Raw genomic sequence first — 72,089 nt, 5'->3', positions numbered from 1 at the left:
TTTTTTAAGATAATATCACTATAAAAGTGACTTTTGTATCCTTGCAATCTGTCATTATTCAAACCAAATTTGAATTTGAATAACATAAGAAAACATATACTCAGCTCCACAACATAATGAATATCTACAAATGATAAACATCTGTAACAAAAGTTTCCAATCTGGATGCCAAACAATATAACCAAACCCAATATAAATGCCATCTTTTTGTCATCAAGGACAACTAAGGGGCAACAAAATCCCCCTTTGTCCTTGATGGAAAAAATCATGTGATCATTGACTTGTATGTCAAAATCATCACTAAGATAAGATATATCAGAATATCAAAGGACTAGATATAAACAGCCCAAATGTTTGTATATGAACAATGAGAATCTATTGAAAAGAATATAACATACATTGTGAAGTCATAAAATCAAATCCACCTGTCTGCAGTACCACACAATACAACAAAATGCCACTATAACCAAGTATGCCCCTATAGCCAAGTATGCCACTATACCAGAATAGATCACAAATACCAAAAATGTTCCAAGTCAAACCACTTAGAAACTCAGAAATTAAGAGATGCAAATATGTCAATGATGCAAAATTCTTCTCCCCCTTTTTGTCTCGGAGACAAAGGGAAAAGTAGCAAAGTGTTTTTGGTGAAGAGAAAAGCTCCCCCTCAATAAATGTATTTTCAAACAACAGAAAATAGAGAGAGGACTCCAAATATGGCTCGAAAGCATTCACATGCTTCTTTAGATAACGTCTTAGTATAAATATCTGCTACTTGGGCATGAGTAGGAACGTAAAGCATTTCAAATTCATTATCTTGAACCCTTTCGCGTAGAAAATGATATTTAATATCAATGTATTTGTTATTAGAGTGCAGAATAGGATTTTTGGCAATATTAATGGCACTAGTGTTGTCACACAAAATAGTAAGTGGTTTTGAAATGGTAACACCCATATCACTTAACTAATAAAACATCCAAATAAGTTGAGTACATTCTCATGTTGTTGCTGATATATATTCTGATTCGGTTATTGAAAAAGTGATACAATCATGTTTCTTACTATGCCATGCAACTAACCTATCACCTAAGAAAAATGCAGCACCACTAGTACTTCTCCTTTCATCAAGACTACCAGCCCAGTCAGCATCAGTGTAACCAAGCAAAGTAAACTCTTCATTTCTAGGATACCACAGACCATAATCAATTGTACCTTGAATATACTTAAAGATTCTTGTAATGATATTTAAATGTGATTGTTAGGATCAGATTGAAATTGTGAAACTAAACAAACCACTTGCATTAAATCTGGCCTATAAGAAGTTTAATACAATAAGCTTCCAATCATTGATCTATATTCAGATTGATTTACCTTGGGAGAATAATCTATCTTTGTTAATTTACAGCCTGTCATCATTGGTGTACTAATAGGTTTACAATCTTCTATGTTAACTTTCTAAGCATCCCCTTGGCGTATTTAACCCATGACAAAAATATGCCTTGCTCAAGCTGCATTACTTGCAAACCAAGAAAGAAAGTTAATTCTTCAAGCATTGAGGTTTCAAATTCAAATGCCATAATCATTGAAAACTTTTTAGATAATGAATAATTATTGCATCCAAAAATGATATCATCCACATATACTTCAACAACCAATTTGTCATCTCCTTCAACCTTGACATACAAGTTGTTGTCCACTTTACCTCTGATGAAGCCATTAGCTGTAAGGTGGGCATCCAGCCTGGAATACCAAGATCAAGGAGTTGTTTAAGGCCATCAAGAGCCTTTTTCAATATGTAAACATAATCAGGCTTATCTATAGAAACAAAACCTTCAGGTTGTTTCATATACACTTATTTCTCAAGATAGCCATTCAAATATGCAGTTTTAACATCCATCTAGTATACTTTAAAAAAATTGAAATAAGAGTATGCAAGAAAATTCTAATAGACTCAAGTCTAGCTATAGGTACAAATGTTTCACTAAAATCTACACCTTCTTGTTGTGCATAACCCTTGCAAACAAATTGCACTTTATTTCTGACAACTATACCAGATTCATCAAGTTTATTCCTGAATATCCATTCTCCTCCTATCATATTTTTACCATCTTATCTAGGTACTAATTCCCATGTCTGATTTTTTTCTCTATTGAATTAATTTCCTCTTTCATAGCATCTAACCAGCAGTTATCATTCAAAGCATCAGAAACAGTTTTGGGTTAGAAATTCGTTACCAGACAATAATGCTCTGCCATTTGAGCTTGTTCATCATTTTTTGCTCTTCTTCTAGTTAAGATCCCTGCATCTTTGTCACCAATAATCTGACTTTGAGAATGTCTTTTAGTAATTCCTGGAGGGTGTATGTAGAGGAATTTATGTTTTAGGACTTGATGCATTTTCCTCATTTGTTATTTTTGCTTCAGTAGGTTTAGGGTCTTGATCAAGTCTTATTGGAGTATCCTCCTCAACATCCTGCATATCATCACTAAGAAGCAACTTCTCATCAAATCTCACATTAATTATTTCAACAATTTTATTCAACCTATTATTGAAACATTTATAGGCTTTGCTATGAGTGGAATATCAAAGAAAGATACCCTCATCAATTTTAGTATCAAAGCTTCCTAGATTCTCTTCATCTCTCTTAATATAACATTTGCAAACAAAATTTCTAAGGTATTTAATAGAAGCAGCCTTACCATACTAGATTTCATATGGAGTAAAAGTGGATTTTACCTTGATTTGCACATGGTTTAGAATGTAAATAGTTATATGAACAACTTCTTTCTAATATTTGTCTGGTAGATTTGCCTCATTGAGCATTTTACGAGTCATTTCTTTAGCAGTCATGTTATTTCTTTCAACCACCCCATTTTATTGAGGTGTCCAACCAACATAATATTGTCTCCGTGTGCCATGTTTTTCACAATAATCTATAAACTCTTGTGATGTAAATTCACCACCTTTGTTAGATTTTAAACACTTGAGCTTTAAATTAGATTCTCTTTCTAGCATTTTTTTTAAAATTTTGAATCTATCAAATTCTTCTAATTTATGCTTAAGAAAAGTAACCCAAACCATTGTTGTATAATCATCAACAAAAAGCATAAAGTACGTTTCACCATTGATGGATTGTGTTCTTGTTAGACCACATAGATCTATGTGAACAAGTTGTAATGGTCTAGTGGAAGAGTGTTCTTTAGATTTAAAGGATACTTTTTTTTAACCTTTTAGACACTTCTTACACAGAGTTTGATGGTTTACTCAACATACGTAAACCTCTGACATTCTGGTTCTTGCTGATTTGAACCAGATTCTCAACGTTCACATGTCCCAAGAACTTGTGCCATAACCAATTTTCCTCTACTTGACTCATAAGACACATGGCTTCATTGTTTTCATAGTTAGTGGAGTCAAGCAAGTTATAAAAATTACCAATTGTTCTCAAACAAACAACAACAAATTTACCAGATTTATTTTTCATAGCACAACCTTGAGAACCAAAGGATACATTATAAACATTGTCACATATTTGACTAACACTTAACAAGTTATTTTTTAATCTTTCTATGAAATAAACATCATGGATTGGAATGTAATCATTCAACAGTAATGTATCTTTACCTCTTAAAAAAGCTCCTGAATTGACACCAAATCTTACAAAACCTCCATCAAAGTCTTCCAGATGAAGAAACTTACTTTTGTCTCTTGTCATATGGTGTGAAAATTCACTGTCCAACACCCACAATGATTTCTTATTTGATAGAAAAGCAGTCTGCACTAACATTGATTTCTCTTTGCTAGCTACAAACTTAGTTTTTCACACCTTATCAACATTTATCTTTGATTTGCACTGAATAGAGGTATTTCCAAAGGTGTTACATTTGACACACTTCACAGTGTTTGGAAAGCCATAGCCTTGTTTCTGTCCAAACATAGGGGTTCTATGTAGCAAAAATCTGCTAGTGTTAACCTTATGGCCAAACTTATTGCAATAAAATAAATAGCCATGAAAGAACTCAAATTTAAACGGTGTCATTTTGTGGTAATCCTAAAATTGTTTTCTATTTGCAGGCTTAGTGGTCTATTGTGATGATTTAACCTTTTCAAATCCTACACCAGTCAAGTTCTTGTGTTGTTTTTGCTTTCTCAAAATATCATTTAAATGCATTGTACTTTCATACTATTAAATTTTCTTTTGTAGATTTATTGTTTCTTGTTCTAAGGTTTCAATATTCTTTTCCCTGACATCAAGAAGAGATTTCAGATTTCCAACTACTAAATTTTAATTATTTAACTCAACTTGTAAAATCTGATTTGAGCTTTCATGGGAAGGTGCTATCTTTTTCAGTCTCTTTATTTCTTTGAGAGAACAAAGTAACTCTCCCTCAAGATCAATTTTATTTTGATCTAAATCAGATTGTTTTTCAAGTTTGCTAGTTATAGTTTTTTAAGAAGATTCTATTTTTGTCATGAATAGAGTCTCATCACCTTCACATGGTGAGTCATCCGTTTCATGTTTAGATTCTTATTTTGTGAAGAGACACTGCTTTTTTTTAAATGTATTGAATTTATTTTTAGGGTTCCACATTTTTTTTTGGTTTTACCTCTTCACTATTTTTATCACTTAGAGGACATTGTGCAGCAAAGTGTCCATCTTTTCCACAATTAAAGAATTTGAAGAGTAATTTTACCTTGTATTTCATTTTCATTTTTCTAACAAGCAATGCTTCAATAACATCAGAGAGTTCAGATTTACTATCAAGTTCTTCTTTCTTTTCTACTTTGAAAGTAGTCTCTTTAGAAGTGGAAGGATTGCTGCCAATCCTCATTTCATAGGCTGTAAGTATGCTTTGTAGGTTATCAAGGAACATAGTATAAAAAATCTTCTTTTCTTCTAAGGTTGAAACCTTAGTTTCAAATTTGGGCAACAAAGTTCGAATAACCTTTCTTACAACATATTTTTTATCAATAGTTTCATCAAGACCTCTTCTATAATTCACAACTTCATCAATTCTGAGAAAATAACTTGCAATAGTCTCATCGTTTTTCATTCTCAAAGACTCAAACTAATTATTGAGTGTGAGAATTTTAGATTCTTTGATTTTTGCATCTCCTTGATAAATAGTTTCAAGTTTATTCCATATCTCATGGGCAGATGAACAATGTATAACCTTAACAAATACATCCTTTGTAAGACCGCACAAGATATCATGCTTAGCTCTGACATTTAATTCATATTGTGTTTTTGCATCAAGATCTGTGGGAATAGTAGTAGGAACAACATAATTTGTGGTCACAATGTTCCAAACATTAAGATCAACAAAAACCAGGTAAGATTCCATCCTAATCTTCCAGAACACATAACCTATTCCATCAAAAAGAGGTTCTCTATAAAGTGAAGTACCTTCTTGTGAATGAGCCATTATAAAACTTCCAATTGACAAGGAACAATCCCTAGGACATACCTATATGGAGGGACCCTATGATTTGATACCGCTTGTTGGAAGTGACTTGACTCTGAGAGGGGGGAGGGTGAATCAGAGTCAATAGGAAATTGGACTTAATTGGCTCAATCTAAGATTCTTTTAAATTAGATATTTGAGAATAAATCAATCTTATTAAATCATGTAAGCATGACCATTCAATATGAGAAAATCGAATAATCATATAGTGCTTAACTGAAACTGACTTTACACAAAGAGACAAATTTGAACTTCTCACACATTGCAACATAAAATTTGTAACTATGAACAACAACTTTGAACCTTAAACATTGTATTTAATATGAAATGATTTAGACCAAGATAACAAGTGAAATGCAAAAAATTAAGATAGGGCAAAAGCATTAGAGTAATCTAATGAAACAGATCAGAAACATTAGACACAAGACACAATATTTTCATAAGTGGAAAACCCTCTTGGGGTGGAGATACCACTCGGTAAAATATCCTTTTATTATCTCAAAGAGAACCAACTCTATTACAATGAGTAATTTAGAAGTATCAAACTTCAAGGAGCACCAACCGCCATATCTCATACTATGTCAAGAAATGTCAAGTTACAAACACTAATAAATTTATAATTGTACAATGATTTTGCAACTACAAACCTGTCAGTGATTGAACAAGTTTACTAAAGAGATATTCAATAATGACAATTCCAAGTCTTTGTAATCAAAATCAGAGAGTATAAATTTCAATCTCTGTAAGACCTCAATCCTTGGTATACAACAAAGAGAGATAACACACACTTTATCAAAAAATTCAATTTATAAACCCTCTGTATCTATGAAAGACTTGTGCTCTATTTTGAATTAAGTTCTTTATGTTTAAAAAAACTCTATTCAAAAAATATCTTTTAAATAGCCAGTATTGTCTGAAACAAAGTCTTCAACTATAACCCTCAAATAGGGTTGCCAAACCCTAACTAGGGTTTTCTATACAACCAAAAAAATTATCTTTCATTTTGCAAAAAATGGGAATTGAAAAATATAATATCTTTTTCCAAAATGAACAAAACCATTTATGTCTTTTGGTTTCTATTTTCCAGAAAATAAAACAGTGTCCTCTTTTATTCTTTTATGAAAAAAACAAGTTTTGATAATTAAAAACCCTTCTTTCTTTTCGAAATGCAACCCTAATCTTTCAAAATAAAACCTTTTCATTTTCTGTTTTGAAAAGAAAATAAATAAAACCCTTTACATTTTCTATTTCTAAAAATAATTTCAAAATAAAACCTTTCTTTTATTTGTTGTGGTTGCATTTTTAATAAATGAAACTCTTTTTCTTTAAAAAAAAAAAAAAAGTGCCAGCTTTCAAAACAAACAAAAAAAAAACTACAAGATACCAGATTCTTTCCTTTCATTTGGGAAACAATATTACCTGTAGATCTAAAAAAAAAAAAAGTATAGACAATTGAAAAATCATTACAGAACCAAAATGAACTTAGCCATGAAAACCATCGTTGAAATCTTCGAAAACTAGTAGTATGACATAGTAAAAACTCATTTCAAGAAACAAAAACAAAAACTTCCTGTAATGGCCAATAGGATCTCCATAGCAGCAGCCCTGAACTAGGTTTTCAAAATAACTTCAAATGATAGAAACTTGTTTGATCATTAAGCTGCCCTAAACACTTTTTCGAATACTTTTGCAAACTACATAAACTCTTCAATTATGGCTAGATATGATACGAATAATATCTCAAGCACTTAAGTGGCTCAAGGCTTGCAATGACCAATCAAAAACTCGATGAAAAAAATTTGTTGTCATATATTAGATAAAATGCATTTCGAACAAAGACTAATGTATGGTGGAGCTCACGGTGGTTTGTACCTAGTTAATATTTTTCACTTAAAGCCTGAGAAAATATACACCAACATCCCAAAGTCATTTGGCATCCGTAGAATTCATTATTCCATATCATACTGTCCACATAAGGTATCTTTATGTTTGCATTAAGACCCTATTTAGAATGAATGTATAGTCACAAAAGTGTGGCCTTTTAAAATTTAAAATATTTGTTACCTTTTTTAAGATAATATCACTATAAAAGTGAATTTTGTATCCTTGTAGTCTGTCATTATTCAAACCAAATGTGAATTTGAATAACATAGGTAAACATATACTCAGTGCCACGGCATTATGAATATCTGCAAATGATAAACATTTGTAACAAAACTTTCCAATTTGGATGCCAAACCGTATAACCAAAACTAATATAATTGCCCTCGTTTTGTCATCAAGGACAAGTAAGGGGCAACAGTAATTAGGTGAAATCACAAAGTAAAAGCATTGCAGAATCATGGCCAATACAACTTTGGCCTCTAATAGTGCAAATTTTTAACCAATGCAAATCTTGGAGCCTAATGAAATGGCATGAATGCATTTGGATGCTTAGTAGCTTTTGAAATTCCTTAAATGAAAGGCTTTGGGTTGAATTTGTCCAAGTTGTCTCCCCATAAAGATGGGTCAAGGTGCATTGTAAGGATTGTAATATGAAGTTCAATACATGTAGGAATTGAGAACATGCCAAGCTTTACTGGCTTATCCATTTGTCGAACCAGTGCTATCACAAGTGGTTAAAGTCTCAAGGATTCTTTGAAAATTATCCCCATTTGCAATAGTAAGGGTACACTATGCTATATATTAATCTACAAATCAAAGTTTATCTTAATAGCTTTCTAAGGAATGCAACCAATTTGTAGGAAACATAGACAGACTTTAAATCCTCCTCTACCATCTAGCCCAACATTTCAAATAGGGTAAATAGAATATCATAGAAAATAAACATGTTATAGACCAATTAGGGAAACAAATGAAATCTGAGTAGGGTTCATGGTATTTATTCTTACAATCATTAGGTCATTCCTGGATTTTTCCATTTGGAAAATATTTTTTCCACGCACTTCGAAGACCTCCTTACATGCATGTTCGTGCCACTCCCGATGAATTCCGAGCAAGGATTGTTGTAGTTTCATGTCCAACTATATAGGAAGTTTTGCATTCAACAATTATTTCATCTACTATCATGTGAATGTTCTTCTACTCTTTTTCTCCTTGCTCCTTGTTGGTATTCATCATTAGTCCAAGTATTGTTGCATGTTCTTTTTTTAGGAAGAAACCTATTACAATAAATTGTTCCTAGAATGTATCAATCCTAATTGAATTTGTATAAGAAAGTTGAAATTAGATAAATATTCTCCTTGGAAATTTCACTTAGGAATATGTCTATATTTCTTACAACATTATAAATGGGGATTAGATGGGAAAAAAGGCTTGTGAAATAGGTTTTGGAATTTGGAATAACTATACTTAGAACAATTCCCTATGCTAAACCAATGATTTTATCGAGAAAGATGGATCCTATTTCTTCTGCATTGACTACAGAGTGGTAAATCAAATCACCGTCAAGAACAAGTTTGAGTTGGGTGCAACCTATTGGTTTTAGTTTTGTAATATTTTCTATTAAGCATAAATATTAACCATTTTGTGATTTTTTTAATTTTTATATGTGTCGAGTCTTTAGTGACTTTAATGAGACAAGAGCTCACTTGGCAATTCCTTCTTTACATATTCTACAAACTTGTCTCTTATACTTCATAGAATTGACAACATGACATTTCATTCATTTTTTTGTAAGTGATAAAGGGGAGTGTTTGACTTGCCTTTTTTGCAATACTTAAATAGTAATTCCATGCTCAAGTCCATTACAAATAAACTTGATATCCGATCTATTCAATAGCACCCTGCAATCGCCATTACCTTGCATGTCCTTCCCTGTTAACATCATGGAAAATTGTTGATGCAGTTGATCAAACCTATTCATATAGTCTTTATTTTCTTCTCCATTCTATTTGTTGTGTAAAAAGTAGAACAGTGCTATCCATTCTATAAAAATTAGAGTAGTGTTGCAAAATTCTGGTAGAACTTTGATTAAACATTTCTCAAACTTTTCAACCATTCTCATTAGTAACATCTGAAGTATTTCAGAAGCTTTTGGAAGGATCAAATATATATTCATAAAACTCAAGAAATAAAAAATATCTAGTGCATAAGTAGAATCCATACTTTATTTTCCGATGATCATAATCCTCAGACTTACCATATATTTTTATATAGAGTGTGAACTAAAAAAATATCATTACTCTACAACTTTTGCAAATATGAACTTTTTACCATATATTTAGATTCTAATCTTTCAATCTCCTCTCATGAATTTATCCATAAGCCATAAACTTTGTAGATTTCCAATAACGTAAAACTTCTCATCTCTGTTCACTGCTCATGGGATGTAGGAGTCTAAACTTCTTAGGATTTTAGTCAGCCTACCTTCAATTACTAGCTACTTAGCTTTTTCTGTTGATCATTCTTTAGACTCTTGCTTTTAGTTTAATGAGTGTTTGCTTCCCTTTCTTGTATATCTTTGTAGCATAGGCTCCAAAAATTTTAGAATGTATGAAACCATTGGTCTCATACTAAAATCGGCATATTTATAAAAAAATGTCAATTTGATCTCGGAAAAGTTCATCATTGTCCAAATAATTTTTTGAAAGGTCATCTGACAATATGACCTAGACACAAGTAAAACTTAAAGTAATGAATCCCTCAACTATTTTAGGTACAAATCCATGAAGAAGACTTGGCCTGCCACTCTTCTAATCTGAAATAAATATAACACTTCAAATAGGTAATAAATATCATTACTAGCTCACTTCCATGATTGCAAAGATTTTAATGTAAATTCCATCACCAATTGTATCTAGTCACTGCAACCTTCTACATCGATAAGCTCAGATGGCTAATAATTCACTTTAAAATGAAAAAGAAAGTTGTAATACTCATGATAATTGTCACGATCTGTAAGACCTTGTCCTATTTTGAATATGTAAACAAAAGAGTTCCTTTCCATAAGCAACACTTCTCTAGAGTAGCAAGCTTTGAGCATGTTCATTCTACTAATACCATACTTGGTAGATCTAAGCACAACAAGATTGTTCTTTGTTTAATCATATCAATGTGATGACTCTTACCAATATGAAATGAGTGGAAGGCCTCTGCGAATTCCTTAATAGGTATGTAGTGACACAATTGATTTCCACAAGTCCAATATTGCTCTTGGTACTTTCTTGACATCATTTCCTATAAGAAATCAGCTACTCCTTTTCTATCACGGTATGAAACCCATGGAATTGAAAAAATCAAACACATATTCTTGATGTCCTTGATACACAATCTCACCTCTAGACAAGATTTGCCATCAAATAGCTCATATGTTTCATGACTAGGCTGCAAAAGAGAAATCAATATTTCCCATCAAGAACATAAACAATTTGGTGCAAACACTTAATAATTTGGTATGTTGTAGCATTGTCCAGCCCTATTGAAATTTCATCTATAGGCAAGGATTTCGAATGAGCAACTAGCATTTCCCCTGCTTTTGACAAGAGATTCCATCATGCATTTTATTTTGCGAGTTTTTTTTATAGATTTGTGTTGTGATGAAGTGACAATCCAATTCCATTGATTACTATCAACTTGTAGTATCATAAACATCTGTGATAACAAAAAATATTCATTTAAATGTTATCAAGACATAAAATTTAATGCACCAATCTATACGAAAGAATAGTTAAAAAATGATACAATCAAAGATTATTCATTTCAATATAATTATCAAAGTAAAAATTATTAATGGATGAGAACACTATATAAACTTTCGATATAGCATTATAATGTTTTTTAGAGTATTAATTAACACAATTCATTCATGCCATAATATTTCATTTAACAACTGCAAAAATCCAAGAATCTGTTAACTATAAGCCCCAATATTTTTAAATCTACTTTTTCTATGTTGTTAATAGATTGAAGCAACAATTGTAAGAAGATTGGTTCTGATTTGTCTCGTTTTAAAAAAAAATCTCAAAGCAACTACTACTTCTCGCCCCAGGTATTCCCAGGTCTTTGCTATTCAAGTCATTATTTTTGCACAAGATTGGATTTCCATGTTATATTACTTTTCTTATTTCCAGATAGTAGGAGTAGCTTGGTGATCATAAACCACTTATCCATAGTTATTATGAACAAAGATAAGTAAATTCATTTTTAATTCAGTTTTCGGAACAGCTTTCGGAACATCAATTTCATATATTTTCAATTACTAAAAACTAAATTTGTAAATTCTATTGATGTTTTGGGTTTAAGGTCATGAAAAAAAAAAAAATTGTAAATATTACCTTACAAAAACATATTAGCTTACAAATATTTTTCTAATAGTGTAGCCCTTGCATTTCTTTTCGATGCAAATGCTAGTTAATAACATGTTAGAGTCTTCATTTCTCCTTAACTTTCATTACAGAACATCTTTAGTATAATTTACTAAATCAAACGTGCATTGTCGCTGATAATGAAATGATTCAAAATCACAGATAAAAATATTTTGATGTGGCGACGTGTAATAAATGTATATCAATGCAGAGACGGTGAAGCCGGACATTATCAACATAACTTTTAATGTTGATGACTACTTGAAAACTAGAAAACTACTTGAAAACTGCGCGGCTATGAAGTCGGGTCTTCGCTTCCTGGCTTGCTCTGTAACACGTGGAGCTCTCTTCTCCATCTAAGAAAACTACTTGAAAACTCATGTACCCATCTAACGGAAAGCTACTAGAAATTATCAACTTTGACAGGTCTATAATATCTACAGCTATAAACGTTCTGTTAAATGTTATATAAAAATTTTAATATTCTGTTATCAGAATGTAGGAAACCCGAATTCAGAATGTAGAGTAAAATTCAGACTCTATTATTATGGAATATGATCCTAAACATCCTCATAAAATCGAAATGCTGACCAGGGGTTGGTTGTCGTAAGATGCACGCTTTCTCAAGACTGGTGGAGCGGTGTTCTTTTTATAAATGATAAATCTCTCCTCATATACCCAATCTATCCATCTTCATTCAATCCAGACTGTATAATGGCAAGAGCATTAGACCTTCCGCTTCTCATTGTTGCTGGACTGGCCATCTCTTTATACAAGCAAGGTAAGTTTTGTTGCTAACATACTGTGTGTTGTAGATGGATTAATAAGATCTCCAAGACAAACAATTATAGTATGTGTGTCGCAGAGGTAGGAGCAGTTAAATTTGATATACGAAACAGTGCAGGTACACAGTCTGGGCGGCGGGATTACCCGGAGGAGGGCACTAACTTAACCAGGGTCAGACACGGGAGGTTAATTTGGCGGCGGGTACATAGTCAGCAAGATTCAGGGGCCGAACCGACTGCTCTTTCGATGCGAGCGGGCGAGGAACCTGTCAAACCAGTGACTGCGGCGGCCAACTGAGCTGCAGAGTCTCGGGAGCCGTTCCCACCACGCTGGCCGAGTACACCCAGAGCAACCAGGACTACTACGATGTCTCGCAGGTGGACGGCTTCAACATTCATCTTTCGTCAATTAATATTATAGCTATACTTAATGACCCTTAAAATTTACAAAGATAACGCGAACTTTGAAGTCGATGAAGTTGTTCCTGTCAAAAACGATACAGCTTTTGAAGCAGCTTAAGTCAAGTCTTGTAGAGATGGCCAATTTTAAATAAATGCTTGAATGCTGATAGCCAGGGCCGTCGTGCGATACATGCCTTTTCAAGCCGCGTCTATTCTTCAGTGCTTCCTTCGCAACTGTAGTAGCGATCTTTTCTATAAAAATGACAAATCGCTCCACATATACCCAATGTATCCATCTTCATTCAATCGTTCAATCGAGACGGTATAATGGAAAGAATAAGTAAGCTGGATATGCAACGTAGTTTGTATTGGTAACATAATGCGTCCTGTTGGTCCTTGAATAGTATATACATTTCCATAATATGTTTGTGTTTCAGAGGCGGTAGATGATAAGTTTTAGATACGAAACCAGTGCGGGTAACTAAATCAACTGCTGTTTGCTTTGATGCTGGTGGATCGACTGCCTTTAGATAGTAGGGACGCTTATGCTTCATAAAGCTCTTAGCCTATAATAAGACTACGTTGGTAACCACATCCTAGATGTGCCTGCCTCTGTTTCCACCTTTGCCCCTGATGCTGGATCAACTGAAATTGAGTTCACTGCCCCCGCAAGAACTGCCACCTCTGTCTCTGCCTCTACCTTTGCCGGGTCTTGATTGCAAGCTGGAAGGAATGCTAGACGCTTTATAACGGATCATTATGGAACGGGTCCACTCGATCTGCCCTACCTTTCTATGGGGGATCGTAGGGGTATGGCTCTCAAACTAGCTCAGATGTGGGCTATGGGCTTGGAAGGAATGCTGCGCGCTATCGATCTCGAATCGGAACAACGGGCTACTACTATATAAATGGCCCTACCATTCTCTAGGGGAAATGTCAGGTCTAAGTGGAGATTTGATTTCCACAAAATAAACTGGAAAGCTTTAACAAATGCTCCAGTTTAGATGGGGCCTTCCAAGAAGGGTGAAGCTATAAGATTGAAGTTACAATAAGAGAAATAAAGAAGCCATGGTCACTACTGGATCGAGGCGGACACCCACCCTCGTCATTGTCCATTATAGATGGGTATGGGTACCTGCCCCGTTTAGTTTGAAGGAGTGCTTCCTTCCTTGATTGCTTCTATCTGACCTTACCCTTTTCCCCAACCAGAGTAGGAGTAACTCAGGTACCTAGTAGTCAAGGTAGCTGCAGGTGTTAGGTCCTTGTCGGTAGCATGTACCGGTACTTCGTTCCTTGCATGCCAAGCAGGTATGTGCCTTTGTGTGGTGGGGTAACATAGGTGGGTAACAAGGGTAGTGTCTACGATATGAACCCAGTGTATTAGTATATGGTCTTGTAGTGTCTTATCTGAGTAACAGTCCTTTTGGCTTCTTGACCTGTGGTGTTCGTAGCAGTGCCTGACCCTCACCACTGAGTTCTTTATAGATCCAAATGGGTATCTGCCCGTGGCACTACATATAGGCTAGGGTCCTTTTGGCTTCTTGACCTGCGGTGTTCGTAGCAGTGCCTGACCCTCACCACTGAATTCTTTATAGATCCAAATGGGGATCTGCCCGTGGCACTACATATAGGCTAGGTATTTGTATGTCCAGAAGGGTCTATGTCCATAAATGAGGGTGACTATGGTCAGTCAGTGTCTCTGCGTAAACGCTATCGCAGTGCTTTTTGCCTAGAAGGGGGAGCGGGCCTACTGAGTATAGTGCTCGTTCCAGCGTGGTAAGATTGATACCTCTATCCGGTAGTCTCTCTGTAATACTGTATGCATCCTATCACTGTTATTTTGGCCTTTCAGCTATAGGTCGGGTGTTGGTCTAGTACATTGAGGTCAGGTGTCTGTACTAGGTAAGGTAAAGGTAGGTACTAGGTACTAGGTAAGGTAAAGGTCTCTGCTTTGCACCTTATAGTTGTGCTCTTAAGCAATCATTTAGACTCTGGATCAGCAACGTACATATATATATATTATATATATATAGGGGAAATGACCCAATAGTCGTGCACACTAACTTCACGCTTCTCAAAATCTTACATGGAAATTTCAAATCACTCTGATTTTTTTACAGCAGCTTATTTGGCAAGTCCCCTGCTTATAACTAAGGTTTTGGGTTCACATCATCAAATATGATGCCACATCAGCATGCTTTTTGCCAAGGTTTCCAAAACAACCCAAAAAAAAAGTGAGACCAATAGTGTGCAAATGGGCACCAATATTTGTGCAGCTGATGTGGCATCACATGATTGGTTACTTTTCACAACAAATGGTATATTTCATTCAATTATTGGTACTTATCATACAACTATTGGTGCAATGTTATACAAAGTTGGGACATTAAATCAACAAGTATTGGGGTATTAAATCAACAACTTCTACCACAAGAACTGGAACACACTCAACTACTGGGTCCTTTCCCCTATATATATATATATATATATATATCTATATATATGAGTCTTAATAATTGATTAGGTCATTGTATCATTTATTTGGTTAATTTATTGATAATATGCATACTACATTGGGAGATGGATCTTGGTGTTACTTCTTGTGATTTTCACATGAATAATATTATTTTTCTATTATTATGTTCTTGGATCACTTAAAGTAGTGTGTCCTTGAGGTAGGATGTATCGAGACAACTCTCTAATTTTATATAGTTCTCATTTAAGTTTTTTTAATGTGTTGTTCTAAGGTGCTTGTCACTCATTCAATTTTTTAGATTGATGTTCTATTTATTGTTATATGTGTCACCTATATATTTTTTCCACATATGTATGGATGATTTTGTTAGTATTATTGTTGTTTTAACACACCACTTCATGCTTGTGTCTCTTCCAACGTTGCTTATTTTTACTTTTCTAAAATAAGAAATTTACTATCCCAATTTTTGTTTGTTAATGTTTTTGATTAAAAAAGAAGGGGTTTCAAAAGGGGCCCTGACCCTTGTACAATAGGATGGATCAGATAGCACTACAAAACAACAAGAGACGACCAAGATGAACAACAAATAAACAAAAAAAAACATCAGAACTTTCAAACACTGAACCCCAAGTTAAGGTGGTTTAAAGCCAAATTGTTCCAAAGATTTTTGTTTCATGGAGCAAGAGTTAACAAGCTTTAAGCTTTTTCTCTTCACCCAAGGAGGAGAACGTACATTTAAACTTGAAACCAAAGAAGAGGTGTTCATCTTCTCACCATCAATAAAGGCTTTCCCTCTATTTTCAGCCCTTTGAGTAGCCTTGTCATAGCCACCAACAAGTTGCCATTTCTCATTCTTGGGGCAATTGGCACTAGAGTGACCCAATTTACAACAGCAATGGCAAAAAATAGAATCTAGTCTTCAAAAATAACAGGCTGCACCCACACTCCAAACTTGGAGCGAAGAGAAACCTGAGAGAGGAGCTCCATTTTTTCTCTATAAGCACAAAAAAATGAGCACAAATCAAACGCTTCTTAAATTTTGTGACAAAATCAACATTAAGATACTATGAAAAATTGTTTGCAATGAGTCAAAAAACTTCCTCATCCCATAATTCCAAAGGAATCTCTGGCAACTGGACCCACACAAGGAACTTACTAGTATCTTCCTCGAAAGGTTTAAATCCAAGGGCCCAATGATTAAGGATAAGTCCATTGTGCCCCATAAACCAAGGACCATCTAAAAGGGTCTTGAAGCAATCATATAGATTTGAAAAGGAGAATAAGAAGAAATTGTTAGGCATAGCACCAACCTCAACCTTACCTCCTAGGTTCCACCTCTGACCCATCCATCTTCCCACGAGATCTATGTTGGGATGATTCCTGTAGAATTTCCCAACAAAAAAGTTACTAAATGAAGCCTCTGTCCTGCAAGCAAGAAAGTTTGGGATGTCAATTTCCATCCCATCCTCCATAGTCTATATAGGAACAAAAGACTTAGAGGAAGTAAACATCTCTTCAACCTCAACATCCACACCCGACTGAGGGGTAACAAGATCAAACCCTTCAACTATATCATGTGTAGGAGTGACAGTCTCCAAGCACATCACAATAGGGGCAACAGACACACCACCAACATTAAGAGAGGAAACACTAGGGGAATCCATCACACCAATATTGAAAGAAGGAACAATGTCGGAGGAGGCCTCAAGCAGGCTAAGATGACTCACACCCAACAAAACATTATCATTCTACAAGGAAGGAACATAAATCCCATAAGCATTGGGAGTCCTTCCAAGAGAAAGAGGGGAGACCTCGTCACCCACCACCACAGGGTCTTTGGGTTCAGGAAGAAGAAATCCCCTCCAAAGGATGAGCCCAAGGCCACCCCCATCAAAATAAGTTGCAACAGGTTTAGAACCCAAAACAAAATGATTCAACTGAACCCTTTATTTTGCCTTTTGCCAAAGAGAAAAGAGGGAAATGTCTTCATCATTCTAAGTGTCTTACAATATATTATCAAGGAGGAGCTCCTCCTCCACACCGTCAATGGGTTCGCTAAACCCATAGCTCCAACAACCATGCCATCATCAGAACCAGGTGCCAAAGATAAAGGGCCATGTACATCCTTCCCATCGCTATCATCTAAACCTTCCTCTCCATTGCAATTCAAAGCGCACCCACCTACCGATGTTGTTGGGGCTAGGGTTTTCGCCGCCCTAGCCTTCCTTGTGCATGTCTTGAGGAATTACACAAATAATTTAAAATATTATACTTCTTCACAATATCATATAACAATACATCTTGGGGGTCTTCTTTTCTCTCTTCATAGTAGGTAGGATCATGATCATAAATGAGAGTAGCTTGGATGTGTTTCTCTTGAGTGATTTCATCTTTAGTTTGGATAATTTGACCATGACTTGGTTGAGGACATATTTGAACTTGCTTTGGATTTATTTGTTTACACATCTCTTGATTTAAGATGAACATAACAAATTCTTGGATAGTATTGATAGGATTTGGACAATTCATAAATGGATTTTGACTTGAACATATGTCAAGATTCTTGAATAGGATTTGTGGGTATTGATTTGTATGATAGTGTTTAATTTTGGACAAGGATGGAACTAGGAGGCTCTTTAATAGGCTGGATAGACCCAATATGACAAGATGGTCTTTTCTAGTGTATTTTTTTCTGGATTCGATTGTGTGTATATTTTTCCATCAACGTTTCGAATCACACTCCGTGATTCATCATCAGGATGATAAGAATTCCCAAGACATCTTTGATGTCTTGGGAATTCTTATCATCCTGATGATGAATCACGGAGTGTGATTCGAAACGTTGATGGAAAAATATACACACAATCGAATCCAGAAAAAAATACACTAGAAATGCAAAATGGATTGTGGAAATCTCATAGCTTTAAGATGGTCTTTGATAGGAAGCCATGATTTTAGGAAACTCTAGTTCATGCTTAATATACTTAGATTGACAGGATCCTTACATGATGGTACTTGATCTTGGATGGGCATGTTCCTAGAATTTTTATTGTATGGTTCTATTTGTTGGATAGGAATGGCACCATGTGAGTCGTGGATATTCTTGAGAAAAGTAACATCATTGAATTGGTGTGATGTATATTCTTCATTTTAATAGTCCTCAATAGAAATATGAAAATAATTATTTGGATTTTGGTGTGTTTGTAATGTGTATTAATATTTTGGATAGATGGATTGGATGTTATATTGTAAGGAGGAAGATGAAGGATATACATAACGTGTGGAATATATGGAGATCTCTCATGAACTTGGTCTTGGAAACATTGACTAGACAGAAGGATTTCAAGTTAAGATGGGGTTTCCCTTGTCAGTAGAGTCATAGGTTGAGTAACGAAAGCTCATGGTAATTTTATCTATAATAATCTCATAATAAAATATATTTTAATTATTATATTCAACTTGATCTACAATACTATCATCATCGTCGTTAATAAATTAATTTTGATTTGATTTGGATAGAAAAATTTCTCTAGTGAATACATAAGATTACATCTTTCTTTAATGATGATTTTCATTTCATGATGGCTTCACTAATGTAATATTGACTAGTATTTTTTATATTGAATAATAAAGCTCTCAAACCAAGGATCATTTGTGGAAAAGGTGGTAGATTGTTTATTAGAATCTTGACAATCTTGTGAAGGGTTAGTAATTGACTTTCGTGTGAGGATAAGGCTTAGTTTTTTTCTAAATGATTTTGGATTTAGACATAGATACCTGTGTTGATTTTCTTGTCATAGAATGATGTTTCCCTTTTATTTTTGACATTTGGATGGTAAGTAGAATATGGGTGGGAGGATAGAAAGTTAGTTACATTTTTTTCTTAAAATAGTGTCATCTAAGGATTCAGGAACTAATCCTAATGTACAATATTACTAGCATCAAATATCAAGTTAAATGATATCTTATTCTTTCTCATCAACAAAAATACCACCATCATGATCATTATGATCTTGTATAGGTTCAAGAAAATGATTTTATCTAAGAGCATCACGGTACTTGGTTTACCCTTGATTGTGATTTTAAGATTTACTAAGGGAGGATATGGATCCATTTTTTATACCTATTTATATATCTAATTAATAATTAATATATATTAAATATTTGAATATATTATAGAGTTAATTAATAATTAAAATTAAATATAATAAAAAAACATATATCTAAATATAATGTTTATAATTAGTATTATTAATCATTTAAAATATTATACTAATTATATATAGAATAAAATAATGTGTTTGACTCCTCACTCCTCCATAACTTCCATTATAAAATATTTGTCAATATAATTAGCCGATAGGCTATATTATGGATGGAGTTTGAGTTGTAAACATGTCTCACACTGATATACCATCATTTTAGCACTAATATACTATATTTTTAACACCAATATATAGTTTTCATTGATCATTTGTTTGGGACTATATGCAGTTAAAGAAACACTGTATCTTTTAATTGTTGGTAAACTATATAATATCTTTCAATAAATTCAAGATCAAATAAATCTAATTCACTGACAGTCAATTAGAATACAATCATAAATGCTAAATAAATGTCCACCTTTGCCACCACTCTATAATTATTGATCACTCTAACACCACCCAAAATTATTCATAAATACATTTTAAATATTCATATAATGCTTCTGCATTTGATTATGTGCAAGATTTTTACCATCAATGTTCCGAATCACACTCTGTGATTCATCATCAAGATGAGAGTTGAGAGTTCTAAGGAGATGAAACGTGGAATGTGATTCGAAGCATTGATGATAAAAATATTGCACACAATTGAATCCAAAAGTATTATAAGAATTATAGCATGAATTGTCGAAATATGACAGCAGTAAATATTTTAAATATGCCCATTCTAAAAAATATACACCTTTCTAAAACATGAGCCATGGTGTTCCTTTTTACAATCATGTCTTTTATTAATGATTGTAAACAATAGACAATTTTTTTTTTCACTTCTTTATATGCCTTTATCAAGATGCAAACAATTAATCTTTTTTTTTTTTTTAAAGAGAGATCATTATTGATTTGTATAGAAATCTTATTTCAAATGACTTCTAAGAAAGTCATTTTTTTCATCCATTCAAGAGTAGGTGTGTGCTATAATGGGCAACAACATTATCATTGTTTTAAAAACCAAAGAGTAAATGTTTCATCACATTTTGTACTTTCCTATTGTGCTTAATATTTTAAAAACTTTTTACTTAGTGATTGATGAATTTGCCTTGAATTTCATACTGTACAAAACACTACATATAGATTTTCAAATTTAGTTACTAACTTTTCAACAAATTTTAGTGTATTTTCTTTTATCAATGTATCATAACCCAATTTCATCACATCTTTCTATATTTGTTTCACATTAGCTTCTTCAAAATATAATCATGTGTTATGTTTTTAAAATTAGTTCATTCTTATAATTATAGAATTAAAAAAATTAAATGTATGTTTAAATTTTGTAATTTCATTTTTAGACGTATTTCATGTCAATTATCATTGTTGCAATTGGAATCGATTCCAATGGTGTTACTACTCTTGAAGGGATTAAGTTTGATTTGTTGTAATAACTTAACTATGGTTAGTTTTGGACATTTGTGGTTGAGAAATTAATGTACATTTTTATGTTCTCTACAAAATTATGATCATGACACTCAAAGGATGAATTTACTTCATGTTTATTATTATTGAATTTTTTAAAATAACATAACAAATATATATTGATTATGATCAAAAAATAACTTTTCTTAAATATAATTTAATAGAAAAATAATGAGTAAATAATTCATATTATTATCTATTATCATCCATTTAATAATAAATAAATAATTCATCTTATCATCTATTATCATCATCATTTTAATATAACCATCCAAGGTAACAAAACATTGTGGACTGAAATGTACTACTATAAAATCTCAAACAAACTTTGTAATTGTAAAAGAGAGTACAAATAGATTGTTGTGAATAATTTTAACTCCCAAATTAAACATTTCTTAATCAAAATAATATATTAGATATATAAATTGAATTTACTTTCTAACCTATTAATTTAGAAAGGTTTTTCTACCGATATAATCCTTAAACCCCTTTTGTGCACATGCTAGTTAACTAAATTCAACATGCATTGTCATGGTTTTTGAAACATACGCAACTTTAGGTATTGAAAGTCACAGCTCGCTGCTTTGAATACAAATAAGTAGATTTTGACAATGCAGAAAATGTCAAGCCGGAGATAACATAAGTCTGATTGTTCATGACCATTCGAATTTCAAAAGACTGGGGCTCTCATTATCATATGATAGGCGGCTTTGAACTCTGGTCTTTCCTTCCATCGTAACATGCGGAAATAATTTCAACCGTGGGCGGTTCTTCACATCTTCATAATGGATCATATGATATGATTGAGATGGAATTATCTTGTTGAAAGAAAGTAAAGTCATTTCCTTAAGAAGAACACACTTTCCTAATTGTATAGCATCTTATATTTTTTCGTCATATAAAATTCAATAGTGATAATTGTGTTTTCGATTGGGTAAGCTTCTTCCTAGAAATTCCTTAGACAAGATATCATATAGTTTTATTAAAATTTATTCATTTATTTCTCAACCCTTCACTTGTAAAGAAGATGGAATAATCACTTAAAATTATACAAGATAATCTACTATAGAGGGACATATAATTATCATAAAATATGGTGTACATGCACTCCAACATTTTTGGAATCAATTTGTACCTTATACTATATGTTTATATAGGAATTTGTCAATTATAAATGATTCAAAAAGGTGGATTACTAGTATAACACATCTATATGAAGGGAGTAACATTTTAATGTATTTTGGAGTGAAAAAGAGAGCACAAATGTTTATGCATTTTGTGGATATCAAAGAAACATTTGTTTATATGTATTTTATGGTTGCACAACAAAAATATTATTTATGTGCATTTTGCTGGTGCAAAATAGATTAGTAGTATGTGAATATTATGGGTGCAAAAGGGAACAACTATGTTCATGCACTTTGTGAGTGTATAATGAAATAGTTGTGACCATCATCTCCCCTTCCTCCGCAGGTTTATAGTCAGGGTCATCAAGAGGAACCCCACTTTCTTCCAAGTCCATTTTTGAGTCAGAGACGTCATGGATATGAGTCGGATGGCCAGTCTCAGAAGGAGGGGGCACAATTTCAAGGGATTTAGCATACTCCATGATGAGCACAATGAGTCCCTCATGGAGAACAGGGTTGTTAGGATTCTCCAAATGTTTTTCCAGGCTATTTTCAAGAGAGGAGGCCAGATAGAAAGTAACAGAAATAATTTTACCATGCCTAAAGTGATTTAAAATGGTCAAATGATAGGAAAAGATGCTGGCATATCTGCCATCGAGCGTAATATACCTCCTTATGAACTCAGCCAAGTCAGCCCAGGGAGCCATAAGATCTTTTCTATTGTATCCGCTCAACCATCTTGGTAACTCTAGAGCACTCCTTGTCTTTGTTAAAGAAACTCATCAAGTCCTCCTCCCCAATTTTCCTATCCCTATAGAATCTTCTACCAGTCATCGCTAGACCAGTGACCATCATCACCAGGGTTTCATCAATCTAATAATCCGAGCCATAAGCCATGAGACTCCCTCTTTTCCACCCACTGACAAAAGTCTTTGTGAGCAGAGGAGAAGGGCCATGAAGTCGATCCAAGTAGGGGACGATTCCCCTATCAATGACTTCCTACCACACATCTTTGTTTTCCTTCCATTTCTTGCAAGTAGAGGGCTCTTGCCTATTCTTGTCCCCACCCATTATGCTCCTGGCCACCGAATAGTAGAAAATGGACCACACCTAAGAAGGCACCGACCAGTCGCAGGAAATGGGCCACACCAAAAAAGTATCCAAATAGTAGCTAAAAAAGGGTCACACAATAAGACAAAAATTCCAGTCACTCGGAAAGTTTCTAGATCTTTGGTTAGGGAAAACCGAAAAGAGTCATTTCTCCATCAAATCAGTCAAGTCATGATGAAAGATCATTGATTAACACAGTAATCATCACGAGCCAGCTCGCATAGGTTTTTGGGGAAAGCATCCTTGCTGCTCCACCATTTGGTTGCCACGTATGCCACTGCCAGATTGGCCAGTAGATCTGCCACCTTGTTGCCTTCCTGGTATACATGCAAGATTTTGAAATTTGCCAATTCATTAATTATATCTTGATAGTCCTTGATTAGGTTAGCTATTGAACAACTAGGATCCATGCATCTACTTAGATAATTGAAAATGTTTAGCGAGTCAAACTCCAACCAGACTTTAGTAAAGCCTTCTCTTTTAGCCATGTGTCACCCAATGTGGGCAGTGTTGGCTTTCGCATAGTGGTTGGACTGGGTGCCCAGAGGGAGAACCACAACATAAACCAGCAAACCAGAATGATTCCTAGCCACTCCTCTGCACCTAGTCGACCCAAGATTTCCTTTAGCCGCCCCATCCACATTAATTTTTATCCAACCCATAGGGGGAGGATTCCAAAGAATATTTTGGTTTTGTGTACAGGATTGGCAATATTCCAATCAATTTGCCTCCGATTCATAGTATCCCAATCCTCCTGGAGAGTAGGGATGGGATGGTCATTCTTTCTGCTGGGGCAGGAGTGGAGAAAATTCTCTTTGGTAGCAATGCAAATTCTAGTAGCCACAACAAAAGCAGGAGTTTCCAAATCCCTAAAGACTCTATCATTTCTTTCTTTCCAGATGCCCCAGGCAATATGCAGAAGAGATATGTTCCAGAGAAATCCTAAGGCTTGATTATCATAAGGGAATTTCCATTCAAACCACATTCACTAGATAGTATCAAGGAAGATCTAGTCAATGTTCCAGATGTTAAAGAAGTGATTCTAGATATCCTTGGCATAGTCACAATGAAGTAGCAGATGGCTAGCATTTTCCTCCGCCTCTTTACAGAGAAAGTATCTATTGGTAAGAGGAATACCTCTTCTATAAATATTATAAATAGTAGAGATCTTACCCTGCATAAACAACCAAAAAAGAATGTTAATTTTAGGAATTAAGTGCTTGTTCTAGATACCAACCCAAAAGGGGGGGAGAAGCTTCTAGAGATGAACTTATAGGCATCAACAACCTTCAAATTCCCAGAAGAGGAGAACTTCTAGTACACTTCATCCTCCCCTTGAGAGTAGGGGATGTGAATACAATTAAACTAGGGTTGCATAGGCAACAAAGCATTGTCAATAGAAATGAGGTCCAACCAGCCTCCATTTCTAATTTTATCAACCACCCAGACGCCAATTTTTCTGAGACATAATTCTTTGAAGGGAGGATCCCAAATAAAGTCTGATAGGGCGCCATCACCAGTTCATCAATCATCCCAAAATCTAATTTTGATACCATTCCCTAGCATCCATCTTCAACCATGCAAGATAACTTTGGAGGAGCCAATGAAATTGATCCATAAATCAGAAACCGCGTTGGGAAGATCATAAGTTTCCAGAGAGTTTTGGATATCTAGAATGTGGTATTTATGTTTGAATATGTCAATCCATTCATGATTCTCTTTAAGACATCTCCATAGCTGTTTGGCCATTGGGGCTTTATTGAAATCTCTTAGATTCTAGATATCCAGACCTCCCATGGATTTGGGAAGGCAAACTTGATTCCAAGCCACAAGGTGTAATCTATTCTTCGATTTAGTTCCAGTCCACAAATTTTTTGTTCTTGAATTCTTTCCAATTTATTGGCGATTTTCGCTGGGATTTTGAATAGACTCATAGCATAAACAGGGAGACTCTGAAGTGAGGATTTGAGTAGCTGGAGCTTGCCAGCTTGGCTTAGCAAAGCGCCTTTACACCCAACCAACTTGTTCTAGTATTTATCTATAAGATTTGCCCAAAAAGAGTCAGGAGTCAGACCATGGCAGAGAGGAGGACCTAAATAGGAGTCGGACAAAGTTCCAACTTTACAGCCAATAATCGAGGCAACCTTAACTTTCCTATGTTCAGGGGTGTTAAAGAAGAACATGGAGCTTTTAGCTAGGCTAACTTTTTGCCCTGAACCATGTTCGTAGGTATCCAAAGTCCTTTTTAAATTCTTAGCTTCTTTAACCAAACCTTCCCCCATCAAGAGAGTGTCATCTAAAAATTGTTGGTGAGAGAAAGTGGAGGCTTGAGAGGGGGGTTGTAAGCTCGTAATATTGCCATTTTTGACTTCCCCATGTCTTATGCCCCTAGACGCTGAGAAAAAACCAAAGGCATATCCATTAATCAACATAAAATATTTTGGGGTGGAAACACATTTCTCAATGATCTGAATGAATTTCTCGCTAAATCCAAAATCCCCGAGGATTCAGAGGAAAAAGCTCCAATTAAATCTATCAAAATCTTTCAGAAGTTTCAATTTCAGAAAAAAACCAAGTTTTTTATTAATAGAAAAGGAGTGGCTATTCTCATGAACCACAATAGTAGAATCCAGGATCTTCCTCCTAGGGACAAACCCATTTTGATGCTTTGAAATTAAAGAGGGGATGAAAATCTTAAGCCTGAGCACCAGAATCTGTGTTATTCTTTGTTATATTAAAGAAATTGTAACCATTATTCTCCAAACATGTGATTTCATTTTGACAAGTTGTAGTTTTTGTCTTTCTATGTCTATGTTAGGTATAAAACTGTCCATTTTTTCAACATTTTATTTTTGTCCAACCCTTGTAGCCTAACAAAAATTGGTGCAACTATCTCTATCATTTTTTCAAAGGCCCCTTTTTCACATTTTTCGTTTTGGATTTCTAAAATTAACCTAACAAGTTTTCTTGTAGGTTTGTGTAATCATTGAAGCTACTAATCATTTGTTTGTAGGGGTAATTTAGATGTGTGTTTATCTTTTTCTAGTTTAATTAGGCTTAAACGTTTTTCACTAGGGGTAAATGAACTTTGTTTGAAGTGTCTTGATCTTTTGGCATGCCAATTGTCTAGAACCCTAAGGTGATAACAAAAGTATCATCTCCCCTCGCCTTCCATTGGACCTTGGGTGTAAGAGAAATTGTTATTGTCTTTTAGAGGACCTGCCTCCCAAGAAGCCTTTAAGGTTGGGTGTGAAGGAATTATCCAAGTAGTACTTTGTTTCAATTTGCTATATAAATAGTTATGATTATTGATAGAATTCTCTTATCACCCAGTGTCGATGTGTTATGTCCATAGTAACAATACACTATGCAAAATGACTATAGAAAATAGAAATGTACAATACTTCAATAGTAAAAGTATAGATATTTGTTGCATGACGCAAAGTATTTGGTTGGATGAATATACTTGAAAAAAAAATTGTTGATATAAATTTCAGTCTATTTCAAAATTTGGGCTTTTACAAACTATGTAAATCTTTACTTTCATATTATTATAAATATTTCAATTACTTTGGTCACTTTGGTAAAGAAGAAGAGAGAGAGAGAGAGAGAGAGAGAGAGAGAGAGAGAGAGAGAGAGAGAGAGAGAGAGAGAGAGTATATTCGTACACATCAACAGCTGAATAGCACCTTTCAAGATTGTTTATTAGTTTATAATTGTGGGAACATTGTAAAAATGTCATAACTTTTTACATTTCATTTAAAATGAGAAAATTAAATAAATACATCTCTTAAAATTAATATTTCTTTTACATTTTAAAAAATAGATTATAATGGTATGAGTGTATTCACAAAAAATCATTTAAATCTCAAATATAATATTTATAAAATAAAAACATATTTTATAAATATATCATTTTTTTAATAAATAAATATATAAATTCTTTTAATAATTAATAATAATATTCAAAGTAAAATTAAATAAATATATTTAAAATATCATTACTAAGTATCTTAGAATAAAAGGCTGTATTTGAATCTTACCTTCATCCACAACTTTCATTATAAAACATCCTTAAATATAATGAACTAAATTCAACAAGCATTGTCATTGCTATTGAAATGTGTTTAGGCTTTCTTGGTAACAGTAAATAATAAATCCCTCCTCATATACACAATGCATTCATCTTCATTCAATCCAGGCTGTATAATGCCAACAGTTTCAGCTTGTGCGCTTCTTGTAGCTGGTCTGGTCGTATCTTCATATAAAACCTAGACAAATTAAAAAAAGACAAATTGGGAAAAGAGTAATTAACAAAGGACAAGAGGGCTTTCGTGTGATATACGGCTCTTAAAGTCGGGTCTTTGTTTCTTTGCTTCCTTCTTACCTTCGTAGGAGGTGGAGATCTCTATATAAGTGACAAACCCCTCGTTGTATCTTCATTCAGTCTTTCCTGTATGCGATATAGATACTAGTTATAATGGCAAAAGTATCAGATCTTGCGCTTCTTCTTGTTGCTGGACTGGCCATATCTTTTTGTAATCAAGGTAAGCTGCCTTAGTAACAGAATGTGTATTCTACGTAGCTGAATAGTATATACATTTCCAAGAGTTAAGATAATAATATGTGTGTGTGTTTTGTTACAGAGGCGGCAGCAGTTAAGTTTGATATACGGAACCAGTGCGGGTACACAGTCTGGGCGGCGGGATTACCCGGAGGAGGGCAGCAGCTGACCCAGGGGCAGACATGGACGGTTAATTTGGCGGCGGGTACACAATCAGCAAGATTCTGGGGTCGAACCGGCTGCTCTTTCGATGCTAGCGGCAAAGGAACCTGTCAAACCGGTGACTGCGGCGGCCAACTGAGCTGCACAGTCTCGGGAGCTGTTCCCGCCACGCTGGCCGAGTACACTCAGAGCGACCAGGACTATTACGACGTGTCGCTAGTGGACGGCTTCAATATTCCTCTTTCCATCAACCCTACCAATGCACAGTGCACTGCCCCTGCATGCAAAGCCGACGTGAACGCTGTGTGCCCTGCTGAATTGAAGGTTGCCGGCGGATGCAAGAGTGCCTGCGTTGCCTTTCAAACAGACCAGTATTACTGCACTGGCAGCTATACCAACAGCTGTCCTGCGACAAACTACTCAATGATATTCAAGCAGCAGTGCCCTCAGGCCTACAGTTATGCCAAGGACGATACGGCAACATTCGCTTTTCCCTCTGGTACAGACTACACTATTGTATTCTGTCCTTAGATATATATAGGATTATGTTTGTGTGTGGATTAATATATTAATAAGTGTTGTCATCTTCGTATTGACACTGTGGTGTAGCCGCGTAGGCCGTTGCCAGTTGCCACTCTCACCACTTATTATCAATAAAACATTGCTGTCATTTCACCAGTAATGAGAGGAGCGTAATTCACACGCAATACACTGTTCTGAGAGAATATTAAAAATAAATATATACTTTGATATTTTATTTTCTTTATATTTAAAAACTAGGTGTCATATATTTTCTTAAAGTCTTATTTCATAGCTAAGATATTAGATGCTTCTCCTCCTATTGTCATTATGATAGGTTAGGCCTATTACTATAATCATATGATTATTTATAAAAAATTTAACATATAAAATTATTTTGTTGAAAGAACGTAAAGTCATTTGTTTAAATGGAATATACATTCTTAATTGTACATCTTTGTATAGTTTTCGTCACATAAAATTCAATAATGATAATTGTGTCTTCTATTGGATAGGGTTCTTAGAAATTTCTTACACAAGATGTCATATAATTTTATTAAAAACTATTCATTTATGTCTCAACCCTTCACTTGTATAGAAGATGGAACAATCACTTAACCTTATACAAGATAATCTACTATAGAGGATAAAATAGTTATTGTAAAAAATGGTGTACATGCACTCCAATATTTTCGCAATCAATTTGTACATTATACTAGGTGTTTAGATAGGAGTTCCTCAATTATAAATTATTCGAAAATGAAGGTTGCTAGTCTAACACGTCCATGTGCAAGGAGCATCATTTGTATTTATTTTGGAGTTAAAAAGTGAATAATAATATTTACGCATTTTATTGGTACAAAAGAAACAATTGTTTATATGCATTTTATGGTTGCATAATGAAAATATAATGTATGTCCATTTTGTTGGTACAAAATAAATTACTAATGTTGGAATATTACCAATGCAAAATAGAACTATGTTCATGCATTTTTGAGCGTATAGTGAAATAGTTGTGTGTATGAATCTTGTTTGCACAAGAAAATGATCATTGTATGAATTTTGAGTGTATAACAAGATTTCCTTGCATGTGTTTGTCCAAGGTTATAAAAGAGATTGAATTGGAGTACTAAGGTGTTCTTGTGGTTTTATGAAATAGTGTATTTTACAATATGTACATATACTAAGTATCTATGTTTTTCTTATTTGAAATGGTTTTTTTTTTTAATTAAAGTGTGTATTTTGAGATGGAAGAGCTTTGGGAATCCTTTTATGGATGTCACTAGAAAATTGTGTCTTTTATGAAAATTTGAAAGGAAAATTGTAAATCATAATTGATACTTGATTTTTTGTTTTGTTAGTCTATGTATCTTAGGTAGGTCAAGAAGATAATGCCCTCATTTATGTGTATTCTTAATAGTTGAAACTCTTCTCATTCTTTTTAAGAACCAAAATAGTCAAGTCGGTATTTTTTCATGTGTTAGGAAGTTGAGGAGTATTGTAAGCTTCGACAAAATGTAACCATTACTTTTCAAGTTCACATGATTTAATTATGTTTGATGAATGTTTTAATGAATCTTTTAATTACTTATTTGCGTCTTGAGACTAATTCAAATAAAGATCCTCCAATTCTTTAGAAAGTGCCTATCCTCCTTTTATGTGTATAGATCTAATTGTGAATCTAAAAAAAATCTAGTAAGAAAAGTTTATTATGGTGAATATTTTCCAATCCATGCATGTTTGTTGTAAGTACAATTGTTTGTCATGTTCTCATCTCCTAGTCTCGTATGGTATATGTTTAGGATCTAGATGGTTGGGTGTTGCTAATATTTTTTGGGATGTATGCTAGGATCATGGTGGTGCATTTTGAATATTAGGTTAGGATCTCATTTTATCTCCTGTGGTTATGTCTTTATCATGTTGCAATCTTCATCTTTTTATAATGGTACTATTTGTTCATCACTATATATTAAAAATTGTGTATCCATGTATTTTTTAGGATGTAGGCATGATTTTTTAAATTTATTTGTAAAATTATATTTGACTCAAAATATACATTGAAAAGAGAAATTGCATGAATTATTGCTTGAAATTTTACTCAAAAATAGACATAGTAAAATTATAAGCTTTTTTATTAAAAAAATATATCATTAGAAATATATTGGTAAACAATTTTTATATCCATATTTTTATGGTAAACAGATATGAGAAAAAATGTTCTTTTGCAACCTTTTTCATATACCATAGTTGTGTTGATTTGAAATTTTAGGTTCTACCACTTTTGATATTATCCATTTTCTATTATGGAGTTTTTGAACTTATTGGACATTCTTTTACATCCTCTTTATCTTTCATATTAGAATTCTAAAAAATGTTAATATTTGAGCAATTTATTATCATTTCAATGTAAACTATAAAATGTGATTACAAGGTCACAAAATGATGGTACAAAGGATTCCATTGCTTTTTAAAAAAATATTTAACACATTCTATTATTTTATATAAGATGGCATCATTTACATGTATCTTACAATGGTTTTGAATTTTTTTTGGTTATAAACTTTTTATTTATTTTTCATTAATATGTGGACAATATAGGTTGTTGTACAAATAGATCCTCTTGTATTTTAAGTTTTTCTATCACATTGAATATATTTTAATGGTTTTTTATATGTTTATTAGCGGTTGAAAAAACAAATTTGTTTTTTATATGTTGGTTAGTTTGCTACACAACTTTGCTAATTGATGCACAAGTGTGATTATGGTTAATGTTTATGTTGTTGTGTAAGTAAAATAACAAAATGTTGGTATGAATGAGGTTATTTTCTATCTAGTTAATTGGGCGACCTATTCACATGTTAACTTAAGAGCATGCTAGCTATCCTTATATCCTAGGTGGCATGCTAGAAGTTTTCTTATAATGGGACCATGTCTCATTATTTATTGTTATTCGCATATGTTATTGAAAATTTTCTTTAGGAATTTTTTATTTTGTATTAAGCATTTAATGTTTGTATCAAGGGTAGTTATCATGTACATATATGTGTGTGTGTGTATATGTGTATGTGTGTATATATATGTATAAATACATATCTATGTGTGTATATATACATGTATATATACATATATACATGTATGTATGTATTTATGTATGTATGTATATATGTATGTATGTATGTATGTATGTATGTATGTATGTATGTATGTATGTATGTATGTATGTATACACATACACATACACATACACATACACATACACATACACATACACATACACATACACATACACATACACATACACATACACATACACATACACATACACATACACATACACATACACATACACATACACATACACATACACATACACATACACATACACATAACACACACACACTTGATCTTATATAATGATATAGTCGTGATATTAATTTATTTTTATATTAGTCTAATATATGATTTATGATTTATTTGAATATTTTGGTCAACCTTTATGTGTCTAGTGTTTGTATCATTCACGATTCATTAAAAAAGTTTTAGAAAAGAATGTAATACTAGGAAAACATTTAACATTAAAATAGATTTAATAAGAGTATCAAATAGTTCTTGTTTTAAAAAAACTTGTGTATCATCCTTGAAAATCATCAATAATGTATTAAAATATCTTTGAAGTTGTTTCATTCATACAAAATCTATTAAAAATTTTAAAAATGACACATCTATTAAACATTAGACTATAGACTACTAAAGAATGGAGTTGGGGGATTGCTCTAGGATTGGTCCTCTAGTTGTGTTTGGGATTGGTCCTTCGGTTGTGTTTGGAATGGTTCCTCAAGTAGGTCTCTCTGTCTCTCTTGATTGTGTTGTATTTGCGTGGGTGAGAGGTGAATTGTTCCTTTGGGGTTGGGTCTTCAGCATTTTTAAATTGTTGCTCCAAATTCTATAGAGGGGGAATAGGGGGCTCGAGTTATTGAACCTACCAACTAGTTCTGTTTGGGATTGGTCCTCCGGTTGTGTTTGGAATGGTTCCTCTAGTAGGTCTCTCTGTCTCTCTTGATTGTGTTGTATCTGGGTGGGTGAGAGGTGAATTCTTCCTTTGGGTTTGGGTCTTCAGCATTTTTAAATTGGTCCTCCAAATTCTATAGAGGGGGAACAGGGGGCTCGAGTTACTGAATCTACCAACTACCAACTGAAGGTTATGTAGGGGGTGGGGGGCATGTTACGTACAAAATCAGATTTGACATCATGGTATTGACATGTCGATGGGCTCAGTGGGAGAGGTATAATTACTCCTAGGAGAGCTCATCACTCCTCTAATTGGCTAGACATTGGTTGGACATGGATCTATCTTCATATGGTGGGAGAGAGACAATTACTCCTGAACTCTGATTTTTTTTGTGTGGAGGAGGAATAGAGTGTGAATTTGTAGCATGAGGAATGACTAAGGTTACGTTTCCACCCCTTACTTCCTAGTTCATGAAAGCCATGCCAATCCATGCAATGATGATTAGGTGTTCATGGGGATCCCGATCATTTGTCATTCAATTAGCTTGTTCCCGGATAGAGAGCTGAACCAATACCAATACCATGTTGAATCAGAGATAATGCAAAGATGTATTGACATGAGACGGTCATACCCTATTATTGTAAGGGGTTCTATTGGTATCCCTTTAGAATAGTAGGCGGATCTAATTCAATTTTTCTCGGACCTAGTATATAGAGCCTATCATTTAGATCCATGTGTAATGTATTGACCAATGGAATCCCTGCTCTAGCATAAATCAGGTGTCTAGAGATTAGTGTCCAACGTAGCATGGCGAGCGTACCCCCTGGTAACCTAGACTGGTGACTCGTAGGGGGGCTAAGTGCCTAGATTTCGTCATGTTTCGACCAAGGTGTTCATGGGGATCCTTAGTACATTGTGTTTGGTGTGATACATTGAGGATGTGGTGATATATCACTTCAACCAATAAGTAACCTACCACACCAACCTACACTTACCAATCATTACACAAATGAGAAGGAACAGTTAGCCCCGGTTAGTCATCAGATAAGGTCGAGACATGTTACATAGATAAGATCCTATATCCACCTACCTCCATACACTCCCTTTCTATAGTTGTAGGGAAAGATACCCTCATATTATAATCTCTCCTCCTAATGTTCCGTGCGGTCTAATTACAATCCCCAGTCCCCTGCATCACTTTCCACTCCATATAATTTTAGGCAAGCCCATAGAATTGTAGGGCTTGACTGCAATTCATTACTAAAACCCAGCCAAATTGTAGGGGGCCCTCCTCCCCCCACCCCCCTATTATAGGATATTATTGTAGGACCTGATTGAAACCTACTAGCCCTTAAAAATCGTAGGGGGCTAGACTAATAATTATAGTTTCTATCCCCCTCCATTTATAGGTATAAATATTATAGACATGTATGTCAAACACTATATAAAATAATTCTAAAACTTATAAAAGTATGATCTATAGATGTTTGTACCTATCAGCTATTTGATTACAGTTTTGAATGGTGTCTACTAATTTCTAGATATGTGAACATCGTGAAAAAATAGTACTTTTAAAAATTCTTCTTTTAATTTTAAAAAATAAAATAAAATACATCACTTATAAATTAAAAAATAGACGTTGTTATCCTGAATATATAAAAGAATCATTTAAATCAAATTTAATAAGAAATTCGTAAACTAGTGATATATAATAATATTTTTAATGAATATATTATTATAAATACATTTATTTAAAATATCATTAGTCCATAGTTAGTCGATAGACTATATTACGTTGGGTTTTCACTAAAACCTGTCTCATGCCATCATACTGCGTTACATTGTCATGAAATTGCATAAGATTCTCGTTAAACTGTCCCAATTTCCCGTCACCAATCAAATCAGAATAAATCGTATCTTTAAATTAAATTGGATCTTTATTGAATCAGATCAAAGAAAATTTCATCAAATCAGATTCCGATTGGTCCATTAAATTGATAGAACATCTGTTGAATTTATTTTGGGAGTGCTTCTCAACAATAAAACTCAACACTCAGTAGCCATGCGGGTAGACGAAGAAGTGGGAGTGCAGAAAAATCCACTGCAATAAATTTGATGGAAACCCTAAAAGTAAAATAGTAGGAGCACATAAGAGCAATAAAATGGTAAAGCAAGGCGAGGGTTTGTGTCAATATTATATGCAGCGTAGTCATTATCTTCAACTTCACGTCTGGCAAAGGACACACAATCGCCTGGACGCTTAGCACAACAATCTAGATCTAAAGGTAAGGTAAAATAATTCAATTCAAATATCTTTGCTACTGATATTGTAATTGGGTGAATCACGAAGGAAAACCGTTGTAGAATTTGTTGGAAGTGACTTAACTTTGAGAGGGGGGGTGAATAAGAGTCAATCGGAAATTTGACTTAATTGGCTCAATTTAAGATTCATTCAAACTGGATCTTTGACAATAAATCAATCTTATAAAATCATGTAAGCACGACCATTCAATATGAGCAAATAGAATAATCATATAATGCTTAACTGAAACTGACTTTACATAAAGAGACAACTTTGAACTTCTCACACATTGCAACATAAACTTTGAACCTTAAACATTGCATTTAATATGAAATGATATAGACCAAGATAACAAATGAAATGCATAAAATTAAGAGAGGGCAAAAGCATTAGAGAAATCTAATGAAACAGATCAGAAACATTAGACAAAAGACACAAAAATTTCATGAGTGGAAAACCCTCTTGGGGTAGAAAAACCACTCGATAAAATATCCTTTTATTATCTCAAAGAGCACCAACTTGGTTACACTGAATTTAGAAGTAGTAAACTTCAAGGAGCACCAACCCCCATATCTCATACTATGTCAAGAAATGTCAAGTTACAAACACTGATAAATTTATAATTGTACAATGATTTTGCAACTACAAACTTGTTAGTGATTGAACAAGTTTACTAAAGAGATATTCAATAATGTCAATTAAAAGTTTCTGTAATCAAAATTAGAGAGTACACATTTCAATCTTTGTAAGACCTCAATCCCTAGAATACAACAGAGAGAGATAACACACACTTTATCAAAAAAAATTCAATTTATAAACCCTCTATATCTGTGAAAGATTTATGCTTTGTTTTGAATCAAGTTCTCTATCATCGAAAAAAACTCTATCCAAATAATATCTTTTAAATAGCCAGTTTTGTTTGAAATAAAGTCTTCAAATGTAACCCTTCTTTCTTTCTGAAATGCAACCCTAGTCTTTCAAAATAATACCTTTTTCATTTTTTGTTTTTTAAAAAAATAAATAAAACCCTTTACATTTTCTATTTCTAAAAAGAATTTAAAAATAAAACCTTTCTTTTATTTGTTGTGGTTGCATTTTTAATAATTTAAGCTCTTTTCCTTTTTATTTTATTATAAAAAAGGCAGCTTTCAAAACAAAAACAAAAAAAAAATATGAGATACCAGATTCTCTCTTTTCATTTAGGAAATGGTATTACCTATAGATCTAAAAAAAACTGAGTGTAGATAGTTGAAAAATATTTACAGAATCCAAACGAACTTAGCCACGAAAACCACCGTTGAAATCTTCAAAAACTAGTAGTATGACATAGTAAAAATGCATGTCAAGAAACCAAAACACAAACTTCTTGTAACGACCAATAGGATCTCCATAGCAACAGACCTGATAGAAACTTGTTTAATCCTTAAGCTGCCCTAAACACTTTCGAATACTTTTGCAAACTGCATAAACTTTTAAATTCTGACTAGATATGATAAGAATAATATCTCAAGCACTTGTGTGGCTCAGGGCTTGCAATGACCATTCAAAAACTCGATGAACAAAGTTTGCTATCATATATTAGATAAAATGCATTTCCAATAAAGACTAATGAATGGTGGAGCCCGCGGTGGTTTGTACTTGGTTAATATTTTTCACTTAAAGCCTAACAAAACATACACCAACATCCCAGATTCCTTTGGCATTCGTAGCATTCATTATTTCATATGATACGGTCCACATAAGGTATCTTTATGTTTTCATTAAGGCCCGATTTAGAATGAATGTATAGTCACAAAAGTGTGACCTTTTAAAATAAAAAATACTTGTTACCTTTTTTAAGATAATATCACTATAAAAGTGACTTTTGTATCCTTGCAGTCTATCATTATTCAAACCAAATGTGAATTTGAATAACATAAGAAAAAATGTATTGAGTTCAACCGCATTATGAATATCTGAAAATGAGAAACATTTGTAACAAAAGTTTCCAATCTGGATGCCAAATGGTATAAGCAAACCCAATATAAATGCTCTCTTTTTGTCATCAAGGACAACTAAGGGGCAACAAACTCCCCCTTTATCCTTGATGGCAAAAATCATGCCATCATTGACCTGTATGTCAAAATCACCACTGAGATATATCAAAATATCAAAGGACTATAAATAAACATTCCAAATGTCTGTATATGAACAATAGGAATCTGCTAAAAAGAATATAACAAACATTGTGAAGTCATAAAATGAAATCCACCTGTCCACAATACCACAAAATATACCAAAATGCCACTATAACAAAGTATGCCAGTGTAACCAAGTATGCCATTGTACCAGAATAGATCACAAATACAAAAAATGTACCAAGTCAAACCAGTCAAAAACTTGGAGATTAAGAGATGCAGATATGTCAATGATGCATAATTTTTCTCCCCCTTTTTGTCTCGAAGACAAAGGGAAAAGTAGAAGAGTGTTGTTAGTGGAGAGAAAAGGTCCCCCTAAATAAATGTATTTTCAAACAATAGAGGATTGAGAGAGGACTCCCAATCTGGCTTGAAAGCATTCAAATGCTTCTTTAGATAATGTCTTAGTAAAAATATCTACTACCTAGGCATGATTAGGAATGTAAAGCATTTCAACCTCATTATCTTGAACCCTTTCCCATAGAAAATGATATTTAATATCAATGTGTTTGGTATGAGAGTGCATAATTGGATTTTTGGCAATATTAAGGGCACTAGTGTTGTCACACAAAATAGTAAGTGGTTTTGAAAAAGTAACACCCATTTCACTTAACTAATAAAACATCTAAATAAGTTGTGTTGTTGCTGATATATATTCAAATTTGGCTATTGAAAAAGTGACACAATCATGTTTCTTACTATGCCATGCAACCAACCTATCACCCAAAAAAAATGCAGCACCACTAGTACTTCTCCTTTCATCAAGACTACCAGACCAATCAGTATCAGTGTAACCAAGCAAAGCAAAGTCTTCACTTCTAGGATACCACAAACCATAATCAATTGTACCTTGAATATACTTAAAGATTCTCTTAACGACATTTAAATGTGATTGTTAGCATTAGATTGAAATCATGAAACTAAACAAACTGCTTGCATTAAATCTGGCCTACAAGCATTTTAATACAATAAGTTGCCAATCATTGATCTATATTCAGATTGATTTACCTTGGGAGAATCATCTATCTTTGTTAATTTACAACTTGTCATCATTGGTGTACTAACCGGTTTACAATATGCCATGTTAACTTTTTAAGCATCCCATTGGCATACTTAACCCATGATAGAAATATTCCTTGCCCAAGCTACATTACTTGCAAACCAAGAAAGAAAGTTAATTCTCCAAGCATTGACATTTCAAATTCAAATGCCATAATCATTGAAAATTTTTTAGATAATGAATCATTATTGCATCCAAAACTGATATCATCCACGTATACTTCAACAACCAATATGTCATCTCCTTCAAACTTGACATACAAGTTGTTGTCCACTTTACCTCTAATGAAGCCATTAGCTGTAAGGTGGGCATCCAACCCGCAATACCAAGCTCAAGGAGCTTGTTTAAGACCATAAAGATATTTTTTTAGTCTGTAAACATAATGAGGCTTATCTGTTGAAACAAAACCTTCAGGCTGTTCCATATACACTTCTTTCTCAAGATAGCCATTCAAAAATGCAGTTTTAACATGTCCATCTGGTATACTTTAATTTTTTTTAAAAAGAGTATGCAAGAAAATTCTAATAGACTCGAGTCTAGCTACAGGTGCAAAAGTTTAACCAAAATCTACACCTTCTTGTTGTGCATAACCCTTGCAAACAAATTGTGCTCTATTTCTGACAACTATACTAGATTCATCAAGTTTATTCCTGAATATCTATTTTCCTCCTATCACACTTTTACCATGTTGTCTAGGTACTAATTCCCATGTCTGATTTTTCTCTATTGAATTAATTTCCTCTTTCATACATCTAACTAGTAGTTATCATTCAAAGCATCAGAAACAGTTTTGGGTTCAAAATCCGTTACCAAACAATAATGCTCCATCATTTGAGCTTGTTCATCAGTTTTTGCTCTTCTTCTAGTTAAGATTCCATCATCTTTGTCACCAATAATATGACTTTGAGGATGTCTTTTAGTAATGATTATGGAGGGTGTATGTAGAGGAATTTATGTTTCAGGACTTGATGCATTTTCATCATTTGTTATTTCTGCTTCAGCAGGATTAGGAGCTTGATCAAGTCTTATTGGAGTATGCTCCTCAACATCATGCATATCATCACTAAGAAGCAATTGCTCATCAAATATCACATTAATTGTTCCAACATTTTTATTCAACCTATTATTGAAACATTTATAGGCTTTGCTATGAGTTGAATATCCAAGAAAGATACCCTCATCAATTTTAGTATCAAAGCTTCCTAGATTCTCTTCATCTCTCTTAATACAACATTAGCAACCAAAATTTTTGAAGTATTTAATAGAAGCAACCTTACCATACTAGAGTTCATATGGATTAAAAGTGGATTTTACCATGATTTGCACACAGTTTAGAATGTAAATAGTTGTATGAAGAACTTCTTTCTAGTATTTGTCTAGAGGATTTGCCTCATTGAGCATTGTGAGAGCCATTTCTTTAATAGTCATGTTCTTTCTTTCAATCACCCCATCTTTTTGAGGTGTCCGAGCAGCAACATATTCTCCTTATGCCATGTTTTTCACAATAATCTATAAACTCTTTTGATGTAAATTCGCCACCTTTGTTAGATCTTAAACACTTAAGCTTTAAATCAGATTCTATTTCTACCATTTTTTTGAAATTTTTGAATCTATCAAATATTTCTGATTTATGCTTAATAAAAGTAACCCAAACCATTCTTGTATAATCATCAACAAAAAACATAAAGTGCCTTTCACCATTGATGGATTGTGTCCTTGTTAGAACACATAGAATTATATGAACAAGTTGTAATGGTCTAGTGGAAGAGTGTTCTTTAGATTTAATGGATACTTTTGTTTTTTTACCTTTCGGACACTCCTTACACACAAAGTTTGATGGTTTACTCAACATACGTAAACCTCTAATATTCTCGTTCTTGCTTATTCGAACCAGATTCTCAAAGTTCACATGTCCCAAGCACTTGTACCATAACCGATTTTCCTCTACTTGACTCATAAGACACATGCCTTCATTGTTTTCATAGTCAGTGGAGTCAAGCAAGTTGTAAACATTGCCAATTGTTCTCAAACAAACAACAACAATTTTACTAGATTTATTTTTGATAGCACAACCTTGAGAACCAAAGGATACATTATAACCACTGTCACAAGTTTGACTAACACTTAACAAGTTGTGTTTTAATCCTTCTATGAAATAAACATCATAGATTGGAGTGTAATCATTCAACAGTAATACCTTTACCTCTTACATAAGCTCCTGAATTGTCACCAAATCTTACAAAACCTCCATCAAAGTCTTCTAGATGAAGAAACTTACTTTTTTTTCCTGTCATATGGTGTGAACATCCACTGTCCAACACCAAAAATGATTTCTTAATTGGTAGAAATGCAGTTTTTACTAACATTGATTTCTCTTTGCTAGGTACAAACTTAGTTTTCCACACCTTGTCAACATTTATCTTTGATTTACACTGAGTAGAGGTATTTCCAAAGGTGTTATGTTTGACATGCTTCACAGTGTTTAGAAAGACATAACCTTGTTTCTGTCCAAACATAGGGGTTCTATGTAGCAAAAATTTACAAGTGTTAACCTTATGCCAAACTTATTGCAATAAAAGCAATAGCCATGAAAGAACCCAAATTTAAACCATGTCATTCTGTGGTAAACTTGAAATTGTTTTCTATTTAAAGGCTTAGTGGTCTATTTTGATGATTAAACCTTTTCAAATCCTACACCAGTCAAGTTCTTGTGTTGTTTTTTCTTTCTCAAAATATCATTTAAATGCATTGTACTTTCATACTATTCAATTTTCTTTTGCAAATTTATTGGTTGTTGTTCTAAGGTTTTAATTTTCTTTTCCCTGTCATCAAGAAGAGATTTCAGATTTCCAACTGCTAAATTTGAATTATTTAACTTGTAAAATATGATTTGAGCTTTCATGGGAAGATGCTATCTTTTTTCAGTCTCTTTATTTCTTTGAGAGAACAAAGTAACTCTCCCTCAAGATCAATTTCATTTTGATCTAAATCAGATTGTTTTTCAAGTTTGCTAGTTATAGATTTTGAAGAAGATTCAATTTTTGTCATGAATAGTGTCTCATCACCTTCACAAGGTGATTCATTTGATTTGCGTTAAGATTCTTCTTTTGTGAAGAGAATCTTCTTTTTCTTAAATGTATTGAATTTCTTTTTGTATTTTTTTTCTAGTTTTACCTCTTCAGTGTTTTGATCACTTAGAGGACATTGTGCAACAAAGTGTCTAGCTTTTCCACAATTAAAGCATTTGAAAGGTAATTATCCCTTGTATTTATTTTTCACTTTTCTAACAAGCAATGCTTCAATAGCATCTGAGAGTTCAGATTCACTATCAGGTTTTTCTTTCTTTTCTACTTTGGAAGCAGTCTGTTTAGAAGTGGAAGGATTGCTGCCAATCCTCATTTCATAGGCTATAAGTATGCTTTGTAGGTTATCAAGAGACATAGTAGAAAAATATTTCTTCTCTTCTAAGGTTGAAACCTTAGTTTCAAATTTGGGTAAAAAAGTTTGAATGACCTTTCTTACAACATCTTTTTCATCAATAGTTTCACCAAGGCGTCTTCTAGAATTCACAACTTTATCAATTATGAGAAAATAACTTGCAATAGTCTCATCTTCTTTCATTCTCAAAGACTCAAACTGATTCTTGAGTATGAGAATTTTAGATTCTTTGACTTTTGCATCTCCTTGATAAATAGTTTCAATTTTGTTCCATATCTCATGGGAAGATGAACAATGTATAACCTTAACAAAGATATCCTTTGTAAGACCACACAAGATAGCATGCTTAGCTCTAGCATTTAATTCATATTGTTTCTTTGCATTAGGATATGTGAAAATAGTAGTAGGAACAATATAATTTGTGGTCATAGTGTTCCATACATTAAGATCAATAGAAACCAGGTAAGTTTCCATCCTAATCTTCCAGAACGCATAGTCTGTGCCATCAAAAAGAGTTTCTCTAGAAAGTGAAGCACCTTCTTATGAATGAGCCATTATAAAACTTCCAATTGACCAGGAAAAATCCCTAGGAAAAACCTATATGGAGGGACGCTATGCTCTGATACCACTTTTTGGAAGTGAATTGACTCTGAGAGGGGTGGTGGGGGGTGAATCACAATCAATAGGAAATTTGAATTAATTGGTTCAATCTAAGATTATTTTAAACTATATCTTTGACAATAAATCAATCTTATAAAATCATGTAAGCATGACCATTCAATATGAGCAAATCGAATAATCATATAATGCTTAACTGAAACTGAATTTACATAAAGGGACAAATTTGAACTTCCCACACATTGCAACATAAACTTTGTAACTATGAACAACAACTTTGAACCTTAAACATTGCATTTAACATGAAATAATTTAGAACAAGATAACAAGTGAAATGCAAAAAATTAAGACAGGGCAAAAGCATTAGAGCAATCTAATGAAATAGATCAAAGACATTAGACACAAGACACAAAATTTTCATGAGTGGAAAACCCTCTTGGGGTGGAAAAACCACTTGGTAAAATATCCTTTTATTATCTCAAAGAGAACCAACTCTGTTACACTGAATTTAGAAGTATCAAACTTCAAGGAGCACTAACCCCCATATCTCATACTATGTCAAGAAATGTCAAGTTACAAACACTGATAAATTTATAATTACACAATGATTTTGCAACTACAAACTTGTCAGTGATTGAACAAGTTTACTAACGAGATATTTAATAATAACAATTAAAAGTCTCTGTAATCAAAATCAGAGGGTACAAGTTTCAATCTTTATAAGACCTCAATCCTTGGAATACAACAGAGAGAGATAACACACACTTTATCAACAAAATTCAATTTATAAACCCTTTGTATCTTTGAAAGATTATGCTCTATTTTGAATCAAGTTCTTTATCTTTAAAAAAAGTCTATCCAAAAAATATCTTTTAAATAGCCAGTGTTGTCTGAAACAAAGTCTTCAACTGTAACCCTCGAATAGGGTTACCAAACCCTAACTAGGGTTTTCTATACAACCAAAAAACCATCTTTCATTTTGTAGAAAATTGAAATTGAAAAATATAATATCTTTTTGAAAAATGAACAAAACCCTTTATGTCTTTCGGTTTCTATTTTCCAGAAAATAAAATAGTTTCCTTCTCTTTTATTCTTTTCTGAAAAGAATAAGTTTTGATAATGAAAAACCCTTCCGTCTTTTTGAAATGCAACCCTAGTCTTTCAAAATAAAACCTTTCATTTTCTGTTTTGAAAAGAAAATAAATAAAACCCTTTAAATTTTCTATTTCTAAAAAGAATTTCAAAATAAAACCTTTCTTTTATTTGTTGTGGTTGCATTCTTAATAAATGAACTTTATCTTTTTTTTCTTTTTTTTTTTAAATGCCAGCTTTCAAAACAAAAAAAAACAAAATACAAGATACCAGATTCTTTCCTTCCATTTGGAAAATGATATTACCTGTAGATCTAAAAAAACCTAAGTATAAACAATTTAAAAATCTTTACAGAATCTGAATGAACTTAGCCACGAAAAACCACCGTTGAAATCTTCAAAAACCAGTCATATGATATAATAAAAAACTCATGTCAAGAAACCAAAATAGAAACTTCTTGTAATGGCCAATAGGATCTCCATAGGGGCAACCCTGAACTAGGGTTTTCAAGATAACTTCAAACGATAGAAACTTGTTTGATCATTAAGTTGCCCTAAACACTTTTTTGAATACTTTTGCAAACTGCATAAACTTTTCAATTCTAGCTAGATATGAGAAGAATAATATCTCAAGCACTTACGTGGCTCAAGGCTTGCAATGACCAATCAAAAACTCCATGAACAAATTTTGTTGTCATATATTAGATAAAATGCATTTCCAATAGAGACTAATGTATGGTGGAGCCCGCGGTGGTTTGTATCTAGTTAATATTTTTCAGTTAAAGCCTAACAAAATATACACCAACAACCCAAAGTCATTTGGCATCTGTAGCATTCATTATGCCATATCATACAGTCCACATAAGTTATGTTTATGTTTACATTAAGGCCCGATTTAGAATGAATGTATAGTCACAAAAGTGTGACCTTTTAAAATAAAAAATATTTGTTACCTTTTTTAAGATAATATCACTATAAAGGTGACTTTGTATCCTTGCAGTCTATCATCATTCAAACCAAATGTGAATTCGAATAACATAGGAAAACATATATTTAGTGCCATCACATTATGAATATCTGCAAATGATAAACATCTATAGCAAAAGTTTCCAATCTGGATGCCAAATGGTATAACCAAACCTAATATAACTCCCTCTTTTTTTCATCAAGGACAACTAAAGGGCAACAGTAAATAGGTGAAATCACAAAGGAAAAGCGTAACAAATATTGCAAAGTTTTAACCAATGCAAATCTTGGGGCCTAATGAAATGACATGAATGCATTTGGATGCTTAGTAGCTTTTGAAATTCCTTAAATGAATAGCTTTGGGTTGAATTTGTCCAATTTGTCTCCCCATAAAGATCGGTCAAGGTGCATTGCAAGGATTGGAATATGAAGTTCAATACATGGAGGAATTGAGAACCTGCCAAGCTTTACTCACTTATCCATTTGTCGAACTAGTGCTATCACAAGTGGTTAAAGTCTCACGGATTCTTTGAAAATTATCCCCATTTAGAATAGTAAGGGTACACTACGGTATATATTAATCTATAAATCAAAGTTTACCTTAATAGATTTCTAAGGAATGCAACCAATTTGTGGGAACCATAGACTTACTTTAAATCCTCCTCTACCATCTAGTCCAACATTTCAAATAGGGTAAATAGAATATTATGGAAATTAAACAAGTTATAGACCAATAAGGGAAACAAATGAAATCTGAGTCGGGTTAATGGTATTTGTTCTTACAATCATTAGGCTGTTCCCAGTGTTTGCATTTGGAAAATATTTTTTTCCACGCACTTCTGAGACCTCCTTACATGCGTGTTCTTGCTAGTCCTGATCCATTCTGAACAAAGATTGTTGTAGTTTCCTGCCCAGTTGTATAGAAAGTTTTGCATTCAACAATTATTTGATCTGCTATCATGTGAATGTTATTCTACATTTTTTTCTCCTTGCTCCTTGTTGGTATTCATCATTAGTCCAATTATTGTTGCATTTTATTTTTTTAGGAAGAAACCTGTTACAATAAATTGTTCCTAGAATGTATCAATCCTCATTGAATTTGTATACGAAAGTTGAAATTAGATAAATATTCTCCTTGGAAATTTCACCTAGGAATATGTCTATATTTCTTACAACATTATAAATGGGGATTAGACAGGAAAAAAGGCTTGTGAAATAGTTTCTGGAATTTGGAACAACTATACTTAAAACAATTCCCTATGCTAAACCAACAATTTTATCGAGAAAGATGGATCCTATTTCTTGTCCACTGACTACAAAGTGGCAAATCAAATGACCATCAAGAACAAGTTTGAGTTGGATGCAACCTATTGGTTTTAGTTTTGTAAGATTTTCTATTAAGCATCAATATTAACCATTTTGTGATTTCTTTTATTCTAATATGTGTCGAGTCTTTAGTGACTTTAATGAGATAAGAGCTCACTTTGCAATTCCTTCTTTACATATTCTAGAAACTTTTCTCTTAGACTTCATACACTTGACAACATGACATTTCATTCATTTTTTTGTAAGTGAAAAAGGGGGATGTTTGACTTGCTCTTTTGCAATACTTCAATAGTAATTCCATGCTCAAGTCCATTAAAAATAAACTTGATATCCAATCTATTCAATAGCACCCTACAATCGCCATTACCTTGCATGTCCTTCCATGTTAACATCATGGGAAATTGTTGATGTTGTTGATCAAATCTATTCATATAGTCTTTATTTTCTTCTTCATTCTATTCGATGTGTAAAAAGTAGAATAGTGCTATCTATTCTATAAAAAATAGAGCAGTGTTGCAAAATTCTGGTAGAACTTTGATTAAACATTTCTCAAACTTTTCAACCATTCTCATTAGTAACATCTGAAGTATTTCCGAAGCTTTTGGAAGGATCAAATATATGGTCATAAAACTCAAGAAATAAAAAATATCTAGTGCATAAGTAGAATCCATAGTTTCTTTTCTGATGATCATAATCCTCAAACTTACCATATATTTTATATATGGTGTGAACTAAAGAAATATCATTACTCTACAACTTTTACAAATATGAACTTTTAATCATATATTCAGATTCTACTCTTTCAATCTCCTCTGATGAATTTATCCATAGGCCATAAACTTTGCATATTTCCAATAATGTAAAACTTCTCATCTTTTTTGACTGCTCATGGGATGTAGGAGTCTAAACTTCTTAGGATTTTAGTTAGCCTACCTTCAATTACTAGCTACTTAGCTTTTTATCTTGATCATTCTTTAGACTCTTGCTTTTAGTTTAATAAGATGTTGGCTTCCCTTTCTTGTATATCTTTGTAGCATAGGCTCAAAAATTTTTAGAATGTATGAAACCATTGGTTTATTAAAATCGACATATTTTTAAAAAAATGTCATTTTGATCTCGAAAAAGTTCATCATTATCCAAATAATTTTTTGAAAGATCATCTCACAATATGACCTAGACACAAGTAAAAATTGAAGTAATGAATCCCTCAACTATTTTAGGTACAAATCCATCAAGAAGACTTGGCACGCCACAATTCCAAAATGAAAAAATTATAACACTTCAAATGGTTAATAAAGATTGTTACTAGGTTACTTCCATGATTGCAAAGATTTTAATGTAAATTCCATCACCAATTGTATCTAGTCACTGCAACCTTCTACATTGATAAGATCAGATGGCTAATAATTCACTTTAAAATGAGAAAGAAAGTTGTAATACTCATGATAATTGTCACGATCTGTAAGACCTTGTCCTATTTTGAATATGTAAACAAAAGAGTTCCTTTCCATAAGCAACACTTCTCTAGAGTTGAAACCTTTGAGCGTGTTCATTCTACTAATACCATACTTGGTAGATGTAAGCGCAACAAGATGGTTCTTTGTTTAATCATATTGATGTGATGAAGGCCTCTGCAAATTCCTTAATAGGTATGTAGTGACACAATTGATTTCCATAAGTCCAATATTGCTCTTGGTACTTTCTTGATATCATTTCCTATAAGAAATCAGCTACTCCTTTTCTGTCATGGTATGAAACCCATAGAATTGAAAAAATCAAACACATATTCTCGATGTCCTTGATACACAATCTCACCTCTAGACAAGATTTGTCATCAAATAGCTCATATGTTTCATGACCAGGCTGCAAAAGAGAAATCAATATTTTCCCATCAAGAACATAAATAATTTGGTGCAAACACTTAATAATTTGGTACATTGTAGCATTGTCCAACCCTATTGAAATCCATCTATAAGCAAGAATTTGGAATGAGCAACTAGCATTTCCCCTACTTCTGACAAGAGACCATCATGCATTTTATTTTGTGGGTTTTATTTATAGATTTTTATTGGGATGAAGTGGCAATCCAATTCCATTGATTACTATCAACTTGTAGTATCATAGATATCTATGATAACAAAAAAATCTTCATTTAAATGTTGTCAAGACATAAAATTTAATGCACCAATCTATACAAAAGAATAGTTAAAAAAATCACATAATCAAAGATTATTCATTTTAATATAATTATCAAAGTAAAAATTATTAATAAATGAGAATACTATATAAACTTTCGATGTAGCATTATAATGTTTTTTAGAGTATTAATGAACACTATCCATTCATGCCATAATATTTCATTTAACGACTGCAAAAAGCCCATGTCAAGCTCAAGAATCTGTTAACTGTAAGCCCGAATATTTTTAGATCTACTTTTTCTATGTTGTTAATAGATTGAAGCAGCAGCTGTAAGGAGATTGGTTCTGATTTGTCTCATTTTTTAAAAAAAATCTCAAAGCAACTACTACTTCTCCCCCCAAGTATGTCCAGGTATTTGCTATTCATGTCATTATTTTTGCACAAGATTGGATTTCCATGTTATATTACTTTTCTTATTTTCAGATATTAGTAGCAGCTTAAACCACTTATCCATAGTTACTACCAACAAAGATAGGTAAATTCATTTTTAATTCAGCTTTCGGAACATCAGTTTCATATATTTTCAATTACTAAAAACTAAATTTGTAAACTCTATTGATGTTTTAGGTTTTATGGTCATGAAAAAACAAAAAAAATTGTAAGTATTACCTAACAAAAATTGTACTCTCTAACATATTAGCTTACAAAAATTAAACTTTAACATATTAGCTTACAAATATTTTTCCCTCAGTGTAACCCTTGCATTTCTTTTCGATGCAAATGCTAGTTAATAACATGTTAGAGTCTTCATTTCTCTTTAACTTTCATTACAGAACATCTTTAGTATAATTTACTAAATCAAACGTGCATTGTCGCTGATATTGAAATGATTCAAAATAACAGATTAAAATATTTTGATGTGGCGACGTGCAATAAATGTATATCCATGCAGAGACGGTGAAGCCGGAGATTATCAACCATTAACAACAGAACTATTAAATGTTGATGACCATCAACAACAGAACTCCCATAGGATACGCGGCTATGCAGTCGAGTGTTCGTTTCCTGGCTTGCTCTGTAACACGTGGAGCTCTCTTCTCCATATAACAAAAGTACTTGAAAACTCATGTACCCATCTAACGGAAAGCTACTAGAAATTATCAACTTTGACAGGTCTTTAATATCTACAGCTATAAATGTTCTGTTAAATGTTATATAAAAATTTTAATATTCTGTTATCAGAATGTAGAGTAACATTCAGACTGTATTATTATGGAATATGATCCTAAACATCCTCATAAAATCGAAATGCTGACCAGGGGTTGTCGTAAGATGCACGCTTTCTCAAGCCGGGTTCATGCTTCTTTTGGAACTGGTGGAGCGGTGTTCTTTTTATAAATGATAAATCTCTCCTCATATACCCAATCTATCCATCTTCATTCAATCCAGACTGTATAATGGCAAGAGTAGTAGACCTTCGGCTTCTCATTGTGGCTGGACTGGCCATCTCTTTATACAAGCAAGGTAAGTTTTGTAGCTAACATACTGCGTGTTGTAGATGGATTAATAAGATCTCCAAGACAAACAATTATAGTATGTGTGTCGCAGAGGCAGGAGCAGTTAAATTTGATATACGAAACAGTGCAGGTACACAGTCTGGGCGGCGGGATTACCCGGAGGAGGGCAGTAACTCAACCAGGGTCAGACACGGGTGGTTAATTTGGCGGCGGGTACATAGTCGGCAAAATTCTGGGGCCGAACCGACTGCTCTTTTGATGCGAGCGGGCGAGGAACCTGTCAAACCAGTGACTGCGACGGCCAACTGAGATGCAGAGTCTCGGGAGCCGTTCCCGCCACGCTGGCCGAGTACACCCAGAGCAACCAGGACTACTACGATGTCTCGCAGGTGGACGGCTTCAACATTCCTCTTTCCATCAATTAATATTATAGCCATGCTTGATGACCCTTAAAATTTACAACGATAACGCGACTTTTGAAGTCGATGAAGTTCTTCCTGTCAAAAACGATACAGCTTTTGAAGTAGCTTAGGTCAAGTCTTGTAGAGATGGCCAATTTTAAATAAATGCTTGAATGCTGATAGCCAGGTCCGTAGTGCGATACATGCCTTTTCAAGCCGCGTCTATTCTTCAGTGCTTCCTTCGCAACTGGAGTAGCGATCTTTTCTATAAAAATGAAAAATCGCTCCTCATATACCCAATGCATCCATCTTCATTCAATCGTTGGTATAATCGAAAGAATAAGTAAGCTGGATATGCAACGTAGTTTGTATTGGTAACATAATGTGTCTTGTTGGTGGTTGAATAGTATATACATTTCTATAATATGTTTGCGTTTCAGAGGCGGTAGATGATAAGTTTTAGATACGAAACCATTGCGGGTAACTAAATCAACTAATGTTTGCTTTGATGCTTGTGCATCGACTGCCTTAAGATAGTAGGGGCCATTATGCTTCATAAAGCTCTTAGCCTATAATAAGACTACGTTGGTAACCACATCCTAGATGTGCCTGCCTCTGTTTCCACCTTTGCCCCTGATGCTGGATCAACTGAAATTGAGTTCACTGCCCCCGCAAGAACTGCCACCTCCGTCTCTGCCTCTACCTTTTCCGGGTCTTGATTGCAAGCTGGAAGGAATGCTAAACGCTTTATAACGGATCATTATGGAACGGGTCCACGCGATCTGCCCTACCATTCTATAGGGGATCGTACGGTATGGCTCTCAAACTAGCTCAGATGTGGGCTATGGGCTTGGAAGGAATGCTGCGCGCTATCGATCTGGAATCGGAAGAACGGGCTATGACTATGTAAATGGCCCTACCATTCTCTAGGGGAAATGTCAGGTCTAAGTGGAGATTTGATTTCCACAAAAAAACTGGAAAGCTTTAACAAATGCTCCAGTTTAGGTGGGGCCTTCCAAGAAGGGTGAAGCTATAAGGTTGAAGCTACAATAAGAGAAATAAAGAAACCATGGTCACTACTGGATCGAGGCGGCCACCCACCCAATTTACAACAATAATGGCAAAAAAGAGAATCTAGTCTTCAAAAATAGTAGGTTGGACCCACACTCCAAACTTGGATTGAAGAGAAACCTCACAAGGGAGCTTCATCTTCTGACCATCAAAAAAGGCTTTCCCTCTATTTTCAGCCCTTTGAGAAGCCTTGTCATAGCCACCAACAAGTTGGCATTTCTCATTCTTGGGGCAATTGGCACTAGAGTGACCCAATTTACAATAGCAATGGCAAAAAATAGAATCTAGTCTTCAAAAATAACAGGTTGCACCCACACTTCAAACTTGGAGCAAAGAGAAACCTAAGAAGGGAGCTCCATGTTTTTCTCCATAAGCACACAAAAACGAGCACAAATCAAACACTTCTTAAAATTTGTGACAGAATCAACATTAATATACTTTGCAAAATTGTTTGCAATGAGTCAAAAAACTTCCTCATCCCAAAATTCCAAAGGAAGCTCTAGCAACTGGACCCACACAAGGAACTTACTAGTATCTTCCTTCAAAGGATTAAATCCAGAGGCCCAATGATTAAGGACAAGTCCATTGTGCCCCATAAACCAAGGACCGTCTAAAAGGGTGTTGGAGCAATTATCCGGATTTGAAAAGGAGAATAAGAAGAAATTGTTAAGCATAGCAGCAACCTCAACCTTACCTCCTAGGTTCCCCCTTCAACCCATTTATCTTCCCACAACATCTATGTTGGGACGATTCTCGCAGAATTTCCCAACAAGAGATTTACTGGATGAAGCCTTCGTCCTACAAGCAAGCAAGTATGGGATATCAATTTCTATCCCATTCTCCACAGTCTGTGTAGGAATAAAAGACTCAGGAGAAGTAAACATCTCTTCAACCTCAATATCCACACCTGGCTGAGGGGTAACAAGATCAAACCCTTCAACTATATCATGTGTAGGAGTGACAGTCTCTAAGCACATCATAGCAGGGGGCAACAGACACGCCACCAACATCGAGAGAGGAAATGCTAGGGGAATCCATCACACAGTATTGAAAGAAGGCACAATGTTGGAGGAGGCCTCAGGAAGGCTAAGATGACTCACACCCAATTAAACATTATCATTATACAAGGAAGGAACACAAATCCTAGAGGCATTTGGATTCCTTCCAAGAGAAAGAGGGGAGACCTCGTCACCCACCACCGTAGGGTCTTTTGGTTGAGGAAGAAGAAAGCCCCTCCAAAGGATGAGCCGAAGGCCACCCCCATCAAAACAAGTTGCAACAGGTTTAGAACCTAAAACAAAATCATTCATCTTAACCCTCTATTTTTCCTCTTTCCAAGGAGAAAAGAGGGAAATGTCTTCATCATCCTTAGTGTCTTACAAAAGAGTATCAAGGAGGAGCTCCTCCTCCACACCCTCAATGGGATCACTAAACCCACAACTCCAGCAGCCATGCCATCATCATAGCAACCACTGGTAGTGTTGCAAAGGGCAGTCCTTCCCCAAGAAGGTGTAGAACCTAGTGCCAAAGACAAAGGGCCATCTACATCCTTCCCATTGCTATCATCTGCACCTTCCTCTCCATTGCAGGTCGAAGAGCACCCATCTACCTTGATGCTATTGCGGATAGGGTTTTCACCGCGCTAGCCTTCCTTGCATGTGCCTTGAGGAATTACGCAAATAATTTAAAATATTATACTTCTTGACAATATCATATAACAATACATCTTGGGGGTCTTCTTATCTACCTTCATAACAGGTAGGATCATGATCATAAATGAGAGTAGCTTGGATGTGTTTCTCTTGAGTGATTTCATCTTTAGTTTAGATAAGTTGACCATGACTTGGTTAAGGACATATTTGAACTTTCTTTGTATTTTTTTGTTTACACATCTCTTGATTTAAGATGAACATAAAATTTTCTTGGATAGTACTGATAGGGTTTGAACAATTCATAAATGGATTTCGACTTGAACATAGGCAAAGATTCTTGAATAGAATTTGTGGGTATTGATTTGTATGATAGTGTTTGATTTTGGACAAGGATGGGACTAGGAGACTCTTTGATAGGTTGGATAGACACAATATGACAAGATGGTATTTGATAGGAAGCCATGATTTTAGGAAAATCTAGTTCATGCTTAATATACTCAAATTGACAGGATCCTTACATGATGGTACTTGATCTTGGATGGGCAATTTGCTAGAATTTTTATTGTATGGTGCTATTTGTTGGGTATGAATGGCACCATGCGAGTTGTGGATATTCTTGGGAAAAGTAACATCATTGAATTTGTGTGATGTATATTCTTCATTTTAATAGTTCTCAATAGAAATATAAAAAAGAATTATTTGGATTTTGGTGTGTTTGTAATGTGTATTAATATTTTGAATAGATAGATTGGATGTTATATTGTAAGGAGGAAGATGAAGCCTATACATAATGTGTGGAATATATGGAGTGCTCTCATGAACTTGGTCTTGGAAACATTGACTAGACAGAAGGATGTCAAGTTAAGATGGGGTTTCCCTTGTCAATAGAGTCATAGGTTTGAGTAATGAAAGCTCACATAAAGTTTATCTATAATAATCTCATAATAAAATATATTTTAATTATTATATTCAACTTGATCTACAATACTATCATCATCATCATTAATAAATTGATTTTTGATTTGATTTGGATAGCAAAATTTCTCTAGTGAATACGTAGAATTAGATCTTTCTTTAATGGTGATTTTGGTTTCACTTTGGCTTCACTAATGTAATGTTGACTAGTATTTTTATATTGAATGATAAATCTCTCAAACCGAGGATCATTTGTGGAAAAGTTGGTAGATTTTTTATTAGAATCTTGACAATCTTTTGAAGCCTTAGTAATTGACTTTCGTATGAGGATAAGGCCTTAGTTTTTTTCTAAATGATTTTGGATTTAGACATAGATAGGTGTTGAGTGTCTTGTCATAGAATGGTGTTTCCCTTCTATTTTTGAAATTTGGATGGTAAGTAGAATATGGGTGGGAGGATAGAAAGTTAGTTACATTTTTTTCTTAAAATACTGTCATCTAAGGATTCAGGAACTAATCCTAATGTACAATATTACTAGCATCAAATATCAAGTTAAATGAGATCTTATTCTTCCTAATTAACTAAAATACCACCATCTTGAACATTATGATCTTGTATTGGTTCAAGAAAATAATTTTATCTAAGGCAATCATGGTACTTGGTTTACCCTTGATTGTGATTTTAAGCTTTACTAAGGAAGGATATGGATCCATTTTTTATACCTATTTATATATCTAATTAATAATTAATGTATATTAAATATTTGAATATATTATATAGTTAATTAATAATTAAAATTAAATATAATTAAAAAACATATATTTAAATATAATGTTTATAATTAGTAATATTGATCATTTAAAATATCATTACTAATTCTCTATAGAATAAAATAATGTGTTTGACTCCTCACTCCTCCATAACTTCCATTATAAAACATTTGTCAATATAATTATCCAATAGGCTATATTATGGATGGAGTTTGAGTTGTAAACATGTCTCACACTGATATACCATGATTTTAGCACTGATATACCATATTTTTATCACCAATATATAGTTTTCTTTGATCATTTGTTCGGGACTGTATGCAGTTAAAGAAATAATGTATCTTTTAATTGTTGGTAAATAATATAATATATTTCAATAAATACAAGATCAAATAAATCTAATTCATTGACAGTCAATTAGAATACAATCATAAATGCTAAAAAAATGTCCAACTTTGCCACCACTCTATAATTATTGATGACACTAACACCACCCAAAATTATTCATAAATACATTTTAAGTATTCATATAATGCTTTTGCATTTGATTATGTGCAATATTTTTACCATCAACGTTTCGAGTCACACTCTGTGATTCATCATCAAGATGCGATTTGAGAGTTCTAAGGAGATGAAACATGGAGTGTGATTCGAAGCATTGATGATAAAAATATTGCACACAATTGAATCTAGAAGCATTATAAGAATTATAGCATGGATTATGGAAATATGATAGCATTAAATATTTTAAATATGCTCATTCTAAAAAATATACACCTCTCTAAAAGATGAGCCATGGTGTTCCTTTTTACAATCATGTCTATGATTAATGATTGTAAACAATACACGATGCTTTTTTTCACTTCTTTATGTGTCTTTATCAAGATGCAAACAATTAATCCTTTTTTTTTTTTTGAAAGAGAGATCATGATTGATTTGTATAGAACTCTTATTTCAAATGACTTCTAAGAAAGTCATTTTTTGCATCCATTCAAGAGTAGGTGTGTGCTATAATGGGAAACAACATTCTCATTGTTGTAAACACCAAAGAGCAAAGGTTTCATCACATTTTGTACTTTCCTATTGTGCATAATATTTTCAAAACTTTTTACTTAGTGATTGATGAATTTGCCTTGAATTTCATACCATACACACACTACATATTGATTTTCAAATTTACTTACTAACTTTTCTACAAATTTTAGTGTATCATAACCCAATTTCATCACATCGTTCTATATTTATTTCACAGTAGCTTCTTCAAAATATAATCATGTGTTATATTTTTAAAATTAATTCATTCTTATAATTATAGAATTAAAAAAATTAAATGTATGTTCAAATTTTGTAATTTATTTTTTAGACATATTTCATGTCAATTATCTTTGTTGCAATGGGAATCGATTCAAATTGTGTTACTACTCTTGAAGGGATTAAGTTTGAATTCAACTCCATCATTTCCCAAGAAGGATTTTACACAAATTCAATCACAGTCTTGATTTGTTAAGAAACGAGAAGGAAGATCCAACCAGAATGAAAAACATGTCACCCAAGGAATATATTAATGCTAAGTGGAAATTTGTGTAGGATTTTTTTGTATGTTTTCTTGATAACAATAGAATTGTGTTCTCACATATTCTCATTCTATACCAACCTTCTAAGGTTTTGTCTTTGGCTCTATTATTATTGTAATTTTGCAAAGACAATGTTTGATTAAACTTATTGTTTGTAACTACAAGGTTATGTTTAAGATAATTTTAGATGTGGAAACACCTTGGATGAATTGATTTTTTCAAACTAATCTTTTAATTACAACAGATGGAATCTAGTCTATTGTAATAAAATCCTCTGTTCTACAAGGGCAAAATTACAATCACCCAACTAATTTTCTCAAACAAAAATTTGCGTAAATGTAATCTCTTCTTGTACAGCTTCAACACAATTGTTAAGAGTGTGTTTGACATCAAAAAATTGAAATTGTTGTTGTAAAATGGGAGATTTTATTGTGCATATTGTTTGTGTTGTACAAGTTTTCCTTTCGTGCAAATATGTGACGAGGACTAAATTTGGGGAATGAATGTATAATTTTCCACTATACAAAACAAGATCAACTTAGAAAGATGGTCACCTTTATTTAATAGATCTCATTTTTGTATTCTGGTTGTTGTGACTTTTTTATTAGTAATTTTCAACTAGAAGAATTAGGGTTGAAATAGAGACCTAGACTTTTAGTTTGGCTTTGAATAGAATTTTTTTTTGCTAACTTTATAAAAAATGAAATTAGAGATCCAAATCAAATTTTTGATATGTTGTAATAACTTAACTATAGTTAGTTTTGGACATTTGTGGTTAAAAAATAAATGTATATTTTTATATTTCTCTACAAAATTATGATCATGACACTCAAAGGATGAATTTGCTTCATGTTTATTATTATTGAATGTTTTAAAATAACATAACAAATATATATTGATTATGATTAAAAAATAACTTTTCTTAAATATAATTTAATAGAAAAATAATGAGTAAATAATCCATATTATTATCTATTATCATCCATTTAATAATAAATAAATAATTCATCTTATCATCTACTATCATCATTTTATTATGACCTTCCAAGGTAAACAAACATTGTAGACTGGAATGTACTATTATAAAATCTCAAAAAAACTTTGTAATTGTAAAAGATAGTGCAAATAGATTGTTGTGAATAATTTTAAACTCATAAATTTAACATTTTTTAATCAAAATAATATATTAGATATATAAATTGAATTTACTTTCTAACCTATTAATTTAGAAAGGTTTTCCTACCGATATAATCCTTAAACCCCTTGTGTACACATGCTAGTTAACTAAATTCAACATGCATTGTCATGGTTTTTGAAACATACGCAACTTTAGGTATTGAAAGTCACAGATCGCTGCTTTGAATACAAATAAGTCTGATTGTTCATGACCATTCGAATTTCAAAAGACTGGGGCTCTCATTATCATATGATAGGCGGCTTTGAACTCAGGTCTTTCCTTCCACCGTAACTAAACACTCTTCTTTGTATAAGTAACTAAACTCCTACTTGAATACTCAATGTATCCATCTAGAAAGATACTAGAAAACATCAGCTTTGAATTAAAATTGATTGTGAAATACATCGTTATCAGAATGTACTGAATCGGAATTCTTATCCATGATTCATTGTCAGAATGTAGAAAGTCAGGATTCAAAGGTGGACGGTTCTTCACATCTTGATAATGGAATATCATATGACATGATTGAGATTGATAAAATAATATATTATATAGTAATTGTAAATAATGAAAAATCGTGATCAATAGAAAAAATACAGAGTAAAATCTATAAGCTTCCAAAGAAATGTTTAAATGCTGACAAGGGTTGTCGTAACACACACGGCTTCTCAAGCCGGTTTCATGCTTTCTTGCTTCATTCGATCCAGACGGTATAATGGCGACAGTTTCAGATCTTGCGCTTCTTGTAGCTAGACTGGCTACTACATAAGAGAGCAATTTAAAATTTAAGACATTTTTTTAAGACAATATTAGTATATTGTCTTAAATACTTGAATTATTATTTAATTATCTTAAATTAAAAAATAAAATTATTTTAATTTATCTTAAATTAAAAATTAAGACAAAAGATACATGAATTTTCAAAAGAGGAATGGCGGGAACTGAAAACATAAAATCAATCATCCCTAACCTACTTCTTTTTACCACAAACTCTAAGAAACTGAGTCAAGCCCCTTACAAAAATTTTGATGGTTGCAGTGGACCGGCCTACAACATTTGGCTTCCAATGAACTCGATCAGAAGAGGTAGTTTTGTGGGAAAATATAAATTTGTAAAGGAAAAGATTGGTTTTTATTACGATGATAGCTTGTGTATCAAATCTCTACATTTCTACTTTTCCTGAGCAGAATCTCACCGTGCCCCTGGTTGTCTATTTGACAACCACTCCATCGTGGCCCTCGTCTTTCACTTCTCAACCATTCTTTCAAAAAATGAAGGAATAGGCAAGGAGCGACCCTTCCATGTCATGTGGCACCGACCATCAAAAACGTGAGGGATCCCGGAGTCAATAAAATCTTGGGCATAGTTTAGAATTTAATTTATTTTTATTACTTTCAGCCCCAAAAGGTTAGAAAGTGCATGTCTCAAAGGGGTGCATATATGTTAGAAATGGAATTGATTGGGAAATGTTTCTCGGGCTTCCATATCGATGACTAGTCTTAACTATAGGCCAATACTTGCTCATACCCCCCATGGTCAATTATGTGGCATTCGACCCAGTTTGGGATTTCAAACACTGGGGCGCCCCCTTCATTCACTCCATTATTTTAGGATCCCTCCATTGGGGGTTTGAAGATTTTTTTTTGTTCGTTGGCCATGAGCTGCAGTCAGGTAAAATTGGCTTTTGAGCCCATATATATTTCTTAATGAAAGAAATATATGGCAATGAAATCTTGAGAAATCCTTATTCTCATATTAGGCACTCTGGTTTCGTATTTTTACAATATATGCAGTACGATATTATAGAAGTAGTGAGAGACAAGTTTTCATCTATAAGAGGTGGGTCCTTTTTGGCACTGATGTATTATGAAGTGCCAAAGGGTTACTACAGTCCTCACGTTTCCTTATCCAATGGCACCAATCAAAAGCTTTTTGATTTTTTAATTTAGGGTTGAACTGCAATGTTTAGGATCAATACTAAAAATTAGTTTATCTGCATTTGACTAGTTGAGAATGAAAATCTTAAGATCAATCAATTTGTTTACATGACTTCAATGAATTATATTTCACCTATTTTGTGTTTCTAGCTTTGGCTAGTTTGTCTCGCGATACTCTTTGCCCTTGCATGCAGTAGTAGATAATTACACCTCAATACAATTTCTTCATTTGGAAGTACAATACTGGTTAACTTTGTGCGGTCTATAGTAATTAAAGAGGGAAGAGGTGCCATAGCTGAAGAACCCTACTTTTGGGGTGTGTGGTGCCTATATGGTAAAGTTTCACCCAAAAAATTTGGATCTACAATGAACAGAGGTTAGATTAATTTGTTTTACCTCATCCAAGTATTCACTGCATTTACAACCCTTCCTTTTCCTCTCTGTTGTGCTTCATATTCAGATTGAATGTACAATGCTTTATTTAATATAAATATTGTTTTCCTTCTCATTAATGAGAGCGAGGCCTTTTGTAGTCAACCATGTATCATTGAGTTGTATCCTTCAGTTGCTGCCATATTTTCTTCATGTGGATTCTTTGTTTAGTTTCACATGATTGTATTATCTAATTAGTTTTGATTGTATCATTTAGCCATGTATTCATGAGATTCCTTATTATCTACAACATTGGAGTTGGATAGTCCTAAACATATCATTTCTTGTTTAATATTGTATAGATGAAGAAGAAAATGTAGAACATAAGCTAAATCACATTTAATTCTAAAAAATAGCTAACATTGTGTATTGGCCTACTTTTCACTCTTTCAAGCTTCTTGAGAAGGATTATAACTAGTTCTTGGTGACCTTAATTTATGATAAGTTTGGATGCAATTGCAATCTTTATGGAATTAGAACTGTTCCTTGAATTTGCCATCCTTTAATGTCCTTTGGACTATTGACTGTGATCTTCAATATAGTTGTAAGATTTTGTCTATCACATTTACCCTCTAAGCTGTAAGAGCATGGGAAAACCTTATGTATCTCTACCACTAATGCTAACAATGAACATCTAATTCATTTCTCCATGAAAACTTGATAACTGTAGCAACTTACTATCTCTTATTTCATTCATGTTCTATAATTCATAAAGCTGTCTTTTATTCTGATTTTTCCTCTGTCAAGATCATTTGATGCTCTACCCTTTGGTTGCAAGAAAGGAGCCTTTGCATGCTAACACTATCTCGACATCTCTTTGGGCTCATTATCTTTGAAATCTCCTTTATGAATGAAACATATCATTCCATGTGGAACACTAACCTTAAACAAGTATAAACAAAACATTCTATGAAGGAACATATTGTTTTTAGGGAGCCTGAAAGGACTAAAATATATTTTAGTCTACCTTTGTACATGACCTCCTTATCCTTTCATCACTCTTGTTATTTCTTCATGGGTATTCACTCATGATAGTCATTGACATACTGTATACAATTGCTTCTCTGTGATGGATGCCTCTTATTTTCACCATGATGGATCTTGAATATCTCGGGTTTGACCTCTTCATTAGTACTAGGTCTATTGTTTGTTTACTATAACTATTTACTATAATGGCATATAGGATCAGAAATCGAGTCTGAATTTAGTAAAACAACGCCTATATTTACTATAACTGCATCTGGGATCATAAATCAAGTCTGAATTTAGTAAAACTGTGTCTGTGTTCACTGCTGAGAAATTACTCAAAAATTGTCAAGAACAAAAGGGCTTAAGTTTTCAGATTCAAAGAGCTTCTAAAGCCGCTTCTGATAGGGCTTCATTTTTTAGACAACTTGTCTTGATCACACACAGTCAATCATTTTCCTTTACTTGCATTGCCCTCATATATATTTTCCAAATTTTAGTGAAAAGGTTGCTTTGATTGTCCTCATCACACTTTGCAAACATACTACAACACAACACTAGATGATTCCCATATAAAGGTCTATCATCTTAGGGTCTCATTTTTTCTTATTGAGTGAAGGTCAACTTACCTCATCAAGAGATCCATAATCTCTTTGGAAGCCATACCTTATTCTAAAAATATACATACTTTAGTCTTATACTCTTGGACATTGCAAGTTTACCCTAGATTCATCTACACTTCATACACCTCTTCGTCTTCCATAGTCTTTGCATTTTCATCCTACCTTTTATTTTCGTCAGGGCTTTAGTCCATGGTTCAAACCCATTCACAAAGGTCTAGAAGGGAAGCCAAAGAAGTTATAAGGCCTTTAAACATGAGTACCTATGAGTTTGATGGAAAAATTTTTTACAATACATTTGATAATCACAGTAATATACCAGATAATGAAAATGAGAACAATAATGGAAATGATGATAACAATGACAATGCATTTGTGGATTTTGTATAGGTTGAAGAAACTATCATGGATCCCTATTTTAACAAATTGGTTCAAGAGATCATGAAAAGGGATAGACAATACATCTTCCAAGTCATGGCACAAAGTGGAACACGATTACCCCATGATTTTGATATGTCACAAATTTTGGACGATGATCCAAATCAAGAAAATCAAGCTAATACAAGGCCTAGGAGGCCTAGTAGTGGTGGTCAAAGAAGGCAATGTCTCATGCCCAAGTCACCTTCCTCCCTATTTTAAAAACCTAAAATTCCAAACACATACACTCATTCTCATGCTAGTTATGATAGAACCTCCTATGGACAACCCCGTAATTGTACCTGAAGGTCTAACATTAATATGCATACCCAACAATATGCCAATACTCATGATCATGCTAAATGATACAATTCTACACAAGGACATATTCAAAATCTTGACACGAGAAGCCCTCATGTCAGATTTAGGGGAAACACTCAAGATCAATCTTATGAAATCCCTTACACTCATATACATGATGTGCATGATCAAAACAAACACAATACTTCCTATCACAATACTATACTCGGTGGTACTTACATGCAATATCATTATAGATCCCCTCTATATGAGAATATTTACAACTAGGATCACCCTTACATGCAATATATCCCTCCTCCTCCTCTTGGTGGCTTAGGCATGGGACTTAGTCAAAGACATAAATCTCCACCCAAGAATGACTTGCAATAACAAATCAAGGATTTGCAAAAGAAAATGGTAGACATGAATACACCAAAGCAGCAGTACACAATGAAAGATATATGTGCTTACCCATTTGATAGAAGCATTCCAATGCCTCCATTTCTTCCACATTTTATGGCACCAAAATTTGACAAGTATAGAGGCAAAGGGGATCCTAAGGCACACATAAGATAATTTTTCACATCTTGCATTGAGGTAGCAGGAGAAGAAACATACTTGATGAGATTGTTCCCACAAATCTTAGGTGGAAAAGCTATGGAATGGGTCTCCCAACTTCCACCTAGAATAAAATCATGGAGTGATCTAGCAGAGGCTTTTATATAATACTTTTTATACAACATTGAGACAAATGTGTTAGTTGCTACCTTGTGTAACACTAAAAAAAATATGGGGAGTCTTTTTCAAATTTCCTACAAAGGTGGAGAAACTTGGCTAGTGGATGTTCCTGTGAGATTCCACAGAAGCAAATGGTAGAAATGTTCACTCAGAATGTTAATAAGGATATTAGGTATGACTTGAGAAAAGCTTGTTTGTCCACTTTCAAAGAGGTCATTGAGAAAGGATTAGAGACAAAAAAAGTCCTTATTGAGCAACATATTATCAAGATATATAAAGAAAACAAAGATGAATCAAAATGTAAAGACAAACCCATTTTTGGAGCAAGAATAAGAATATAGTGAGTGATGGGGTTACCAATGCAAACATGGTGAAACCTAAGATAACTTTCCCTGGTGCAAGTTCTTCTAAAGAAAACAATCAAGTGAATGCTTAAAGATCATCAAATCCTCAAAGAATGTACACACCGTTGGGAGAACCGATTGAAACAACATTCAAGAAGTTAGTGGAAAACAATCTTAGAACAATTCCAGATAATCCACCATATGAGCCTAAAGTAAAACCAAATTGGTGGAATGATGATTAATATTGTAAATATTATAAAAGAAAAGGGCATTTAACTAGCAATTGTCTCAGATTGAAGAATATCATATAGGATCTCATTGATAGAGGTGACATAGAGGTTGATGGTGACACCTCCAATGAAGAGAATGCGATGTTCAAGGAGCCATTTCCTAAACATGACAAGGGAAAATCCAAAACTATAGATAATCAAGCTAATTATACCAAGATGTCCTATGACTATGATTCTACTATTAATCACATTTCAATGGATAATCATGTTTCAACCATCATCATAAAGGAAAAATCTCCTGAGGGTTCTACCCGAAAGAGTAAAGTTGTTTTAAAAGGCATTGGACCTTCATCCTCTCCGTCAACCCCTGAATTCAATGTCACAACTTGTTGAGGCAAAGTCACCTTGCAAGGTGCTCCATCTAAAACCAAACCCTCTCCATCATTCCTCAAGAATTTATATTACCTTGTAGACCAACTAGGAAAAACACCCACACTCATCTTGATTCTTGAGCTATTACTCATATCCCCTTCACACAAATCTAGTCTTGACCAAACATTGAGAGAGACTTTTGTACCCACTGATCTGAACATGGACCAGTTTGAAGCCATGGTGGGATACCTTTCCATTTTGCATTGCCTTACATTCACAGAAGTCGATGATGCATCCATAAGCTAGCCTCATAATACAGCTCTATATATTGAAGCCTTTCTCCATAAAAACTAAATAAAACAAGTCTTGATAGATGGAGTATGTATGAACATTTGTACATTGAACACTATTAAGAAATTGGGATATTCTGAAAAGGCTATGAATTATACACATGCAATCACCATTAAGGCATATGATGATGAAGAGCACTCATCCAAGGGCACGGTCACCTTACCTCTTAGGGTTGGGCTAGTTACAAAGGATGTGGTATGTCAAGTCCTTGATCTAGATCTCACATACAACATAATTTTGGGACATCCATGGATACATGAAATGAGAGTATTACCATCAACATAACATCAATGTATCAAATTTCCTTACAATGGAGTTGAAGTAAAAATAAAAGGTGATCGAAATTAGTTCATATGTTGGAATAACCTATGACCAAGATCAGAGATAATAATTCCAATTAATAGAGAAGCAACTCCATCATCAGCATATGTGGATCCAGAATCCTTGAAACCTTCTGCATAAAAGCAAGTAGAGCTCAAATAAAAATTCAAGGTTAAGGACATGGGATGTGGTGAGTATATATTTTATGTTGATCAACTCCCACTATCTCCTAAGCATATTTTATGTTGATCAAGGAATTGGTTTTGAACCACCCAGTATTGTGGCTACTAAGTCTGAATGCAAATCTCCTCTAGTAGTGTGAGCAATTCTTGATATCAATAGTCCTAAGAGTGATGCCAACAAAGAATCTATTGAATATATCATCATCCCTCTAAAGAAGTCATATATCCTTACCATGTCATCCACTCATTCCATTTCCACTCCACTTCTAGACTTGGATCAATAAGAATTATGAAATCCCTTATTTATTGGGGATCAAAAATGAATCTTTGAAAAGAAAAATTTAAAAGTAAAAAATAAAGAGAATTCCTTCACTCCAAATTAAAATCAAAAGCTATTGGACTCTGCAAAAATCAAAGTCAAGGATAAAAATCCTATGAAGAAAAAAGAACAAGAGTTGATCTCCCCTAATATCAAAATAACTGGGGGCAAAATATCTAAAATTTCAAGTCAAAAAGATACTTGTTGATCCCAAGTCTCCATCGTGCCATCCTACTTTCATTTTTTTTCACAATCATAAGCCTTCATCACTCATCCACTTGTTCCATATATACATTCCCTTTTGGTGATATATCACATCGATGGACATTTAATGGAACTTCCTCAAAGGACTTTTCTATCAGGGATGCCAAAACTTCTTTAGGTGACACGCATATGGACCAACATAGTTCACACATTAGTAATTCTACTTTAGTTCCTTCATCAAGGAAGACAATTAATGGGGAAACACATCATTCAGTCAAGGAACATCGAAGCTACAATCATAAGGTAAAGACTCGCACATTTGAGGTGGGTGACTTAGTTCTCAAAGAAAATCAACAAGACAGAGAGAGAAAAAGGGAAAGTTCGAACCAAATTGGATTGGTCCTTATGTCATCACAATAGTCTATGGATTAGGTACATATCAACTCTCAAAACCAGATGGAGAATCTTTGGAGGATCCTATCAATACCATGGATCTTCGCAGGTTTTACACAAAGTTTTTCAGAATATCCCACTATCAAAAATATTAAAAAATACAAAAAATCATAAAAATAAAAAAAAATCCTTGGTGAAAACTTGTCAAACAGGCATCGTGTGACACACACAAAAAAAAGGTAAAGATAAATAAATTTGTCCAATGATGAAAACCACTTCGATGGCTCCCTGGGCAAATACCATGGTGAAAATTGGGTTACCGATGCCATGTGTAGAGACATTGGTCCTCCCTCCTTCAGGATTCAATCTCATCCTTTCACCTTGCACACACTCACATCCTACTACTCCCATCATGGTTGGTTATTGATCTACCTAAGATTGGTTCCCTTTTATATAGGTTCCCCTTCCTTTCCATTCCTCTTCTTCCATAGTAAATTAGGTCCTATCTATAACTGGGGCAAATCTTAAGTCTAGTGATGGGTGTGGAACCTTAAGCATCACATGTTTTGAGAAGCATCATATTTTCATCTTCCTTTTTCTCTTCACACACAGTTCACAATAAAAGAGCATTTGCATCACCAATCCACAATAAAATTCCATTATTCTCTGCAATAAAGTATAAATTTCATGGATTCAGTCAGTTTTAGATGAGAAGCAATCAGCAGTTGGCTTTCGACAAATCAAATCTTTCAGTAGACTTTGGCAGCAACATGGTTTTCAGTGCTACCTGTCCTTTATCAGGATGACACCATTGTGGCCAAATCAAACATGTTAATATATGTGGAAAGAAACGCTAATAACTTGAGTATTACAGTTTATGTTGGTGTCAAGTCTTGGTTCTATTTTGATTTTATCTTGTATGGTGACATGTCTTTTAGCTTTTCGAGGATGTCTCTGACTAGATATTCTATCTCTAGGATGTCTTTGACTAGAAAGGTGAAGATGGGCTATGTTCACCTATTTTGTTGTTTGTGGATTGTCTCTTAGTAATGTTATGTCTTGTCCAAGGATATGAAGGCACTATGAGTCTAGTGTGAACTGGAGCATTCCTTATTTGTGATTGTTTGATCTCCATGCAAATGGGTACAATGACTTTCTAGGTTGAGCACATATCTGGATTGTCATAACCTATTTGCCATAATAAATCTCGATGATGATAATAGCACAAGAAGTTATTTTAACTTCCATATCTTCTACCTTCCATCCCCTTTTTCCACTGTCCCTTCTTGAGCCCGTGTAGCCTTCTATCATATGACTAAGTATAATGACACACCAAAAATATCTTCTTATCATATAGTTTTATTCTGCATCATTACAAGTTAGCACATAGTACACATGCATTTAGAAATCATGATACCATCACATCCTACATACACTATTGATTAGTATCTAATAATAAGTATTTACATTCTCATAAAAAGACAAAAAAATAAAAATATATACATCATTTATCTAATCATAACCATATACTCATCTTCATTTAGTACATATAAACCAAAAAAAAGAACAAAAATATATTTCATTTTATCATGTACATATTTGCATCATTATATAAGATCATAAGCATCATATCACATCATAATAAATGATATACAACATCACATAGGAACACATGCATATAGTTGCCGCAAGGATGGATTATCTCACATACATACATACATAGAAACTATGGGGATTAGGCTAAGCACATATGAACCACACAAGTCATGGGTTGGGACTCAATAGGATGAAAAAAAAGAAAGCAATGCATAGGTGGTATGGTATTCCAATATCCATAAGAAAAACATAACCTCCATGGATGTTTGCATACTTCACCATCCCATTGGCACACAAAGAAAGTCTTGGCTTAATCATAAAACCCGACAAATGCATTAGTATTGGATATTCATATTTATAGTAAGTACTTTTCCAATAAAAATATCATTTTCTTAAAGAGAGAAATCTCATTATTTTTCACATAAATAAAGAAAATTAATATTACTTTCCCAAATACAAATACTCCCAACATCTATGATAATTTTCTTTCCAAAATAACATTTCGTACAATTCACTTTGTTTCACATGATATAAAGCTAAATATCCAAGACATACTTGTTAACATTTCATTTTCATTTTCATGTAGAATCACACTAATTCATAACATGCCTCATCTCTTTTTAACACATAGCATTAATATTCAACAACATTCTAAATTCAGAAACTTATAAGGAAGTCCATCAATCAATCACATGTTATACCATCATTCATTTTACTAAAATTCATTAAATAAGCACACCTTCCAAGGTCCAATTATGAGAAGGTAATAACATCATTGCTTACATATTTACTTGATCAAAAAAAAATTCATATATCATCAAAATCATATATATCTCTTACAAAGTTAAAGGCATTCATCTTTCCAAATTGAACAAGGACATGCAAGAATGGTTTCCACTTTCATAAGCATAAATTCTAGCATGCAATGCATCATCCTAACCATACATTCAACACTTTTACTATAACATAATATACTCATACAACCTTTCATGATATATTCTAATATAATCCATAAAAAAGACATCTCTTATAATTTAGTTGATAATATAGGGTCATAAATACAATTGTGAACTTAGGGCCTCAATCAAAGATTTTCTTAAATCAAAAATTCCTTTTATACACACTAGATCATATTCATAACTAAGCACTCCAACATTATAAATGATAAAAACTACACCACCCAGTAGTATCCTTTTTAACCATTTATCAAGATAGGGAGAAGAGGTAGAGAGAGAGTTTCCAATCAAGCATTATATATACCAAAATAAGCTCATCCTATAATAATCATGATACACACCAAACATAAATCATGCAAGAACTTCATTTCTTTAGTCATAGAAAAATAATTCCTTTTAGGTAATTCCCCCCCCCCCCCCCCCTCATGGACCATTAAAAAATGGATCAACAAAGCTAGATCCCTCATTAGCAACTTTGATAATGTAAGAATCTCACATGTGTTTAGGAAGAAAATGTGGCCGCTGACTATTTTGCCAACGAAGGAGTCAAGCTCTCTAGCCAGTGGACATGGAAATCCTACAAGGATCTAGAAGAGTGGGTGAAAACCTTAATTGGATATGATGTTATGAATGGAAAATTTTCCATTTCAAGAAATGATTAAGCGAATCAGAGAAAGGTGATGTTTCATTCACTACAATGTTGGTGCAATTATTAACCCTTCAATGCACATAAAGTGGCATGTTTTGTGGGTGCCTAAGCATTGTTGTAGATTTGCAGCCAAGATAATCTGCTATGCGAGTGAGAAGAGAGAAACTTATGAAAAATGGGGGGTAATAGGAAAAGAGTGGAGTTGAAAAGCTGTGAAAAGAACGAGAAGAACCAGAAGGTTTGGAAAAAGGTTGATAAAGGGGGGGATAAAAATTTTCCAGGAAAGACTTCATGATGCTGACCTCGACATTGTGAGGTATTTCATAAAAAATTAGAAGGAGGAAGGCAGTATTTTGTCTAGAAGAAAAGTTATAATCAACGAGGGTCTAATTGGGGAAGTTACGAGCCTCTCTACTGAAGGTATGAAATTCTCCCATGATAGGAAGATATCTGATGAAGTGGTTGTTAAATTCCCAAAAATAGAGGAGGAGAGGGAAGTTCTAGTAAAGGTTTCAAATAGCTAGTTTGAGGCCAACACCATAAAGAAGCTCTGGAGGGAGGTACTTAGAGTGGCGATAGAATACATAACTATGGACAAGAGATTCACAAGGATTTATGGCTACCACTTTGTCCTCCTCAACCACTTCAGGTATAAGGTCAGGGTTTTTTCCCCCCATTATTTGTTGTGTTCACTTAAACACTATATTCTGGAACACCATAAAAATCCTAGGAATGCTCCTGTTTTGCATGTTGGTCTTATCCAACTCATTCATGAGCACTTTGCTAATCTGTTTTTACCATTTAATCCCATTTTTCCCCAGACTCAGAAAGGTACAACACTAAAACCAGTATGTCTGAGGGTAATTCTAATGGAGTCAGACTAGGAAGAGGAATTCACCCTCCCTCCCCCCTAAAAAGAAGCCTAAATAATCCCCTTTGAGGAAGCCTTTAGGTAAACTTGAAACCTCTGTGAAAACCCTATCCATGGGCAAAAAGAAAATGAAAGCCACTCTGAAGAATAAGTTAGTGTCTTACTCTAAGGACTCGTCGAGTGACCCTTTTGATACTTCTAGATCCCCTAAAGATTCTCATTCCTCCCATCTAACCACAGATAGAGAAAATAGGACAATATTTCCAATAGACCTCAAATTAGATGAACATTACTTTAAATTGGACAGGGAATCTCTAGATGATGTGTTGGCTATTTCCAGGAACAATGCAGTGGACCTTTTTAGGTTTTTAAATGGGATTTTCATGAAATTAAAGACCTTAACCTAAATAACAAGGAAGCTGCTAGTAAACTAGAGGAGTTGGTTGAAAAATTGCAGCCTTAGAAGGCCAAAGGGGCAATCTGGACCAAGGAAGAAAAGCTATCAATGGAAGAGTGTCTACAAAGAATAGTGGAACTTATTGAAAAAATGAAAAAGGAAAATGAGAAGAAAACCTTTTAGCTTGAGGGGGAAGTTAGGAAAATCAGGGATACTTTGAATTCCATAATGAAACAAAGTCATAAGATTATCAAGAATTATGCGGCCATGATGAACATGATGGTGGAAAAAATGGAAAAATCCTAGTAGGGCACCCTGATTGTGGACCTTGATGCTAACAAAGAAAAAGGCCAGAAAGAGGATTCTTGTCCATCCAAGAGAACCAGAGCCAATCTAAAGAGAAAGGTGGAGTCCTCTAATCAGGAGCTTCATGACATGAAGAAGTTGGCTCAAGAGATGAATACTCTAGAGAATGAGAAAGATAAGACTATAAAGTCTTTAGGTTGATGTTTATCTGGTTTTAGCTCCTGTTATCTTTCTGTCTATCTAACAACTTTTCCATGTTGGCGAACTTAGACTCTTTATTTTATTTTTTTTTGTAACTTTGTGGTTTTGGGTCCCTGTAAAACCTATTTTTTCCCTAATAAAAAACATGGGCTCTGATACCAAATGTAACGCCCCACTAAGGAACTCTAAAAGAACTAACAATTAATATACAAAATAACATAGCAATAATTTTATTTTTAAATCGTAATACTTAATATTGAATCGAACACATCATATTTGTAACAGCTAATATGCACAAGTGGAAGATAAACATACATCTCTAAGAAATGCCCTCTATGGGTTCCCAACATTGCTACTTTTCAATTTATCCAACCACAAACTAGAATGCTTGAAAATAATAATGAAATAACTATAACATTTATAAAACATCTAACATATATATTTAGGTCCATTTTAGGCACCAAATCCAAATGTTCCTATGATAAAATTTCAACAGGAAATGGGATAAGACATACAATCATATATTGGTAGTCCGTACCAGCACCGATCCACCTAAAAAATATTCTATCATTCCATTGAATATTAATTACATCAACTTAAATTACCTCAAGCTCCGTATGGAGTGTTCAAGAATCAATAACAATATAGTTACAATGATTTTCAAATAAATATAACATATTATATTTATATATACTGAATAACTTGCGATTGAATGATAAAGGTACTGGAGTGAAGAAGACAATGATCTTTCCCAACACACAAGAACAATACCATTGGTCCCTAGTGGAGGTTGGCAACAACCACTCGACCATGTGGAACTCTTAGGTTCACCCCATCGTGCATAGGAGATAGACACAAGGCCCCAAACATACTATAAAACAAGGAAGGAAAACAAGATCTACTCTCAAGCACAACAAAAACATCAAAAGGGAATATAAGTTATACATAAGAATGAAGCACATATAGAGATAAATAAAAAACATGGCTAGGATCCACCAGAGGCTTCTAATCATAAACCCATAGGATATGGTACTAGGTTACAAGAAGGAAAGAGTGTCATCACATAGTGTCAACATGAGCTATGTTGGTAGCCTCTCTAGGCCTTAGCCCCCATTTGACAACTCATGCAGAACTAAAATAGTTCTTTCATGAAAACAAGGTCCTATTATGTGATATCAATGCCCCTCGAATGGCTAGGCCTTCCTATTCCCATCTTTAGTCTGTAAAAGAACTCAAGACCATGGAAGGGGCACCATATTATCTTATTAATGTGTTTTACCCCACTTCATTTATTAGGTTATCATTTAATTAAGAAAATATCCAATGAGTTATCCAAGCACGCAGCCACTTTAGGGTCCCAAACCTCATTGAGATCCACTCTCCCTAATTGTATCTAGATACCCATACCCAACACTAAATAGTTGAATCCCAAAGTTGCACAACTGCATAGAACCCTGCACATTTGCATAGGGGTGACTTTGGTCACTCAATCGGGTAACCAAATGACTCTAGAAAGAAAATTAGGAAAAAACCCATTTGAGATAGGCCTAATTACCTTATATAAACTCAGCTTAACCTGCCACAACACGCATACACAAAATAAAAGAGACCAAAAACCATCAAACAACCCCCAATTTGAACAATGAAAACAAGTGCATTTCGAAACAAAAACTATCAATTTCAAATCAGAAATGGAGGCAACTTTCAGATTGATAGAAATGATATTAAATACACCACATTTCCATTTGAAAGCAATAATTCAAAGAAAATACAAGAAGGAAGAATAACCCTACCTTGAAATTTGAAAAGCAAAGAAAATAAAGAAGCCTAGAAAGAAATAAAGAAGCCTACATACCAAAATGTTCTAGCCAAAATCCTCTCCCTAGGTAGTAGTAAACTCAATCAATTTCTAAAAATCCCACTCACAATCCAAGATTTAATCGAATCCAAGAAATCACAAACCAAAATCTCCAAAAAATCCAACCCCAAATTGCAAGAGTTTCACCCAAATTTCACACGAAAACCCTCCTCCAAAATTTCCAAAAAAAAGTTGCAACAAAAAACTCTCCCCAAAAGCAAGAACAAAAAATAAATGAATTTCCCTCATCAAACTTGTATGGGAATACACCCATCCCAACCAATACCATAAATTAAAAACAAATAACAAAAACATAAATCATAAATATTAAATAAT

At 33.7% G+C, this 72,089-nt stretch overlaps 1 protein-coding gene across 1 annotated transcript; it reads left to right on the top strand.

The window, feature by feature from the left end:
- The first annotated feature begins 27,969 nt into the window (after positions 1-27,969).
- Positions 27,970-28,617, top strand: LOC131054318 (pathogenesis-related thaumatin-like protein 3.8). The gene has a single exon (XM_057988798.2). It carries the CDS (start codon positions 27,970-27,972, stop codon positions 28,600-28,602), a length of 633 nt encoding a protein of 210 aa, XP_057844781.2. The 3' UTR covers positions 28,603-28,617.
- The last annotated feature ends 43,472 nt before the right edge of the window (positions 28,618-72,089 follow it).

The sequence above is a fragment of the Cryptomeria japonica genome, chromosome 8 (genome assembly GCF_030272615.1).
Source record: "Cryptomeria japonica chromosome 8, Sugi_1.0, whole genome shotgun sequence".
NCBI classification, from domain to species: domain Eukaryota; kingdom Viridiplantae; phylum Streptophyta; class Pinopsida; order Cupressales; family Cupressaceae; genus Cryptomeria; species Cryptomeria japonica.
Note: the sequence above shows the minus strand (reverse complement) of the source record. Positions and strands in the feature narration are given on the sequence as shown.

Coding starts and splice junctions, on each gene's coding strand:
- LOC131054318 (XM_057988798.2), top strand. CDS start 27,970: ATGTGTGTGTGTTTTGTTACAGAGGCGGCAGCAGTTAAGTTTGATATA.